Source organism: Erythrolamprus reginae, chromosome 2 (genome assembly GCF_031021105.1).
Source record: "Erythrolamprus reginae isolate rEryReg1 chromosome 2, rEryReg1.hap1, whole genome shotgun sequence".
Lineage (NCBI taxonomy): Eukaryota > Metazoa > Chordata > Lepidosauria > Squamata > Dipsadidae > Erythrolamprus > Erythrolamprus reginae.
Genome location: NC_091951.1, coordinates 36,485,809 through 36,557,569, shown reverse-complemented (window position 1 = coordinate 36,557,569; position 71,761 = coordinate 36,485,809). Strand labels below are relative to the sequence as shown.

Here is a 71,761-nt window from a genome sequence, read left to right as displayed (position 1 = left end):
CCTCAGGATTTTCCCACAGAAGCCTCTCCTATCCCTTTTTCTCCCTGAGGCTTTCCCCACAGAAGCCTCTCCTATCCCTTTTTCTCCCTCAGGCTTTCCCCACAGAAGCCTCTCCTATCCCTTTTTCTCCCTCAGGCTTTCCCCAGAGAAGCCTCTCCTATCTTATCCCCTCCTCTCCCCCACGCTTTCCCCACAGAAGCCTCTCCTATCCCTTTTTCTCCCTGAGGCATTCCCCACAGAAGCCTCTCCTATCTTATCCCCTTCTCTCCCTCAGGCTTTCCCCACAGAAGCCTCTCCTATCCCTTTTTCTCCCTCAGGCTTTCCCCACAGAAGCCTCTCCTATCCCCTTTCTCTCCCTCAGGCTTTCCCCACAGAAGCCTCTTCTATCCCATCCCCTTCTCTCCCTCAGACTTTCCTCACAGAAGCCTCTCCTATCCCTTTTTCTCCCTCAGGCTTTCCCCACAGAAGCCTCTCCTATCTTATCCCCTTCTCTCCCTCACGCTTTCCCCACAGAAGCTTCCCCTATCTTATCCCCTTCTCTCCCTCACGCTTTCCCCAGAAGCCTCTTCTATATTGTCCCCTTTTGGGTGGGGGAGTAGAATGTCTAACTCCTTAGCATGGAGTAGAATGTCTAAACTCCCAGGCCGTATACTGAATGAATCACATGCTGACCACACCCACTGGCAGTGCACATAGTTGTTAATCACAAGATCACAAATATGACATTTCCTGGGCTGCCCTGCTCATCTCATTTACCCTCTTTCCTTAAAGCCCTTGCTTGTTTTTCAAGATCACATCAAAAGTAAGCTTTTTCTGTCCTCTATTGGCAGAATGTAGAATACAGGATGGTTCTAAGATTCAAAGAATTTTGAAAATTGTTCCCCTATTATTGTCCAGCTAAGACTTAAAACGATCTCAGTTAATCTCAAAAACTGTGTTAGTATTTTCCTGAACTAGAACTATATCTGAAAATAGTTACAAACATATATGCTTTATTGGTAGTGATGGGCAAGCCCAACGATTGTTCGGGTTCAGCAAGTTCTGCCAAATTTTATGCAAAATTTGGCCGAACCCGAACTGAACCCGAACTTGAACCTGAACAGGGAATCCCTCCCATGAAGAGATTCCGCGGGCGGAGCTTTGACGTCACCGGCAGGTTGCTAAGGACGCTAAGGTGATCACTTCCTGGATTCCATGTTTATTTTTACATGAAATGACCACCCTTTGCTTGCAGCGCTGCTGTGGTGTCCTTTTTCGTAAAAATAACAATGTTTATTTTTACGTGAAGACCTCCGTTTGAAGGAGCTGGGGAATCCCTCCCATGAAGAGATTCCAGGGGCGGAGCTTTGACATCACCGGCAGGTTGCTAAGGACGCCATGAAATCCAGGAAGTGATCACCTTGGCATCCTTAGCAACCTGCCAGTGACGTCAAAGCTCTGAACGCCGAACACGACCCCAAACTTTGCCCGAAGTTTGGAAAAATTTCAGGTTCGTGTTCGGCAGGGTCCGACTCATGAGGGGGGGCACTCACCCGACATGGTATTCCTCTCTGAGCAACTGAGTAATGGTCTGAGACTAAGGGGTTTAGAAGTGCTGCCTTTGTCATGGTCAGACCATTTTCTACTGCGGCTTGACTTCCTGGCTCCAATCCTCCCCCGCAGGGAGGCGGAACCAATTAAGATGTTCCGCCCCAGACGCCTGATGGATCCAGAAGGTTTTCAGAAGGCGGTTGGGGTTCTTCCAGATACACTCGTCCGCAGTCCGGCAGAGTCTCTGGCTGAGGCCTGGAACAAGGCTGCAGCGGAGGCCCTTAACCGAATTGCGCCGCTGCGACCTCTCCGTGGCGCTAGACCCCGTAGAGCTCCATGGTTCAACGAGGAGCTCCGGGAGTTGAAGCGCCAGAAGAGACGTCTAGAGAAGCGATGGAGGAAGAGTAAGTCCGAATCCGATCGAACACTTGTAAGAGCTTTTATTAAGACTTACAAAGTGGCGCTCAAGGCGGCAAGATGCGCGTATCATTCCGCCTTGATTGCATCAGCGGAATCCCACCCGGCCGCTCTGTTTAGGGTAACCCGCTCCCTTCTTAATCAGGGGGGAGTTGGGGAGCCCTTACAGAGTAGTGCCGAGGACTTTAACACGTTTTTCGCTGATAAAATCGCTCGGATCCGGGCCGATCTCGACTCCAATTGTAACACAGAGTCGACTGACAACGAGTCAGTCGAGGTGACTGGGGCTAAACGTCTTTCTCCATCTGTCTGGGAGGAGTTTGACTTGGTGACACCTGATGAAGTGGACAAGGCCATTGGAGCTGTGAGTTCTGCCACCTGTTCACTGGATCCATGTCCCTCTTGGTTGGTTTCGGCCAGTCGAGAGGTGACACGGAGCTGGGCCCAGGAGATTACCAACGCTTCCTTGGGGAGGGGAGTTTTTCCAACACTCTATAAAGAAGCGCTCGTGCGCCCCCTCCTCAAGAAGCCCTCCCTGGACCCAGCCATACTCAACAACTACCGTCCAGTCTCCAACCTTCCCTTCATGGGGAAGGTTGTCGAGAAGGTGGTGGCACTCCAGCTCCAGCGGTCCTTGGAAGAAGCCGATTATCTAGGTTCCCAGCAGTCGGGTTTCAGGCCCGGTTACAGCACGGAAACTGCTTTGGTCGCGTTGATGGATGATCTCTGGCGGGACAGGGGCTTGTCCTCTGTCCTGGTGCTTCTTGACCTCTCAGCGGCTTTCGATACCATCGACCATGGTATCCTTCTGCGCCGGCTGGAGGGGTTGGGAGTGGGAGGCACTGTTCTCCAGTGGTTCTCCTCCTACCTCTCCGGTCGGTCGCAGTCGGTGTTAGTGGGGGGTCAGAGGTCGACCTCTAGGTTTCTCCCTTGTGGGGTGCCTCAGGGGTCGGTCCTCTCCCCCCTGCTATTTAACATCTACATGAAACCGCTGGGTGAGATCATCCAAGGGCATGGGGTGAGGTATCATCAATACGCCGATGATACCCAGCTTTACATCTCCACCCCATGTCCAGTCAACGAAGCAGCGGAAGTGATGTGCCGGTGCCTGGAGGCTGTTGGGGCCTGGATGGGTGTCAACAAACTCAAACTCAATCCAGACAAGACGGAGTGGCTGTGGGTCTTGCCTCCCAAGGACAATTCCATCTGTCCGTCCATCACCCTGGGGGGAGAAACATTGACCCCCTCAGAGAGGGTTCGCAACTTGGGCGTCCTCCTCGATCCACAGCTCACATTAGAGAAACATCTTTCAGCTGTGGCGAGGGGGGCGTTCGCCCAGGTTCGCCTGGTGCATCAGTTGCGACCCTATTTGGACCGGGAGTCACTGCTCACAGTCACTCATGCCCTCATCACCTCGAGGCTCGACTACTGTAACGCTCTCTACATGGGGCTACCTTTGAAAAGTGTTCGGAAACTTCAGATCGTGCAGAATGCAGCTGCGAGAGCAATCATGGGCTTTCCCAAATATGCCCATGTCACACCAACACTCCGCAGTCTGCATTGGTTGCCGATCAGTTTCCGGTCACAATTCAAAGTGTTGGTTATGACCTATAAAGCCCTTCATGGCACCGGACCAGATTATCTCAGGAACCGCCTTCTGCCGCACGAATCCCAGCGGCCAGTTAGGTCCCACAGAGTGGGTCTTCTCCGGGTCCCGTCAACGAAACAATGCCACTTGGCGGGACCCAGGAGAAGAGCCTTCTCTGTGGCGGCCCCGGCCCTCTGGAACCAACTCCCCCCAGAGATTAGAATTGCCCCTACCCTCCTTGCCTTTCGTAAGCTACTCAAAACCCACCTCTGCCGCCAGGCATGGGGGAATTAAGACTTCTTCTCCCCCTAGGCTGATACAACTGTATGTATGGTATGTTTGTACGTATGCTGGTTTTATATATTAAGGGGTTTTAAGTTAGTTTGTTAGTATTGGATTTTTTACTGTACATTGTTCATGACTGTTGTTAGCCGCCCCGAGTTTTCGGAGAGGGGCGGCATATAAATCCAATAAATGAAATGAAATGAAATACCGAACACCATAAAATTCAGTACAGACCCGAATTGTGCAGGTTCAGTTCGCCCATCACTATTTATTGGAAAACATCTTTGATTCCTTTTTGGGAAGAATAACTAATGAAAATAGAGGAGTATGCTTTGAAATCTAGAATAACTAGAATAAAGGCAAATCTGATGCAAAATTTAATTCTAATTGGAAACAGTTTTTGGATGATAATGTTTAGAATTATATTAAAACAGTTTTGTGCTCCATTCAAAATTTGGTTTTTCTTTTCTATAGAATTATATTGGCTTGTATTTACAAAATATTCACTTAATATGCTGTTTACTGTTAAAGTTGTAATATTAGTTTTAGAACTTTATCTTGTCTTATTTTGCTTTATACTAGTCTCCTTTTTGTTTAAAAAGTATTTTTTTAGTAAATGGGGGGGGGGAAGCCTGTTCATACCTGGCTAGGGCAATAACTCACATGCCTGCAGATATGGCTCCGTGTGCCACATGTGGCACTGGTGCCATAGGTTTGCCATCACTGCTCTAAGACCATGATGGTGAACCTCTGGAATACGTGGAGCCATATCGGAAGGCACATGAGCCGTTGCCCTATGTCAGCTCCATCGTGCATGCACATGCTGTCCAGATTAATTTTGGTCTTCTTTTTGGCCATTTTAATTGTCCCCAGGCTTCAGGGAAGACCCACTAAAGCTTAGGGGTGGTGAAAAATGACCCAACGATGCAACCAGAAGTTTGGAAACTTCCAGTTGGCCCATTGGGTTGTTTTTTTTTTTTGCCACCCTCCAATCAATTTCTATTCAATTTTGGCTTCCATTCAGAAGAGCCTCATGCAGGCAAGTTTTGCATATTTTTCTGGACTAGTGGCAATGCAGAATCTTGCTTTGCTTGTGAAAGGTGTGAGATCAATGCCTGATTTCTATGAGGGTTGCCGAGAAAGTAATGTAATAAGGAAGTTTCTTTAACAATTATTTATTGAAGAGTGAAACTTACATAGAAGAAAGAATGATGTTTTTTCTACACTCCTTATTTTTCCACATAATCTCGGTCCTGTTCTATGGCCTTCCTCCAGCAAAACACAATGGTGTGTATGCCCTGTCGGTACTGTTGTATCCTATGTAAATAGTTGGTTCCATGAGAAACGCTGTCTGAGCTGGAAACAGGAAGTCGCGCCTGATTGGCTCAGACGCGAGCTGCTCTCGTTTGGCGGGAATCGCAAAAGTATAAAAAGAGCGGTTTCTCTCCAGGTAGAGCAGACGTGTTCCGCTGATTGTCACTTACTTCTAAGAGCTAAATAAAGGAACCGTCTTTACCTAATCCCTGTCTCGGGACTCTTCACTGGCGACGACGGACGGAAGAACCACGCGTGCAAAATGAACAACCTTCAAATCGGCCGGGCTCCTGAGTTCTTCGATCCGGAGAAATCCTCCTGGGACGCCTACATAGCCAAGTTCGAGATCTTCCTCGAAGCCACGGGAATAAGGGACGCCGACACCGAACGAAAGCAGGCAATCTTCCTGAACTACTGCGGCACAGAAATATTCGATCTCACCCAGACTCTCACCGATCCGCTCCCAGCCAAATCCATCGCTTGGGACGTCCTGCAAACCAAGCTCGCGAGCCATTTCAAGCCTACAAAACCAGCCGTCGTTTTCCGGCACCAGTTTTCAAGAATGGCCCAGCTCGAATCCGAATCCATTAATCAGTTCGCTACGCGTCTTCGAACGGTGCTTTCAAAATGCAAGTTTGATAGCCCGGAAGCTCGCCTCACTGATGCCTTAATTTTCGGCATGAGAAATGCCATGGTCCGGAACAAGCTCCTCACCGAAGACGAGCCGTCTCTCCAGGCAGTAATCAAGCTGGCACAAACCACAGAGGTCGCCGACGCTGCTGCCAGAGAGCTGAAGGAGCACGACAAGCGAGAAGTCATCGGCAAGATCGACTCCACGTTTTCCCGCGCTGAGGCCCCAGACGACCTCAGCCCTCCAGCCCTCAATGAGGACAGCTGTTTCCTGCTGCAACAGGACCAGCTGAGACAACCCAGATTCCCTCGCCCCGTCGCCCCCTGCGCTGGCTGCCGAGGAAACCATCCGCGCCAACGCTGCCCTTTCCGGGACGCCATTTGCCGCCGCTGCAACCGACGCGGCCATATCGCCGAAGCCTGCAGAGCACCTTTGCCTGAGGAATCTTTCTCCATTCCTCGTCCTCCTCGTTTCCAGACCCAAACATCTCAACCACGCGAAAACCGGTTTCCCCATTTTTCCGGCCGCAAGAACTACTCAACCGCTAACCGCGACTACTCAAGAGGTAACAATCAATTTTCCGTGAATAGCACGGAAACAAAAAATGGGGGCAAGATTGTAATCTCACTGCTCCTAAACAACAAGCCATGCTCTATGGAACTTGATACGGGGTCTAAATACACCATTATGCCGTGGGAAAAGCTTTTAATGTACATGCCTAGCCTCTCAAAGTCTGACCTTTTACAAACCTCATTGGTAATTAGAGATTTTCAAGGGGGAATAATACCTGTTCTAGGCCAAGTGAATGTACCTATTATGTTTAAGGCTGTTAAATGTACCCTTCCTATGATTGTTGTTGCAGGGGCTAGACACTCTCTCCTGGGTTTGGCTTGGATGGAACCATTGGGAATTGAAATTTCTGGTATCTGTACTGTTAACTCTGATAGCATGCCTAACTTCTTACAGGAATTCCCAGAAGTGTTTAGCCCCACCTTGGGATCGTATAAAGGGCCCCTATCTCCTTTTCTATTGACCCCAAGGTCCCTCCTGTCCAGCTCAAACCATGCAGGGTACCCCTTCCGCTCCTCCCCAAGCTTGACCTACAGCTAGATAAGCTTATAAGCCAGGGCACTTTAGTTCCTGTAGAGCAGGGGCCATGGGAAACACCCATAGTCACGCCCCTTAAACCGGATGGCTCTTTGAGGGTTTGCGCTGACTATAAGTCTACGCTCAACAAAGCCCTCCAACATCACCCTTACCCCATTCCAGTGGTACAACAGCTCCTTCACTCCCTGGGGGAAGGGAAAGTGTTCGCAAAAATCGATTTAGCCCAAGCTTACCAGCAACTCCCTGTCGATGAACCGACAGCACTCGCACAGACAATTGTCACCCACAGGGGTGCATTTAAATGTACCAGATTACAATTTGGGGTAAGCATAGCTCCCGGGATTTTTCAAAGTATAATGGAACGTTTGTTGTCAGGAATTAAAGGGACCATTCCCTATTTTGATGACATTTTAATTTCAGGAGAAAACCAATCTCAACTCAACGAAAGAATAAGAGAGGTATTACATAGACTACAAGATAAAGGGTTAAGAATCAAACCTGACAAATGTGTGTGGGGAACCAACAGTGTAGAATTCTTAGGATATAGAATCGATGGGGAAGGCATCCACCCCACTACTGAAAAATTAAAAGCCATCAGGGAAGCCCCAGAACCACAGAATAAAACAGAATTGCAGGCATTCTTAGGCCTTCTAAACTTTTACTCTGTCTTTTTAAAACAGAAGGCAACAGCAGCAGAGCCTCTACACCGGCTACTTCAGAAAGGAACCCTTTGGACATGGGGGAGAACTGAGCACGAAGCCTTTTTACAAATTAAGCAGTTGTTAACTTCCGCGAGTGTAGTAGTCCAGTATAGCACTTTACTACCCGTCAGGCTTACGTGCGATGCGTCCCCATATGGCGTGGGAGGGGTCTTGGCACATGTGTTGCCAAATAATACAGAGGCCCCAATTGCCTTCTTTTCAAGGACAATGACCAATACGGAGAGAAATTACAGCCAACTAGATAAGGAGGCTCTAGCGTTAGTGGCTGGGGTGAAGAAATTTCATAATTATCTCTTTGGCAGGAGTTTTGAATTGGTTACTGACCACAAGCCTTTACTAGGCCTCTTAGCCCCCAACAAACCAACTCCCCCATTTATGTCTCCAAGATTAATCAGGTGGGCTTTGTTTCTCTCAGGATACCAGTACGAGCTCATTCACAAAGGGGGTAAAACCATCAACCACACAGATGGTCTCAGTAGGTGCCCAATGGCAGAGTTAGTAGAGGACCCTGCCCCATCTGCTGATGTTTTAATGATAGAGCTTGAAGATAACCCACTAACAACAGCAAAGGAGGTGGCTGCGCACATGCAGCAAGACCCAATTTTGAAAAAGGTGGTAAACTGTGTACTTAAGAGGTGGCAAAATGACCCTGTAGAAAATAATTTAAGTGACTTTAAAACCAAAAGATTGGAATTGTCATATGTTAAAGGCTGCCTGTTGTGGGGTGATAGAGTAATCATTCCTGAAAGTCTAAAGACCAAAGTACTCACAATGTTACATGTGGGCCACCCTGGTATTGTCAGGATGAAGGGCCTAGCTAGGGGGCACTTATGGTGGCCAGGTCTGGATACTGATATTGAAAAGTGGGTAGCCAAATGTGATCCATGCCAAGAGTCTCGGCTTAACCCCCCCAAAACAACTCCAGCAGAGTGGGAACAACCTGCAGGGCCTTGGTCCAAGGTCCATATTGATTTTGCAGGGCAAGTGGGGTCACAATATTTCTTAATAGTGGTAGATGCATTTTCCAAGTGGGTGGAAATCATTGCAATGAATAATATAACCACGAGTGCCACAATTAAGGTTCTGCACCATTTGTTTGCCACCCATGGCTGTCCTGACATCTTAGTGTCAGACAATGGACCCCAATTGACAGCCAGGCAATTTGAATTATTTTTAGATAACTTGGGGGTCAGACATGCTCTCATCTCGCCTTACTCGCCCTGGGCTAACGGGTTGGCAGAACGATACGTTCGGGTGGCAAAGGAGGCATTGCGCAGGTCAAGCCCTGGAGATGTACAACAGCATCTGGACCAATTTTTGTTAACACAATATATTACACCAAATTCCCACACACACATAAGCCCTGCTGAAATACTAATGGGAAGGAAACTTAGGTCCCCACTGGATAGATTACACCCAAGGTATTGTACTCATAATCCTATGTATGTGAACCCTGAAAGACAATTGTATTTGGGTCAAAGTGTTTTTGCAAAGAATTTTGATGGGGGTTTGAATTGGATGAAGGAAATAATTGTACAACAAAATGCTCCTAAAACATACATTGTAAAATTGGATGATGGTCGAATGTGGAAGCGGCACATTGACCATGTATGAAAGCACATTGAAACCTCCCCTGAGCAAACCGCTAAAACAGACTCTCCCACTTTAATAGACTGTAACGCGCAACCCGCCTTAATGGACATTCAAATGGACTTATCGAGTCAGGAAGGGTCCTCCAGCGACGCCGAGCCATCTTCATCCTCAGAGGTCGGTGCTGTGCCTGCCCAATCGACTCAGCGGGCTGGAGCCCAAACTAGGCCCCAGCCGCACTGGGGAAGTACAGGCAAACCGACCTCCACCGTTGGAAGCGAGGACTCAAATGAACTGCGCAGGTCGGAGCGAGCCCTACGGAGACCGAGCAGATTGGAGGATTTCGTCACGTGGCTTTCTTGATTGATGTATTCTGACTAAGGAGGGAGGGGTGTTGTATCCTATGTAAATAGTTGGTTCCATGAGAAACGCTGTCTGAGCTGGAAACAGGAAGTCGCGCCTGATTGGCTCAGACGCGAGCTGCTCTCGTTTGGCGGGAACCGCAAAAGTATAAAAAGAGCGGTTTCTCTCCAGGTAGAGCAGACGTGTTCCACTGATTGTCACTTACTTCTAAGAGCTAAATAAAGGAACCGTCTTTACCTAATCCCTGTCTCGGGACTCTTCAGGTACCATTCCTTGTTCTGGTCACAAAGCCATTTCTGCACTGTGCGAATCACTTCTTCGTCATCCTCAAAATGTCTTCCGCAATTAACTGTACTTCTGCTGACTGCAGATTCTCCATAAAGTGTACACAAACATTTGTGAATGTTCCCAACAGTTTCTTTCTCTACATTGAGAAATTCAATGAAGACTGTTTGTAACATACATCACTTACAGACACAATTTTGAAACTGCTACAGCTACCCTACTTGTCTAAAGAAACACAAAATTTACTCATGCACTTCTGACAATTCAAATAATATATATCTAAAGTTTCACACTTGGCTGAGAAAAAAAAAGTGGTGCATTGCTTTCTGGGCGACCCTTGTAGACTGACTTTGGGTTGATTTTATTATCCTTCTTCAAGATCTACTGATGGAATTAGAGACTAGATATTGCAGGATGCCAAGATGTCTGACTGCCTTCACGGTATTTATTGCTTTTATGTGCTTTTCCAAGCAATACGCCCGTGGTTTAAGATGTAAACTATGTCCTATCTTTAGCCAATCCCATAGTGTTTCCCTATCTCCTCAATCAGCTACCTTATATCTGCCTCAGGCACTGTTCCACCTGACTTTTGTAACAGGAATTGGAGTTCCTGTACATGTTTATACTGGTATTGAGATCAATTGCAGCCCATACTTACCACCAGGGGGCTTGGACAACAAAGGTGCACCTAGGGGTCTGTTGCAGACGATGGTAAGTATGTTGGCTGTGGCTCCCCATTGAGGAGGGGCCATTGGGTGCCATATGATGGAGTTAGAGACCAGTCATTGCAGAATGCCAAGAGGTTCTTTCTGCCTTCGCAGTGTTAGTTGCTTTTATTCAGTTTTCCAAGCAACAAAAGTAATAAAGAGCAACAGCATTCTATTGCTGAATTCTTCTCGCCAATCCTTAAGAAAATCCTGTTGATACAAACTAGGTGAAATCATGTACCAGCCAGGGGTAGTGTCTTACATCATCTTGGCAACATGAATGAGATCATGAAGGTATTCGAAGCATGCTTGAGGTAGGCAGTTTGCTGCACACAACCTCTACATGACCTCTATCTCGACAACCTACCCCATTCCACCCCTTTGATAGTGCATATGCTTTTCTGTGTAGGTGTTTCTTGAGAAATCGTTCACAGCATTTCTCAAGAAATGCTGTGAAATTAGCTCAAATGATAGAGTGCTTGCTTAACACATAAGAAGCAGTAGGTTCAATGCCCAGGCTTACTTTTAACAGTGTGCCATTTTATCACATCATTTTTGAGATGTTTTTAAACATTAGTAATAAATTAGAAACTTTTTATTTGTCTTTAGTTAGAGGATTTAGAATAGAACAGAACAGAACAGAACAGAACTGAACAGAATAGAATAGAATAGAATAGAATTTTATTGGCCAAGTGTGATTGGCACACAAGGAATTTGTCTTGGTGCATATGCTCTCAACGTACATAAAAGAAAAATATACATTTGTCAAGAATCATGTGGTACAACACTTAATGATTGTCATAGGGGTCAAATAAGCAATGAAGAAACAATCAATATTAATAAAAATCTTAGGATACAAGCAACAAGTTACAGTCATACAGTCCTACGTGGGAGGAAAAGGATGATAGGAATGATAAGAAAAAAACTAATAGAAATAGAAGTGCAGATTTAGTAAAAAGTCTGACAGTGTTGAGGGAATTATTTGTTTAGTAGAGTGATGGCATTTGGGAAAAAACTGTTCTTGTGTCTAGTTTTCTTGGTGTTCAGTGCTTTGTAGCGACGATTTGAGGGTAGGAGTTGAAACAGCCCTCTTTTTGATTTGTGCAGTATACAGGTCCTCAATAGAAGGCAGGTTGGCAGCAATTGTTTTTTCTGCAGGAAAAAGCAGTTTTCCTCTGAAGTCTGTGTCGGTCTTGTTGGGTTGCAGAACCAAACCAGACAGTTATGGAGGTGCAGATATGCTAAATGCTCAGTCTGGCCCTGAGCCCTAAATGGCTCAGGGCCAAACTATTCACAGGAGTGTCTCCACCCTCATACCTCATTGCAGCCAGTAAGGGCCCACAGAGTTGGCCTTCTCCAGGTCCTATTTGCCAAGCAATGTCAGTTGGTGGGATCTTGGGGAAGAGCCTTCCCTGTGGCAGCTCCGACCCTGTGGAATCAACTGCCTCCAGAGATTCACACTATCTCCTTCCTACCGGTCTTCTGGAAAGCTGTTAAGACCTGGCTTTTCTGGCAGACCTGGAATTAGATTGACTGTAATGTATGTATGGTGTTTATTAACTTTTTTTGGGGGGAATATTATTGTTTTATTATATTATTGATTTTATTGTTGTGTTTTGATTGCGTTTTACTATTGCTGTATTTATGTCACTTGTTAGCCGCTCTGAGTCCGTTTTGGAATGAGCAGAAAATAAATAAATAAATAAATAAATATTTTATATATTTATTTATTTATTATTTAGATTTGTATGCCGCCCCTCTCCGCAGACTCGGGGCGGCTCACAGCAAGATACAGCAAATCATGACAAATCCAAATAAATTTAAAATATTTAAAAATATTTAAAAAGAACCCCATTTACTAACAAACACACACACAAACATACCATGCATAAATTGTACATGCCCGGGGGAGGTGTATCAGTTCCCCCATGCCTGACGGCAAAGGTGGGTTTTAAGGAGTTTACGGAAGGCAGGGAGAGTAGGGGCAGTTCTAATCTCTGGGGGGAGTTGGTTCCAGAGAGTCGGGGCTGCCACAGAGAAGGCTCTTCCCCTGGGGCCCGCCAACCGACATTGTTTAGTTGACGGGACCCGGAGAAGGCCCACTCTGTGGGACCTAATCGGTCGCTGGGATTCGTGTGGCAGAAGGCGATCTCGGAGATATTCTGGTCCAGTGCCATGAAGGGCTTTAAAGGTCATAATCAACACTTTGAATTGTGACCGGAAATTGATCGGCAGCCAATGCAGACTGCGGAGTGATGGTGAAACATGGGCATACCTAGGTAAATAAATAAACAAACAAACAAACAAACAAACAAACAAAACCCACCTCTGCCGTCAGGCATGGGGGAATTGAAACATCTCTCCCTTGCCCATGTAGTTTCTGTGTATGATTCGACTGTGTGCTTGTTTTTTATATATTGGGGTTCTTTTGGATTTTTAAACTTAAAACTGTAATTTAGATTGCTAAATATTAGATTTGTTACTATGTATTGTTTACCATTGTTGTGAGCCGCCCCGAGTCTACGGAAAAAGGGCGGCATATAAATCCAATTAATCTAATCTAATCTAATCTAATCTCATCTCATCTCATTTCATCTCATCTCATCTAAATAAACAAATAAACAAACAAATAAACAAACAAACAAAATAAAATGCTGTCTGAGTTTGGGAAAAACATCTGAAGATAAGAAGAAAAGCTTCCCACCCCACCCCCCTTCCCCCAAGCTAGGCTCAGCTCACCTCTTTCCCCAAAGGCCCATAAAAGGTTGCACAGTCTCAGAAATCTAAAAGGAGATGGGATAATTCATTTTCCCCCTTCTCCTATGCACCCACTGTCAGTTTGGTGGGAGAGACTTCACCCTCACAGGTCCCTGTGCTGTGCTGGCATCTCTGCAGTCTGGCACAGCTCCAGAACTCACAGCTGTGGGGAACTTGTCCACTTCCTTTAAATCCAGCTGCTCAATCTCTTCCCAGGTAAATGAAGCTCAGGTGTGTCTTGGTCATTTCTAGCAGACTTACTTACCTCAGCATCTAATTTCATCTCCTCGGTTTCTCCCCTTCATCCTGAATCGTTTCAGTTTTGTGGGTCAAAGCTGCTCCTAGCCGGGGAATTAGCTCATATGGTAGAGCGCTTGCTTTGCATGCAAGAGGTGGTGGGATCGATGCCCACATTCTCCAGTTCCATTTTTTCCCCTTTTTTCCCTTTCCTTTGCCAAAGAGTATTAGATCGTTTTCACCTCTTCGTTTTTTGCTTCTTGTCCTGAATTCTTGTAACATGACAGAGCAAATTTGACAGGGGAATTAGCTCAAATGGTAGAGCGCTCGCTTAGCATGCGAGAGGTAGCAGGATCGATGCCTGCATTCTCCAGCCCGTCTCTCTTCAGTTTTGACATCCATGCAGAAGATCCTCAGGTAGGCAAGTTTTGCATATTTTTCCTGGACTTGGAATTAGTGGCGATATAGAAGCTTTGCTTTGCCTGCAAGAGGTAGTGGGGATCGATGCCCACTTTTTCATTCATTCATTCATTCATTCATTCATTCATTCATCCATCCATCCATCCATCCATCCATCTATCTATCTATTTATTTATTTGTCCAATACACAATACATTTGGAAGAGAATAGACATGAAGTAATATATATAAAGATAATATGTAAAAATAGAGAAGATATATGAAAGGAAGAAAATATATATGATATATGAGATAAAGGAAAGACAATTGGACAGGGGATGAAAGGCACACTAGTGCACTTATGTACGCCCCTTACTGACCTCTAAGGAACCTGGAGAGGTCAATCGTGAATAGTCTAAGGGAGAAATGTTGGGGGTTAGGGGTTGACATTATTGAGTCCGGTAATGAGTTCCACGCTTTGACAACTCGATTGTTAAAGTAATATTTTTTACAGTCAAGTTTGGAGCGGTTAATATTAAGTTTGAATCTGTTGCGTGCTCTTGTGTTGTTGCGGTTGAAGCTGAAGTAGTCATTGACCGGTAGGACATTGCAGCATATGATCTTGTGGGCAATACTTAAATCGTGTTTTAGGCGCCGTTATATTCCCTTCCCTTGGCAGTAATTCCACTGTTTGAATCTGTTGAGTGCTCTTGTGTTGTTGCGGTTGGAAGATATTTGGTCAATTTTATCTTCTTTCCCCAAGTTCCACCCCACTTTACCCCTGTGATTCTGTGTATGATCTTCTGTGTGGGCATTTCTTGAGAAGTGATGGAGCAGCAATGGAAGAAAGCCGTGAAAGTAGCTCAAGTGGAAGAGTGCTTGCTTCACACAGAAGAAGTACTAGATTTTAGTAGAACAATCTGAGGTTAGTTGGGGGAAAGATTAGAAGTAATGTGAGAAAATATTATTTTACTGAAAGAGTAGTAGATACTTGGAACAAACTTCCAGCAGACGTGGTCGGTAAATCCACAGTAACTGAATTTAAACATGCCTGGGATAAACATATATCCATCCTAAGATAAAATACAAGAAATAGTATAAGGGCAGACAAGATGGACTGTGAGATGTTTTTCTGCTGTCAATCTTCTATGTTTCTATGTTTCTATTTTATTTTCCAATCAAACTTTGCCTAATTTTGGCAAGTTATTAGACAATTTTTATTTATATCTTTATTTAGAGGATTTATATAGTCCTCCTCTCCCCATTCTCTTCCACATAACTCTGGATAGCGAACAACAAGTGCACTAGAGTGCCTTCCGTCCCCTGTCCTATTGCTCTCCTATACCTTTCTTCTATTCCTATATCTCTTCTTCTATTCTTTCATTGATATGTTCTATTACTATATCTTCTTTTCTATTATTTCTTAGATATATTTTACTATGAGTATCTCCTCTATAACCTTCATCATGTATTTTACTATGTGTATATAGATATATACCCACTAAAACCCTCATTGTGTATTGGACAAAATAAAAATAAATAAATAAATAAATGAAAACAGAAAGCTTGAACACAACATAACAAACAATTAAGAAAAACCAGGAACCCAATCCACCAACCACACCAATAATGGGCTCCTATGGGTACGGTCAGGTATGCAGAACCAGTGGAAAAACTTTGGACAGTTACAGAGAACTGGCAGAAAAATTTAATTTTTTTGAATTGAATTGAATTTTTTTTCTCGCTTTTGGACTCTGGGTATGTTTTTCGTGTCGCAGTAAATGTGTTTGAATGTGTATAATTTTAGAAGAGCTTTGTGTGTGTGTGTGTGTGTTTGTGTGTATATATACACACAGTTTATATAATAGATAATGCATATTTTTGTGTGCCTGTATGTAATATGTATGTATTATGTACATATATATGTATGGCATATATACATAGAATTAAATAGTATATTTTGGATGTTCAGTAATAGTAAATAGGTAGAGAAATTGTAACTCTTTGAGGCGAGGAGAGACCAGGCCCCCTAACCCTAACCCAAACACTTGATGTGAGTGACATCAAGTTGGCCAATTTTAAGCCAGTCACATGACTTTTAAACCACCCTTGGTCACATGATTTGTCAAATCACTCCCACCTGGTCACATGACCAGCAAGCCACACCCACAAAATTAGCCACGCCCTGTTACCTATCCTAACCCCAAATTAGGATATGTACCATGTACTAACAATCTCCCACCTTGGGGTTGACAGTACAGTTTCCATTCACTGTCTCATGTTGTATTTAATACAACTCTTAACATGTAGTTTAACATTTTTGAAGCCCGACCCTGCTAGGACCCCTTTTTGCTGAAGCACTTCAATAAAAGGAAATGAATCCTGCATCTCGTGTCTGGTAATCTTCATTAGCTTTGGGGCCAGGCTAAGACCCTAATTTGGGGACAACAGTAGAACTAAGTTGACAGGTAGTTGGGGAATTAGCTCAAATGGTAGAGCGCTTGCTTAGCATGCAAGAGGTAGCAGGATCGATGCTTGCATTCTCCAGCCATTCTCCTGTGTTTTGTACCATCCACCGAAAGACCTTTTTCCATTCCATATCTGCATCTATAACTGCATTTTGACATTTGGAAATGTTCAAATTTTGAATAAAGATTTGATTAGCAGTCATATTTTTTTAAATTTATTTATTTATTTATTTGTTTGTTTGTTTGTTTGTTTGTTTATTTATTTATTTATTTATTTATTTATTTATTTATTTATTATCAAATTTGTATGCTATCCCTCTCCGCAGACTTGGGGTGGCTAACAAAAGTATAACAATATTTAAGTTAATTTTAAAAAGAAACCCCAATTTAAGAGACCAATCATACATACATAAGCCTAGGGGAAGGGAATATCTCAATTCCCCCATGCCTGATGACAGAGGTGGATTTTAAGGAGCTTACTCTGATATCTGGGGGGAGTTGGTTCCAGCGGGTCGGGGCCGCCACAGAGAAGGCTCTTCCCCTGGGTCCCACAAAACGGCATTGTTTAGTCGACGGGACCCGGAGAAGGCCAACTCTGTGGGACCTAACTGGTCGCTGGGATTCGTGCGGCAGAAGGCGGTCCCAGAGATATTCTGGTATATATGAAATGAAAAACAGGAAATTATGATTATTCTCACTCACACCCTCATGTCTTTTTTCAGGACCCTGCTTTCAACCTTTCTGTCTCTCCCACTCTTTCTGAGGGCTGGTAAGAACTATTATCATATGTAATTCTTTAAACTTATCCAAGGACAAGGAAATAAGAGCAAAAGAGAGAAGTACCTCCAGAGATAGGCTGCTGCCAGGACCGGGGGTGGGGGGGGACGATGGACAGACGATGCAGTAGGGTAGCGAAAATGGAGCTCCACCCCAGAGCACCCAATTTGCACTGAAAGATGTTGAAAGAAAATGCAGAGCGTCTTGCATAAGCCACTCCCACAGCGTGGTAGTAAAAATTTTGGTAGCCCTTCACTGAGTATCTCCTTCATTTTTGCTCAGATCCCCTCCTTGGCAGAAAGGGTAAGGATGAGCAAGAGGGGAAATCTCTAGAATCTGCAGAGTGCTCTCTTGTGTAGAGCTGATCGTCCCATTGATTTCAGGTGAAGATCCTGGAAGAACCGGTGGAGGAGGGATGTGTAGCTGTATATTGGCTTGGGCAGGTTATGTTGTTATGAGGTTGAAGTTGGAGAACTATCAGCAAGGATAATTAAAACAAGAACAAATTGTCCAGGATGGTAGCGATAATAGAAATCAAAACTTTGTTGTTGTTAGTTGCAATGTTGTGTCCAACCCATTGCAACCAGCAAAGGACTTCTGTCTTCGGCGTTACTGGTGCGCCCTCCAAAGCTGTTGCGGGCATGCACATGTCTGGCATGTGTGTGCGCATCTGTCGGCATGAGATTTACCTTCAAAAAATCAGTGAAAATCACTGAAAACTTGCTTGCGTGAGCATCTTCAAATGAGATTTCACTTGCTGCACATGTGCAGTAGTCAAATCTCACATATGCATGCGTCGGGGATGTGCAGCTGAATGTGCATCTCGAAAATCGCTGTTGAAATGTAGCACCTTACCTTTCTGGTAGCAGGCCATCAGTGATCATGACCCCATGGACAATGTTCCTCCAGACCAGGGGTGGGCAATTAATTTTGCCATGGGGCCACATGAGAAATTGGGATGGTTTTAGAGGGCTGGACTAATATAATTAACTCAGTTCTACCCAATACTGTAAAGACCCAGACGCTGGCCTGACCTAACACCCAGACCCACTCTACAAATCCCTAATTGTTTGATTTATGGCAACACGGTGCACCACAGTCACTGTGCTGGAGTGTTTGCATGGTTTCTGTGCTCGGCTTCTCTCAGTAGGAGGTCAGGGTCTGCTCCAGTGTGAGGATGAAAGAGCTCACCCCATCTGCTGGGACTCCTCCGGTTCATGCTTTCCTCATGATTCATCAGAAAAGCAGGAACCGGAGCAGTCCTGGCAGGCACGGTGAGTTCTTTCATCCTCGCCCTGGAGCAGACCCTGACATCCGTGGACCGGTCAGAGATAGCAGTCGGGCCGGTCACAGACAGCGGGCGGGCCAGATGCGGTCCACCCCTCGCCCAAGTCTGCTCCAGGCCACCCTGTCCTCTACCATCCTCTGAAGTCTATTTAAGCTCCCGCCTGCTACTTCAGCGACTCCATCCTGCCATCCCGTTCTTTGTCGTCCCCTTCTTCTTTTGCCCTCAATCTTTCCCAGCATTAGACTCTTCTTCAGACTCTTCTGGATTCTTGAAGTTTGGTGCCTGAAGGGTAGCTGGAGCTGGGGAATTAGCTCATATGGTAGAGCGCTTGCTTTGCAAGCAAGAGGTGGTGGGATCGATGCCCACATTCTCCAGTCACATGATTATTTTATTTTGGCCATTTCTATCTCTTCCATTGCCACTGATGTACAGGTAATCCTTTAATTCAGTGATGGCAAACCTTTTTTTGGCTCAGGTGTCAAAAGGGTGCATGTGTGTGTTTGTGTGTGTGATATTCAATTTTATGGCTGGGTGCTTAATACTTAATTTAGTTACTGAGCTAATACTTTTTTTGGAATTAATTTATACAACAAAACAAACCACATACCATCTATTTAATATTTAAAACTACCAAGATTTAGATACTCTGAGAATATAACTCCTAAGAGATCCCCCCCCCCCGGACTCATTATTTAAAGACTTGGACATTTATGCTGGACTTTTCCAGAACTTAATTGATTCAGAGTCTGGCGCCACCTAGCTGTTGATGACTTAAGAACTGCTGACTAACTGATTTTCAACTGATTTCCCCCCCTGTATTTTGTTTTTTTAAATATTTAATAATTTGGCATCTAGTACTAGTTTTAGAGTAATTGATAATTAATTAGTATTAACTTGTATTTTAATGCCATATTTTAATTCTATATTTAGTAGTTTTATATGTCTAATTAACTTAATTATATTTTAGCTAATTTATTGGGGAGGGTTTCTTAATGATGGATTTTTGGGATGACTGGGAAGGTATGTATGGAGTGAATGATTGGGGTGGGTGGGATGTTATGTATGAGATAAATGGAAATGGTATGGATGAGAATAGTCCACCTGGCGATGGAGAGACAGGAGGGATGGGGGTGTCTATCTCTGGGGTGGCGGAGGGCCAGAAAAACCGCACGAATCCCAGCGGCCAATTAGGTCCCACAGAGTTGGCCTTCTCCGGGTCCTGTCGACAGAACAATGTCGTTTGGCGGGCCCCAGGGGAATATTAGATTTGTATTACTATTATATTGTTTTTGTTATTGTTGTGAGCCGCCCCGAGTCTTCGGAGAGGGGCGGCATACAAATTTAATAAATTATTATTATTAAGTCATTTATTGCCCTAGGAAGGCATGTTAGTGTGGTGGCTTGTTCGTGTGGTGACTGCCAACCTATTGGCAAACTGATGCCAGCTTAGAGTGGGAGGCTGCCTGTGATGGTTTGCTTGCATCCTATGCAAATAGTTATGAACTCTGAGGATGCAGAGATGGTGGAAGGGCGAAGCAGGTGTCCAGTATTCCTGGTGCCTAAGAGTGACGGTGGCAGTGATGAGGGGTCAGGGTCAGAACAACATCCAGGTCCTTCAGCACTGCCTGGCATGAGTGAATCAGCACTTCCTGTCAGGAGTGAAACAGCACTTCCTGTCAGGAGTGAAACAGCACTTCCTGTCAGGAGTGAAACAGCACTTCCTGTCAGGAGTGAAACAGCACTTCCTGTCAGGAGTGAAACAGCACTTCCTGTCAGGAGTGAAACAGCACTTCCTGTCAGAAATGAGTTGGCATTTCCAGAGATGAGTGACTTAGGGGAAGAATAGGAACCACTTCTGGATGCTAGAGTTTGGAGGTCATGTAAAAGACACAAATAGTTGGCTAGGAGAAGAGTAACTCATAAGTAGTGTTGCTGGGTAATTGGGTCACGCCCTCACACTATTTAAGGATGAGGCATGCTCCACATTGTTGCAGAAAAACAATGTTGTTCATTGAGGAATCATCTTGTCTTGACTCTTGCATTCAGTTTGGCTTTTTAAAAGGCACATTCTTGCCTTTGCTAATGAGCTTCTGTCTTCCAGTTAATTTCTGATAACTTCATCTGAGAATTCTGGCTACAGATGGTAATTATTACTGTGTTTTATCTTCACTGTCGGACATCAGCCAACTGATAACACTTTGCTAGATTTGCTTTTCTCTCTGAAAAGACTCTTAAAAGACTTTTACAATATTGGGATGTTTGTACATATTAAATCCTTTTATTAAATTGCATCATTTGTGTGCATCCGATTATTGGGGCCGGCACCAGGACAGAACACTGCCCTTATGGACAAATAGACCTGTGGACTAGAAGAGCTCTATTATTATGCAGGTGTTATCTCAAACAGGGACTATTGCAATAAATGTGTCTAGGGGATTGCTTTCAAAATGAGCATGTTATCTTGCTTTGACTACTATTCTTAATATGGTGGCAGTTGTACTGGTTTCTTTATGGCTTTTATATGCTATTCAGGGCAATCATCTTTCAAATCTTATCTGTTTACTTTGGGATAACACACTGCAGACAGAATCTGCTCACCCAAAATACTGCCAGAGAGGCTTTCTGAAAGTTGTTGATTGATAAAGTACCATCAGGTCAGTATTGACTATTAGTAACCATATTCTCCATGATTATCTGACCTCTCCCAAGACTTCTTCCATCAGCACTGTAACAAGAGCCCATCCACTTGCTGTTGGCCACCCTCTTCTTCTCTTCCTTTCCATCATTTTCAGTTTTAGAGCCTTCCCCAGATAGTCAGGTCTCCATATCATGTGTCCAAAGTCAGACTCAGCCTGGACATTGTGCTGACATTTGCATCATTATATTATGATGGTATACTTGCTTTATGATTGTGATGTATTTCTTTATTTTGGTGACTGCATGATTATTGTGTGTTGCTGATAACTGTTAAGACAGCATCAGCACATCTTTCTCTCTGAAAGAATATTTGTAAGGAAATATTATAAGGATGAGCAAGAAGCTGGCTGTTTCACCAGGAAGGAAATTATCCAGTGATTGAGATAGACAAGGAATGAAGGTTGAAGAACTAAGAGGAAAAGGTGACGGTTTCAAATGAGCCAGGTGGAGGAGACCCTGTCCAGGAAGAGGGTCTGAGAAGTTAAGAAAAGAACAAGAGGAACTGCTACACTTTCCCACTTTTGGGAAAGTGGAGAGAGACTGGGAGAAATTAATCTGCTCAAATATATTCTGTGCTTTTGAAGGGTAGAAACATAGAAGACTGACGGCAAAAAAATATTTCATGATCCATCTAGTCTGCCCTTATACTATTTTCTGTATTTTATCTTAGGATGGATATATGTTTATCCCAGGCATGTTTAAATTCAGTCACTGTGGATTTATATACCACGTCTGCTGGAAGTTTGTTCCAAGGATCTACTACTCTTTCAGTAAAATAATATTTTCTCATGTTGCTTTTGATCTTTCCCCCAAGTAACTTCAGATTGTGTCCCCTTGTTCTTGTGTTCACTTTCCTATTAAAATCACTTACCTCCTGAACCTTATTTAACACTTTAACATATGTTTCGATCATGTCCCCCCCCTTTTCCTTCTGTCCTCCAGACCAGCGTTTCCCAACCGGTGTGCCGTGGCACACTAGTGTGCCGCGAGACAAGGTCAGGTGTGCCGCCAAGTTCTGCTTCCCAAACCGGAAGTTGAGTGTCCCGGCTTCCTTCTTCACACCTTCATTTTCGCGCCTTTCTTCTTCGTGCCTTCCTTCTTTGCAGCAGGTGAGCTTGGGACTCGGCGGGATGGCAATAGCAGCGGCTAAGGCTTTCACTTGTGGCATCAGGAGTGCTAATAGCGGCGGCGGCAGGCAATAGCGGGGGGGGGGGGGCGTGGCTCCTGCAAGTGGGAGCTTCAGCCCTGGGGCCCCTTGCGCCCATGGCTTCTCGTCGATGCCTCTGCCTGCCCGATCCGCGGGAGTGCTAATAGCGGCGGCGGCAGGAATAGTGGGGGGAGTGGGCTCCTGCAAGTGGGAGCTTCAGCCCTGGAGCCCCCTCGCGCCCATGGCTTGTCGTCGATGCCTCTGCCTGCCCGATCCGCAGGAGTGCTAATAGCGGCGGCGGCGGGAATAGCGGGGAGAGGGAGCTCCTGTCCGCCACCGCCGCCGCTATTAGCACTCCCGCGGATCGGGCAGGCAGAGGCATCGACGAGAAGCCATGGGCGTGAGGGGGCTACAGGGCTGAGGCTTCCACTTGTGGCTGTCCCCGCCCGCCCGATCCTTCCTTCTCTCCGGCTTTTTTGGGGTGCGGCTTCTTCCACAGCGGTGGCTGCAGCAGCGCTGCCGCTCCGGCCGCTAGCCGCTCCACGCACTATGGGAACGCCCACCCCTCTCACAGTCCCGTCCCGGGCTGTCAGTAAAGGGGCTGCTTCCCATCCCCCTGCCAGCTTGCTCGGAACATTCAAACTAAGGGAAACCTTCGCTGGCCTCCACAGAGAAGAAAGGAAGAGAGAGAACGAGAGAGAGCAACAGAGAGAGAGAGAGAGTGAGAAAGAACAAGAGAGAGAAAGCATGAGAGAGAGAGAAAGAACAAGAGAGAGAAAGAAAATAAGAGAGAACAAGAGAGAGAGAGACTAAGAGAGAGAGAGAGAGAAAATAAGAGAATGAGAGAGAGCAACAGAGAGAGAGAAAGAACAAGAAAAAGCACGAGAGAAGAAAAGCAAGAGAGAAAAAGAGAGATAGCAAGAGATACTGAAAGAAAGAAAGACAGAGAGAGAAAAAAAGAAAGCAAGAGAGACAGATAGGAAGAGGAAAGGAGAGAGAGAGAGAAATGAGAACAAAAAGGGGAGAAAAAGGGAGAAATGAGAAAATGATTGAGGCAGAGAATGAGAGGAGAGAGAAACAAGAGAGAGAGAGAGGTGATTCTTGAAGCATATGGTAAAAAGCACCCAAATAATAAGAAAAAAAACCCAGCCCTCACCTGGTTTTGGAAATGGTTTGAGTACACACACACATATAAGAGGGGGGGGGAGAGACAGAAATGAGACAGTAGTATAAATTTGAGGAGGGATGATTGATGATTGACTGTATTTATAAGGGGATGTTACATGGGAGTGGGTAAAATGAGGACCCAGATTGTGGGGGCAATCTGTTAAAAAGTGCTATTGCTAACATGTTGTAAGCCGCCCTGAGTCTAAGGAGAAGGGGGCATAAAAATTTTTTGTGTCATTTTGGTTGGTGGTGTGCCCCAGGATTTTGTAAATGTAAAAAGTGTGCCGCGGCTCAAAAAAGGTTGAAAATCACTGCTCCAGACTATACAGATTGAGTTAATTAAGTCTTTCCTGATACGTTTTATGCTTAAGACCTTCCACCATTCTTGTAGCCCGTCTTTGGACCCGTTCAATTTTGTCAATATCTTTTTGTAGGTGAGGTCTCCAGAACTGAACACAGTATTCCAAATGTGGTCTTATCAGCACTCTATATAGCGGGATCATAATCTCCTTCTTCCTGCTTGTTATACCTCTAGCTATGCAGCCAAGCATCCTACTTACTTTCCCTACCGCCCAACTGCACTTTTCACCCATTTTGAGACTGTCAGAAATCACTACCCCTAAATCCTTCTCTTCTGACGTTTTTGCTAACACAGAACTGCCAATACACTCTTGAGATTGCTAAGTCTGTTCTGTTCAAAATAATAATCACTAAATCTGCCTTTCTGTAGAACAAATGAACTTTCACCTTAAAGTGATTTCATTTTTTTGAATTATGTTCAGAAAGCAAACAGTATGTGGACAATGTTGGCCTCCAGAGGGAGCTATTACATTAATCAGATATTACAGGGGTGGGGGGGGAGATCCACCAACATTTCAGGCTAACCTTACTGCATTAGGCTGAGCTTCTCAGCAGCTAAGCACCACCATATGGAAAGAAACGGGGAGGAGATGTGTGAAATTGGATGGAGGATTCCCTATGGATGGGGCAAAATAAAAGACAATGTCTGGAGAATGCAGGCATCGATCCTGCTACCTCTCGCACGCGAAGCAAGCGCTCTGCCATTTGAGCTAATTTCCCAGCTGCCTGATAGTGTTCTTGCACAATTTCCCCAAGAAAGAAAGAAGCCAAAATAACATACAGACAGGAGAAGGTTGCTGTTCCATACTGAGAGTGCAATCCAACCTACCCACATCAAAGGAAGCCCCTTGAATCAATACACCTGGAGGTCCAGAGGGATGCCTGAATTAGCACTAAGAGGTACCCCTCCCCCTCTGGCAAACTGGGATGTGGGGATCCAGTCACTAGGCGATAATCATTAAGCCATGGTTAAGGAAGGGTTAGCTGACACATTTCCATGGTAACATACAAAGCAAAAGAGTTTCTCTATAAAACTACCAGATATTTTTTAACAGAATAGCAGAGTTGGAAGGGATCTGGTAGGTCATCTAGTCCAACCCTCCCTCCACTCAAGCAGGACATGCTACACTAGTGATGCCAAACCTGGGGATGGGTGCTACAAGTGGCACGTGGAGCCAAAGTTGCCAGCACGTGAGCCATTGCCCTAGCTCAGCTCCAGCACGCTTATGAGTAAATGGATGAAGAACTCCCTATGGATGGAGCAGAATAAAAGATAATGTCTGGAGAATGCAGGCATCGATCCTGCTACCTCTTGCATGCTAAGCAAGCGCTCTACCATTTGAGCTAATTCCCCAGCTGCCTGATAGTGTCCTTGCGCAATTTCCTAAGAAAGAATCCAAGGAAACACTGAGAAACTGGAAAAGGTTGGTGCTCCATGGTGAGAGTGCAATCCAACCTACCTACATGAAAGGAAACCCCTTGAAGCAGTACACCTGGAGTTTCAGAGCTATGCCTGAATTTGCACTAAGAGAATCCCTCTATCTCTGGTGAGTAAAGTAAAGCTTCCATCCAGAATGTCCCCTACTATTTGGAGGTCAGCATTTGCTCCAAGTCGGAGCATAACTCCAATCTTTTCCTCAGTTTCCAAGTGAAACTCAGCTTAAGTGAGCCAGGTTTTCAAGAAAAGATATATAAGAGGTGTAAGAATATATAAGATATTATAACTTTGTAGAGTCCTGTAGAGCAATGTTTCTCAATTATTTTATGTTATACCCCCCCCCCTCTAGGAAGTAATTCAATAGTTGATTATGTCCCTTTGATGTGTCTTCCCCATATTTTAACTGTTACTTGACATTTTGTTTTTCAGATATGGATTGTTCATTGGCCATTGACAAAACTGACGTCTTTCACTTGAGGATCGCTAGCTCTCAATGTTACTTGCAGTGCAGTGCAGTGCATGCCACAGCACTGCCCAGCACACATTAGTTTCGTAGCATGTTGTCACAGGGAGATGATAATGGCTGTCAAGTTTGTTTGGTCAGGAAAGTGAACACAAGAACAAGGGGGCACAGTCTGAGGTTAGTTGGGGGAAAGATCAGAAGCAACGTGAGAAAATATTATTTTACTGAAAAAGTAGTAGATGCTTGGAACAAACTTCCAGCAGACGTGGTTGGTAAATCCACAGTAACTGTAGTTAAACATGCTTGGGATAAACATATATCCATCCTAAGATAAAATACAGGAAATAGTATAAGGGCAGACTAGATGGACCATGAGGACTTTTTCTGCCGTCAATTTTCTATGTTTCTAACATTTAAAGGCTCATATTGACTAATAAGAGATTGTCATCTCCTCCTCCTCCTCCTCCTCCTCCTCCTCCTCCTCCTCCTCCTCCTATCCCTATCCCTATCCCCATCCCTATCCCTTTCATTTCTCAATCAGTTTTCTGTATGTCCTGAGAACAAATGTAGATCTGTGACTATAAACAAAGAACCTAATTGCCTCTGCACAGAGAAAGAGAGAGCAGAAAGTTGCTGTGGAGATAGGTTGGATAATTTATTTATTTGTTTGGATTTCTATGCCACCCTTCTCCACAGATTCAGGGCGGTGAACAAAAATAGTAATACAATACAAAATGCAGCGGGAGAAACCCAGGCATAAAACCAAAACTAAAATCCCTGAAGATATTTAAAAATCGAACATTCATATTCATTCTAACTAAGATTCTCCATTCATATCATCAAGGCTGGAGCAAGATGTCATTGCTCAACAGCCCCAGGCCTGCCAGCAAAGGTGAGTTTTTAGGACCTTACAAAAGGCCATGTGTGTGTGTGTGTGTGCGAATCTCCAGAGGGAGTTGATTCCAGAGGGCCGGGGCTACCACAGAGAAGGCTCTTCCCCTAGGCCCCACCAGCTGGCATTGTTTAGCTGATGGGTCCTGGAGAAGGCCGACTCTCTGGTATCTGACTGGGCACTGGGATACATGAATTATTGTGGAGATGCCAGCTAGGAAGGGATTTATTTATTTATTTATTTATTACTTAGATTTGTATGCCGCCCCTCTCCGAGGACTCGGGGCGGCTCACAACACGTGGAAACAAATCATAAATAATCTGACAATTTAAAATATTTAAAGATTTAAGAAAGACCCCATATACTAACAGACATACACACAAGCATACCATATATAAAATTAAACATGCCCAGGGGGAGATGTTTCAGTTCCCCCATGCCTGACGGCAGAGGTGGGTTTTAAGGAGTTTACGGAAGGCAGGAAGAGTAGGGGCAGTTCTAATCTCCGGGGGGAGTTGGTTCCAGAGGGCCGGTGCCGCCACAGAGAAGGCTCTTCCCCTGGGGCCCGCCAACCGACATTGTTTCGTTGACGGGACCCGGAGAAGGCCCACTCTGTGGGACCTAATCGGTCGCTGGGATTTGTGCGGCAGGAGGCGGTCTCGGTGATATTCTGGTCCAATGCCATGAAGGGCTTTAAAGGTCATAACCAACACTTTGAATTGTGACCGGAAACTGATCGGCAGCCAATGCAGACTGCGGAGTGATGGTGAAACATGGGCATACCTAAGTAAGCCCATGACTGCTCTCGCAGCTGCATTCTGCATGATCTGAAGTTTCCGAACACTTTTCAGAGGTAGCCCCATGTAGAGAGCATTACAGTAGTCGAACCTTGAGGTGATGAGGGCATGAGTGACTGTGAGCAATGAGTCCCGGTCCAGATAGGGCCGCAACTGGTGCACCAGGCGAACCTGGGCAAACGCCCCCCCTCGCCACAGCTGAGATATGGTTTTCTAATGTGAGCTGTGGATCGAGGAGGACGCCCAAGTTGCGGACCCTCTCTGAGGGGGGCAATGATTCCCCCCCAGGGTGATGGACGGACAGATGGGATTGTCCTTGGGAGGCAGAACCCACAGCCACTCCGTCTTATCCGGGTTGAGTTTGAGTCTGTTGACACCCATCCAGGCCCCAACAGCCTCCAGGCACCGGCACATCACTTCCACCGCTTCGTTGACTGGGCATGGGGTGGAGATGTAAAGTTGGGTATCATCGGCATATTGATGATACCTCACCCCATGTCCTTGGATGATCTCACCCAGCGGTTTCATGTAGATGTTGAATAGCAGGGGGGAGAGGACCGACCCCTGAGGTACCCCACAAGGGAGCGACCTCGGAGCCGACCTCTGACCCCCCCACTAACACCGACTGCGACCGGCCAGAGAGGTAGGAGGAGAACCACTGAAGAACAGTGCCTCCCACTGCCAACCCCTCCAGCCGGTGCAGAAGGATACCATGGTCGATGGTATCGAAAGCCGCTGAGAGGTCAAGAAGCACCAGGACAGAGGATAAACCCCTGTCCCGGGCCCGCCAGAGATCATCCATCAACGCGACCAAAGCGGTTTCAGTGCTGTAACCGAGCCTGAAGCCTGACTGCTGGGGACCTAGATAATCGGCTTCTTCCAAGGACCGCTGGAGCTGGAGTGCCACCACCTTCTCGACAACCTTCCCCATAAAGGGAAGGTTGGAGACTGGACGATAGTTATTGAGTACGGCTGGGTCCAGGGAGGGCTTCTTGAGGAGGGGGCGCACAAGCGGTTCTTTATAGAGAGATGGAAAGACTCCCCTCCCCAAGGAAGCGTTGGTAATCTCCTGGGCCCAGCTCCGTGTCACCTCCCTGCTGGCCGAAACCAACCAGGAGGGACACGGATCCAGTAAACAGGTGGCGGAACTCACAGCTCCAATGGCCTTGTCCACTTCATCAGGTGTCACCAGATCAAACTCTTCCCAGACAGGTGGACAAGTACGTGCCCCAGTCACCTCGACTGACTCGTTGTCAGTCGACTCTGTATTACAATTGGAGTCGAGATCAGCCCGGATCCGAGCGACTTTATCAGCGAAAAACATGTTAAAATCCTCGGCACTGCTCTGCATGGGCTCCCCAGATCCCCCCTGGTTAAGAAGGGAGCGGGTCACCCTAAACAGAGCGGCTGGGCGGGATTCCGCTGATGCAATCAAGGCGGCATGGTACGCGCATCTTGCCGCCTTGAGCGCCACTTTGTAAGTCTTAATAAAAGCTCTTACAAGTGTTCGATTGGATTCGGACCTACTCTTCCTCCATCGCTTCTCTAGACGTCTCTTTTGGCGTTTCAACTCCCGGAGCTCCTCGTTGAACCATGGGGCTCTACGGGGTCTAGCACCGCAGAGAGGTCGCAAAGGCCCAATCCGGTCAAGAGCCCCTGCCGCAGCCGTATTCCAGGCCTCAGCAAGGGACTCCGCCGAACTGTGGACGAGTGCCTCTGGAATAACCCCAAGCGCCGTCTGAAAGCCCTCTGGGTCCATCAGGCGTCTGGGGCGGAACATCTTCATTGGTTCCGCCTCCCTGCGGGGAAGGATTGGAGCCAGGAAGTCAAGCCGTAGTAGAAAATGGTCTGACCATGACAAAGGCAACACTTCTAAGCCCCTTAGTCTCAGACCATTACTCAATTGCCCAGAAAGGAATACCATGTCAGGTGCGTGCCCTCCCTCGTGAGTCGGACCCTGTACTACTTGAGTCAGGTCCATGGCTGTCATGGTGGCCATGAACTCCTGTGCCAGCCCAGAGGTTTCGCCGAGTGACGGCAGGTTGAAGTCCCCCAGGACAATGAGAACCATGATAGTCCTTTGCAAAGTTAGTATAAGCAATGTCCCTAGGCCAATTGGACATATTGGTCCCAAGCAACCAGTCCCGTCCTTCTCCTTCTCTTTAATGATCTTATCGTCCAGCAAACCCGTCTTCACAGTCTTTCCCACCTAATCTTCCCTTGGCACCAGCAGCTCTCACCCGCTGGTGCCATGCAGGTAGGGGGGGACGGGGGGGTTGTTATTCCAAATATACCCCGCTTGCAGTTATCCTCCACTGGCAACAGGTCGCTCTTCGTCGCCTCCATTCCCCCTGGTCTCTCTCCACCTCGACGCCGGTCACTCTCACTCACCAGGTCGGGGGGGGGGGGCAGTTCATCAGTGGCCCCACACTCCACACTCCATGGTCTTTCACCACCATCCACTTTCCTCCTTCCTCCTTTCTCCTCCGATGTTTCTTAGTTTTTGTGCAAGGCACCGCCACCATCTTCCGCGCCCCAGTCAGCCACCTCTCGACGCTGCGGTCTTTTTCGGTGCCTACAACACCCCCCGGCCCCCACCATCTCGGCACCGTCCGCTCCCATCTGTCGGGCCGGGTCGGGGGGCTCGGCCCGACAGTCGCTCTGCATCTGCATCTTCTTGGCCGCTCTCTTCCCTCCGATGTCAAAACTCCGCGCCAGGCACCGCCGCCATCTTCCGCATCCCAGCTGGTTCCGCGTCCCAGCTGGTCGCTCCGCAGTCACCCACGCGCCTCCGGCCCCAGCCTCAGAGCTCTGCAGTTGGGGACACAGCAGCAACAGCGACAACAGATGACCTTCCATCCTGGACCAACATTTTCCGATGATATACCGTTGTTCAAGGGAGCGGCAGACCCACCATCTCCCCACTGCTCAAACCGGAACCGGATCAAGTGAGGGCCTATCTTAGAGTTGTTGCTCAAATGCAACCGGCATATGATTGAACTTACCCCAAGATCCATCTCTGAAGACTTTTCTGATTGTTCCTAGAGCATATCAAGAAGTCTGGTGAGATTAGTACAAAATAAGTGATAGGCAATAGAACAGAAAAGAGCAACTAAAATGATCAGGGGTCCAGAAACCAAGACTTACGAAGAGAGACTGCGGGAACTGGGCATGGATAGCCTAGAGAAAAGGAGGGCCAGAGTGGACATGATAGCAGTCTACAGGTATACGAGGGGTTGCCACAGAGAGGAGGGGATCACTTTATTCTCCAGGGTACCGGAGGACCGGACGAGGAACAACGGCTGGAAGCTGACCAAGGAGAGATTCAACCTGGAAATGAGGAAGAACTTCCTGACGGTCAGAACGATCAACCAGTGGAACAACCTACCAGCGGAAGTTGTGAACTCCAATACTCTGGACATTTAAGAGGAAATTGGACTGCCATTTGGCTAGGTTGCTATAGGGTTCCTGCTTAGGCAGGGGGCTGGACTTGTTAATCCGCATGGTCCCTTCCAACACTAACAATAAATAAAAATAAATATTGATTTCATGAGTTGCTCTGGTTGTCTGCTCTTACAGGGTAAACAATCCCCCAATTTCTTCTCACAGACATTTCCCATAGTATACAAAAGAAAAAGCAGATATAAGATAACGCACACAAATATATTCGGTGAGGCTGAATTAGTGTATGGATCTCAAAAAACAAGCAGAGAGTTGGTTGGAGAATGCGGTCATTGATCCCACCACCTCTTGCATGCAAAGCGAGCGCTCTACCATATGAGCTAATTCCCCGACTGCCTGGCAACTTTGATTCACTGTGCTACACGAACAGGAAACAGCAACTGAGAAGATGAAAATAATCCAATATAGCAAAATAAATGTTTGATTGGAGAATGTGGGCATCGATCCCACCACCTCTTGCATGCAAAGCAAGCGCTCTACCATATGAGCTAATTCCCCAGCTCCAAGAATTCAGGAGAAGAAGCAGAAACCCAGTAGATGAAATTAAATGCCAGCTGGTCAGATCCACTAGAAGGGAAGAAGACACACCTGAGCTTAATTATGCGACAGAAGTTTTGGTCTATCCTGAGGAAGTGGACAAGATCCTCACAGCTATCACTTACTTTGTACTAATCTCACCAGACTTCTTGACATGCTCTAGGGACAATCAGATAAGTCTTCAGAGCCTGGACTTTATCTCAGACTGGTCTAATACCTGGCAACTTCAAATATCAACCAACAAATGCTCTACCCTCCACATTGGCAAAAAGAATCCTAACCATACATACGAACTGAATAAACAATCTCTCACTGCTAACCCACATTCTGTAAAAGACCTTGGAATACTAATATCGAACGACCTAAGTGTTAAAGCCCACTGCAACAATATTGCCAAAAAAGCCTCTAGAGTTGTTAACCTGATCCTACGCAGCTTCTGCTCAGGCAATCTCACTCTACTCACAAGAGCCTACAAAATTTTTGCCAGACCCATCCTAGACTACTGCTCAGCTGTCTGGAACCCATACCACATCTCAGACATCAACACCCTTGAAAATGTCCAAAGATATTTCACCAGAAGAGCCCTTCACTCCTCTACTCGAAGCAGAATATCCTACGAAAATAGACTAACAATCCTGGGCCTAGAAAGCCTAGAACTACGGCGCCTAAAACACGATTTGAGTATTGCCCACAAGATCATATGCTGCAATGTCCTACCAGTCAATGACTACTTCAGCTTCAACAGCAATAACACAAGAGCACGCAACAGATTCAAACTTAATACGAACCACGCCAAACTTGACTGTAAAAAATATGATTTCAACAATCGAGTTATCGAAGCGTGGAACTCATTACCGGACTCAATTGTGTCAACCCCTAACCCCCAACACTTCTCCCTTAGACTCTCCACGATTGACCTCTCCAAGTTCCTAAGAGGCCAATAAGGGGCGTACATAAGTGCACTGGTGTGCCTTTTGTCCCCTGTCCAATTGCCTTTCCTTTCTTTCACCTATCTTATATTTTCTTTTTTTTCCATACATCCTCTCCTCTAAGTTCATGAGAAAATATTATTTTACTGAAAGAGTAGTAGATCCTTGGAACAAACTTCCAGCAGATGTGGTAGATAAATCCACAGTAACTGAATTTAAACATGCCTGGGATAAACATAGATCCATCCGAAGAAAAAATACAGAAAATAGTATAAGGGCAGACTAGATGGACCATGAGGTCTTTTTCTGCCATCAGACTTCTATGTTTCTATGTTTCTAAGATCATACGCAGAATCACAGGGGTGGAGTGGGGTGCCTTTTGGGGAAGGAAAATAAAATCAAACCAAATGCCTATCCTAGAAAAATTGGTCATTGATCCCGATTACTGCTTGCAGGCAAAGCAAAGCTTCTATATTGCCACTAATTTCAAGTATAGGAAAAATATGCAAAACTTGCCTACTTGAGGATCTTCTATATGGATGTGAAAACTGAAGACTGGAGAATGCAGGCATCGATCCTGCTACCTCTCGCATGCTAAGCGAGCACTCTACCATTTGAGCTAATTCCCCTGTCAAATTTGCTCTGCCATGTTACAAGAATTCAGGACAAGAAGCAAAAAACGAAGAGGTGAAAACGATCTAATACTCTTTGGCAAAGGAAAGGAAAAAAAGGAAAAAAATGGAACTGGAGAATGTGGGTATCGATCCCACCACCTCTTGCATGCAAAGCAAGCGCTCTACCATATGAGCTAATTCCCCAACTGCCTGGCCAGTTTGATTCACAAGGACAGGAAACAAGTGAGAAGATGAAAATTATTATAATATAATAATTTATAATATAAAGATATAATAGCATTATATCTTTGCATACCACCAATATGTACTTGACAAAACAAACAAAAATAAAAATAAATAAATAAAACAATCCAGTTGTATAGCAAAGTAAATATTTAATTGGCGAATGTGGGCATCGATCTCACCACCTCTTGCATGCAAAGCAAGTGCTCTACTATGTGAGCTAATTCCCCAGCTAGGAGCAGCCTTGACCTACAAAACTGAAACAATTCAGGATGAGGGGGAGAAACCAAGGAAATTAGATGTCGAAGTAAGTCTGCTAGAAATGACCAAGACACATCTGAGCTCCATTTATCTGGGAAGAGCTTGAGCAGGTGGATTTAGAGGACGTGGACAAGTTCCTCACAGCTGTGAGTCCTGGAGCTGTGTCAGACTGTAGAGATGCCAGCACAGCACTTGGACCTGTGAGGGTGAGGTTTCTCTCACTAAACTTTTGTTTATGTGTATGTGCCTGTGCCTGTGGATGGCTGATTTGCCAGGCTTCCCAGAATTCTCTTTTTAAAAAAATAATAAATTTGTATTTATATTTTTCTCATCATTCCTATCATCCTTTTCCTCCCACTTAGGACTGTATGACTGTAGGCTTCTATCCTAAGATTTGTATTAATATTGATTGTTTCTTAATTGCTTATTTGACCCCTATGACAATCATTAAGTGGTGTACCACATGATTCTTGACAAATGTATCTTTTTCTATTATGTACGCTGAGAACATATGCACCAAGACGAATTACTTGTGTGTCCAGTCACACTTAGCCAATATTGAATTATTCTGTTCTGTTCTGTTCTTGTTCTGTCGGGGTCTCTGGTAGAATGCTCCCAAAAATTCACAGGTACAAATTTCAGACACACACATGTTTGAAAATTCAAAACAATGTTCTTTATAATGAAAATTCACTTAAACCAAGCCCTCTTTTGATATAGCAAAGAGCACTCGTCTCCAAACAAACTGGTAATTTGTAAAAGTCCCTTATCAGTTCTGTGATACTTAGCTTGCAGCTGTGAGGCAATTCACAGTCCTTCTTCTTTCACAAAGTGAAACACACTTTGCTCTGGTTTAGTTTCAAAGCGGGGAAAAATTAGCACACAAAAGGTCAAAGTCAGTAAAGCAGTCACAAAACACAATGATCAGATAATCCTCCACAATGGCCAAACCCACAGGCTGCTCTTTATAGCAGCCTCACTAATTACCACAGCCCCACCCAACCACAGGTGGCCTCATTTTCTTTGATAATAATCTCTCAGTTGTTGCCTATGCATCGCTCTCCACATGCGTGGCTGTATCATTAACTCTTGTTCTGAATCCAAGGAAGGGCTAGATAATTGATCTCCTTCTGAGCTGTCTGCCCCACTCTCCTCCTCCCTGTCACTCATGTCTTCTTGGTCAGAGGAGCCTTCATCATCAGATTACACCGGGGGCAAAACAGGCCTGCAGCATGTGGATGTCTCCCCCACATCCACAGTCCTTGGGGCAGGAGCAGGGCCAGAGCTAACCACAACAGTTCTGTTCTGTTCTGTTCTGTTCTACTCTACTCTCTACTCTACTCTACTCTACTCCACTCCACTCCACTCCACTCAATTCCATTCCATTTAAAATAATAACACATACACACTGCATTTAACACAGTGCTCAGTGATGTGTGCTCACACCACCCAACAACATTCAAACCCCTCCAGCAAAATGAGGGTGTACCTTATTTATAACATTTTAAACCAAGAACATTGCAATATTTACATATTATAGAGTGATTCCAATTCATTCTTTATACCCTGGTCTCGAATTCTACTGACCATATAACCTCTGACCCTGTCCCATCGTCCCATCAGTTCCTGCAATTTATTTTCATTAATCATATTCATCTTTATATCCATGCTTTCCAGGAATTCTCTAGCATTTTTGGATTTGGATTTTTCTCTAATAGAATAATATTATAAGGTCATATCCTCAGCTCCTTGGATCATATCCTAAATCATCGCAGTTTGGTGGGTGAAGGATGCCTGATGTCTGGGGAATTAGCTCAAATGGTAGAGCGCTCGCTTAGCATGCGAGAGGTAGCAGGATCGATGCCTGCATTCTCCAGTCTATTCATTTTTGTCTTCCATAGAAGAAAATCCTCTTATTGTTGTGCTTAGCTCTGGCCCAGCTCCTGCCCCAAGGACTGTGGATGTGGGGGAGACATCCACATGCCGCAGGGCTGTTTTGCTCCTGGTGAAATCTGCTGATGAAGGCTCCTCTGACCAAGAAGACATGAGTGACAGGGAGGAGGAGAGTGTGGCAGACAGCTCAGAAGGAGATCAATTATCTAGCTCCTCCTTGGATTCAGAAAAAGAGTTAATGATACAGCCACGCATGCGGAGAGTGATGCATAGGCAGCAACAACCGAGAGATTATTATCAAAGAAAATGAGGCCACCTGTTGTTGGGTGGGGCTGTGGTAATTAGTGAGACAGCTATAAAGAGCAGCCTGAGGGTTTGGCCATTGTGGAGGTTTATCTGATCATTGTGTTTCGTGCCTGCCTTGCTAACTCCGACCTTGGTGTGTTGCATTTTCCCTGCTTTGAAACTAAAGCAGAGCAAAGGGTGTTTCACTTTGTAAAAGAAGAAGGACTGTGAATTGCCTCACAGCTGCAAGATAAGTATCTCAGAACTGATAAGGGACTTGTACCAATTACCAGTTTGTTTGGAGACGAGTGCTCTTTGCTATACAAAAAGAGGGCTTAGTTTAATTGAATTTTCATTATAAAGAACATTGTTTTGAATTTTCAAATGTGTGTGTGTCTGAAATTTGTACCTGTGACTTTTCGGGAGGATTCTACCAGAGAGCCCGACAGAACACTTATTATCATAAATTTCATAAATTTCTACACCGTTGCAAAGCAGTCTGGACAGGCAGTTGGGCAGTTGAGTCCTCGGACAGGGGTGGCACACAAATTCAATCAATCAATTGATCGATCAATAAATCAATCCATCAATCATTAAGTAAGTAGTAAGTGGCAATACCAAATTCTTGCTTTACTACAGCAGACAATGGAATAGATGTCCATCTTCTCCAGATACAATTTTGCTTGATTTTACCATCCATACAGAAGATCCACCCCAATCCACTCTCTGTGAGTCTTCATAACAGCTTCTAGATGGCTTTTCTGGAAAAATGATGGAGTGGCATTGTTGGGATGTGGGGCAATCAGCGGAAATGATAGAACACTTGATACCTGATCACGGGATCAGGAGATGCATTCTCTAAGAGAAACATATGCCTGTTTTATATACAGTGGTACCTCTACTTATGAACTTAATTCACTCTGTGACCAGGTTCTTAAGTAGAAAAGTTTGTAAGAAGAAGCAAATTTTCCAATACGAATCAATGTAAAAGCAAATAATGCATGCGATTGGGGAAACCACAGGGAGGGTGGAGGCCCTGTTTCCTCCCAGGAAATTCGTAAAGAGGACCCTTGGAGGCTTCTCCCTGCATTTCCAGCCCTGTTTCCTCTCAGGAGATTCCTAGAGAGGCCCCGCAGAGGCTTCTCCCTGTCTTTTCCTGCCCTGTTTCCTTCCAGGAAATTCCTAGAGAGGCCTCACAGAGGCTTCTCCACACATTTTCCGATTACAGTTTTGGAGGCTCAGGTTTGTAAGTGGAAAATGGTTCTTGAGAAGAGGCAAAAAAATCTTGAACACCCAGTTCTTATCTAGAAAAGTTTGTAAGTAGAGGCATTCTTAGGTAGAAGAACCACTGTATTTAATTTCTGCAACTTGTCCTGAGTTTTTGCAGTTCTGGGCAGAGGGCTTATTCTGCCAGTTCAGACCAGTTGAGGTGAACTCGTAGCACTGATTCTGGGAGGACCACATTTTCATGGCTGGGCACAATGCAGAAGGCACACAAGCAAATAAAGAGCATGTGGGGTGGGCTGCGTGCATGTGTGGAGGTGCCATGCACACTCACATTTGTGAACTGGAAGGGAAGGGAAGTGACTACCACCCTTGGTTCTGTGCCTTAAAATCTACATGAAGCTGGGTAATTAGCTCATATGCTAGAGCCCTTGCTTCCATACAAGAGATAGTAGTATCTACACCCACATTCTCTAGTAAATGTTTACTTTATTTTACTACGTTGTTAGATCATTTTCAGCTCTTCAGTTGTTGTCTCTTTCCTTAAATTCTTGTGACATAGTGGATCAAGGTTGCTAGCTATCTCCAGAACTGTAAAGTTTACAAACTTGACAAGTTGGAACATATGTTCCTCTTGGTGCTTGCTAAGAAAGGATTTTTCAAAAAGACCATCAGATCATTATAACCTTCATTATTTCTTATACAATATTATAGTATTGCAAAAAAGAATAAAGGTGCTTGGAGAGTGTGAGTACCAGGCATACTACCGCTTGTGTGTGAAGCAAGCACTCTTCCATTTGAGCTAGTTCCATAGCATCCTGTTTTACCATTGCTGTTCCATCACTTCTCAAGAAACGCCCACACAGAAGATCATATGCAGAATCACAGGGGTGCAGTGGGGTGGACCTTGGGGAAGGAAGATAAAATTAACCAAATGCCTGTCTTAGAAAAAGTGGGCATTGATCCCCACCACCTCTTGCAGGCAATGCAAAGCTTCTATATTGCCACTAATTTCAAGTACAGTGTTCCCTCGATTTTTGCGTGTTCGAACTTCGCAAAAAGTCTATACCACGGTTTTTCAAATATATTAATTAAAAAAATACTTTGCAGGTTTTTTCCCTATACCACAGTTTTTCCCACCCAATGATGTCATATGTCATCGCCAAGCTTTCGTCCGCCTTTAATAATTTTTTTAAAAATAAACTTTAATAAATAAACATGGTGAGTAATAATCTAAATGGTTGCTAAGGGAATGGGAAATTGCAGTTTATGGGTTTAAAGTGTTAAGGGAAGGCTTGTGATACTGTTCATAGCCAAAAATAGTGTATTTACTTCCGCATCTCTACTTCACGGAAATTCGACTTTCGCGGGCGATCTCGGAACGCATCCCCTGCGAAAATCGAGGGAACACTGTACAGTGGTACCTCTACTTAAGAACACCTCTACTTAAGTTGTTTTCTAAATAAGAAACGGGTATTCAAGATTTTTTTGCCTCTTCTGAAGAACCATTTTCTACTTAAGAACCCAAGCAGAATGCAGCTGCGAGAGCAGTCATGGGCCTACCTAGGTATGCCCATGTTTCACCATCACCCCACAGTCTGCATTGGCTGCTGATCAATTTCCGGTCACAATTCAAAGTGTTGGTTATGATCTTTAAAGCCCTTCATGGCATCGGACCAGAATACCTCCGAGACCGCCTCCTGCCGCACGAATCCAAGCGACCGATTAGGTCCCACAGAGTGGGCCTTCTCCGGGTCCCGTCAACTAAACAATGTCGGTTGGCGGGCCCCAGGGGAAGAGCCTTCTCTGTGGCGGCACCGGCTCTCTGGAACCAACTCCCCCCGGAGATTAGAACTGCCCCTACTCTTCCTGCCTTCTGTAAACTCCTTAAAACCCACCTTTGCCGTCAGGCATGGGGGAAATTGAGACATCTCCCCCTGGGCATGTTTAATTTGTGCATGGTATGCTTGTGTGTGTGTCTGTTAGTATATGGGGTTTTTTATTTATTTATTTATTTATTTATTTATTATTTAGATTTGTATGCCGCCCCTCTCCGCGAACTCGGGGCGGCTCACAACAAAAATATAAACAATCGTACAAATCCAAATAGATTCAATAAATTTAAGTATTTAAAATAGTTTTAAAAAGAACCCCACTATATTAACAAGCACACACACAAACATACCATACATAAATTGTACGTGGCCGGGGGAGGTGTTTCAGTTCCCCCATGCCTGACGACAAAGGTGGGTTTTAAGAACTTTACGGAAGGCAGGGAGAGTAGGGGCAGTTCTAATCTCCGGGGGGAGTTGGTTCCAGAAGGCCGGGGCCGCCACAGAGAAGGCTCTTCCCCTGGGGCCCGCCAACCGACATTGTTTAGTTGACGGGACCCGGAGAAGGCCCACTCTGTGGGACCTAATCGGTCGCTGGGATTCGTGCGGCAGAAGGCGGTCTCGGAGATATTCTGGTCCGATGCCATGAAGGGCTTTAAAGGTCATAACCAACACTTTGAATTGTGACTGGAAATTGATCGGCAGCCAATGCAGACTGCGGAGTGATGGTGAAACATGGGCATACCTAGGTAAGCCCATGACTGCTCTCGCAGCTGCATTCTGCACGATCTGAAGTTTCCGAACACTTTTCAAAGGTAGCCCCATGTAGAGAGCGTTACAGTAGTCGAATCTCGAGGTGATGAGGGCGTGAGTGACTGTGAGCAATGAATCCCGGTCCAGATTTTGTTTTAAACTTATCCGGATTATTTATCCGGATTATTTACAATTTGTTTTTCTCTGTTGTGAGCCGCCCCGAGTCCTCGGAGAGGGGCGGCATACAAATCTAAATAATGAATAAATAAATAAATAAATAAATAAATAAAGCCCAGAAAAATTTCCCAGGAAATTTGAGAGCAGCATGAAAGCCCGGCCAGTTTCCTACCATTCCCCCTGGGTTTCTCTCTTTGGCGCAGTGTATGGGAGGCAGCCTCGTACCAGGTGTACGGGAAGCACATGTTGCTCGCCACCTCAGAGTCCCCCCTTTTTTTTGCCTTAAAGTTTTGGTTTTTTTTATTCCCCTCATTTCAACTTCTTCCTTCGGCAGCGACTGTCTTCCTCCTCCTCTTCTTCCTCCTCTTCCTCCCACCCAAATTCCGAGCTTTTATTTCTTTCCTAATGGGTTTGCACGCATTATTTGCTTTTACATTGATTCCTGCTTGGAAAAATTGCTTCTACTTACAAACTTTTCTACTTAAGAACCTGGTCACGGAACAAATTAAGCTCTTAAGTAGAAGTACCACTGTATGGGAAAAATATGCAAAACTTGCCTACATGAGGATCTTCTGCATGGATGTCAAAACTGAAGAGAGACTGGCTGGAGAATGCAGGCATCGATCCTGCTACCTCTCGCATGCTACGCGAGCGCTCTACCATTTGAGCTAATTCCCCTGTCAAATTTGTTCTGCTATGTTACAAGAATTCACGACAAGAAGCAGAAAATGAAGAGGTGAAAATGATTTAAACCTTTTTGGCAAAGGAAAGTAAAAAAAAAATGGAACTGGAGAATGTGGGCATCGATCCCACCACCTCTTGCATGCAAAGCAAGCGCTCTACCATATGAGCTAATTCCCCAACTGCCTGGTCAGTTTGATTCACAAGGACAGGGAACATCAACTGAGAAGATGAAAGTTATTATAATATAATAATTTATAATATAAAGATGTAATAGTATTATATCTTTGCATACCACCAATATGTACTTGACAAAACAAACAAATAAAAATAAAAATAAATAAATAAATAAAACAATCCAGTTATATAGCAAAGTAAATGTTTGATTGGAGAATGTGGGCATCGATCCCACCACCTCTTGCATGCAAAGCAAGCGCTCTACCATATGAGCTAATTCCCCAGCTTGGAGCAGCCTTGACCTACAAAACTGAAACAATTCAGGATGAGGGGGAGAAACTGAGGAAATGAAATTAGATGCCGAAGTAAGTAAGTCTTAAGCATAAAACGTATCAGGAAAGACTTAATGAACTCAATCTGTATAGTCTGGAGGACAGAAGGAAAAGGGGGGACATGATCGAAACATTTAAATATGTTAAAGGGTTAAATAAGGTCCAGGAGGGAAGTGTTTTTAATAGGAAAGTGAACACAAGAACAAAGGGACACAATCTGAAGTTAGTTGGGGGGGGGAATCAAAAGTAACATGAGAAAATATTATTTTACTGAAAGAGTAGTAGATCCTTGGAACAAACTTCCAGCAGACGTGGTAGGTAAATCCACAGTCACTGAATGTAAACATGCCTGGAATAAACATATATACATCCTAAGATAAAATACAGGAAATAGTATAAGGGCAGACTAGATGGACCATGAGGTCTTTTTCTGCCGTCAATCTTCTATGTTTCTATGTTTCTATGTTTCTATATTTCTAAGACTGCTAGAAATGACCAAGACACACCTCAGCTCCATTTACCTGGGAAGAGCTTGAGCAGATGGAGTCGGAGGATGTGGACAACTTCCTCACAGCTGTGAGTTCTGGAGCTGTGCCAGACTGCAGAGATGCCAGCACAGGGATCTGTGACGGTGAGGTTTCTCTCACTAAACTGTTGTTTATGTGTACAGTGATCCCCCGATCATTGCATGCGTAGATGGTGTTTTTACTTCCGCAGCGCTAGCGAGGAGCCGAAGATTGGGGTTCCTGGGAAGGGGACTCAGCTTGTCTGCCGCCTGCTCGCGCATCGCCCGCCCACGCCGTTCATTCTCGCCGCTTCCCAGCTGAGTCCTGAAGCGAATTCGCTTCAGGACTCAGCTGGGAAGCGGCGAGAATGAACGGCGTGGGCGGGAGAAGGGTGGACGGGCGGCGGACAAGCCGTTCGCTCACGCTCGCTCGCGCCGCTTCCCAGCTGAGTCCTGAAGCGAATTCGCTTCAGGACTCAGCTGGGAAGCAGCGAGAATGAACGGCGTGGGCGGGCGAAGGGCGGGCGGGCGGCAGCGAGAAGTTTGGGTGGGCGGTGGGAAAACTCCTCGCTGATGCCCGCCGCTCGCCCTCCCGCCAGCAAGAGGGGGAAGACCTAGGGAAGCCGCCCAGCAGCTGATCTGCCCGGCGCCATCTACGCATGCGTGCCCATAGAAAAAAGGGCGCGCATGTGCAGATGGTGTTTTTACTTCCGGGTTGCAAAATCGCCATATAGCCATTTCGCAATGATCGGGGTCGCAATACCCGGGGGATCACTGTATGTGCCTGTGGATGGCTGATTTGCCAGAGTGCCAAGCTTCCAAGAATTCTCTTTTTTAAAAAATAATAAATTTGTATTGATATTTTTCTCATCATTCCTATCATCCTTTTCCTCCCACTTAGGACTGTACGACTGTCGGCTAAGATTTGTATTAATATTGATTATTTCTTAATTGCTTTTTTGACCCCTATGACAATCATTAAGTGTTGTACCACATGATTCTTGACAAATGTATCTTTTTTTCTTATGTACACTGAGAGCATATACACCAAGACAAATTCCTTGTGTGTCCAGTCACACAGCCAATAAAGAATTATTCTATTCTATTCTGTTCTGTTCTGTTCCTGGTCTACTCTGCTCTACTCTACTCTACTCCATTCCATTCCATTTAAAATAATAACACATACACACTGCATTTAACACAGTGCTCAGTGATGTGTGCTCCCACCACCCAACAACATTCAAACCCCTCCAGCAAAATGAGGGTGTACCTTATTTATAGCATTTTAAACCAAGAAAATTGCAATATTTACATATTATAGAGTGATTCCAATTTATTCTTTATACCCTGGTCTCGAATTCTACTGACCATGTAACCTCTGACCCTGTCCCATCGTCCCATTAGTTCCTGCAATTTATTTTCATTAATCATATTCATCTTTATATCCATGCTTTCCAGGAATTCTCTAGCATTTTTGGATTTGGCTTTTTCTCTAATAGAATAATATTACAAGGTCATATCCTCAGCTCCTTGGATCGTATCCTAAATCATCGCAGTTTGGTGGGTGAAGGATGCCTGATGTCTGGGGAATTAGCTCAAATGGTAGAGCGCTCGCTTAGCATGCGAGAGGTAGCAGGATCGATGCCTGCATTCTCCAGTCTATTCATTTTTGTCTTCCATAGAAGAAAATCCTCTTATTGTTGTGCTTAGCTCTGGCCCAGCTCCTTCCCCAAGGACTGTGGATGTGGGGGAGACATCCACATGCCGCAGGGCTGTTTTGCTCCCGGTGAAATCTGCTGATGAAGGCTCCTCTGACCAAGAAGACATGAGTGACAGGGAGGAGGAGAGTGTGGCAGACAGCTCAGAAGGAGATCAATTATCTAGCTCCTCCTTAGATTTGAAACAAGAGGTAATGATACAGCCATGCATGCGGAGAGCGATGCATAGGCAGCAACAACTGAGAGATTATTATCAAAGAAAATGAGGCCAACTGTGGTTGGGTGGGGCTGTGGTAATTAGTGAGACAGCTATAAATAGCAGCCTGTGGGTTTGGCCATTGTGGAGGTTTATCTGATCATTGTGTTTCGTACCTGCCTTGCTGACTTCAACCTTGGCGTGTTGCTTTTTCCCTGCTTTGAAACTAAAGCAGAGCAAAGGGTGTTTCACTTTGTGAAATAAGAAGGACCGTGAATTGCCTCACAGCTGCAAGCTAAGTATCTCAGAACTGATAAGGGACTTGTACCAATTACCAGTTTGTTTGGAGACAAGTGCTCATTGCTATACAAAAAGAGGGCTTAGTTTAAGTGAATTTTCATTATAAAGAACATTGTTTTGAATTTTCAAATGTGTGTGTGTCTGAAATTTGTACCTGTGAATTTTCGGGAGGATTCTACCAGAGAGCCCGACAGAACACTTATTATCATAAATTTCTACACTGTTGCCAAGCAGTCCGGACAGGCAGTTGGGCAATTGAGTCCTCGGACAGGGGTGGCACACAAATTCAATCAATCGATTGATCAATTGATCAATCAATCAATCATTAAGTAAGTACTAAGTGGCAATATCAAATTCTTGCTTTGCTTCAGCAGACGATGGAATAGATGCCCATCTTCTCCAGATACAATTTTGCTTGATTTTACCATCCATACAGAAAATCCACCCCAATCCACTCTCTGTGAGTCTTCATAACAACTTCTAGATGGCTTTTCTGGAATAATGATGGAGTGGCATTGCTGGGATGTGGGGCAATCAGCGGAAATGATAGAACACTTGATACCTGATCACGGGATCAGAGGATGCATTCTCTGAGAGAAACATATGCCTCAGTTTGCCATTTTATTGGACCTGTTTTATATACAGTGGTACCTCTACTTATGAATTTAATTCACTCTGTGACCAGGTTCTTAAGTATAAAAGTTTGTAAGAAGAAGCAATTTTTCCAATAGGAATCAATGTAAAAGCAAATAATGCATGCGATTGGGGAAACCACAGGGAGGGTGGAGGCCCTGTTTCCTCCCAGGAGATTCGTAAAGAGGCCCCTAGGAGGCTTCTCCCTGCATTTCCAGCCCTGTTTCCTCCCAGGAGATTCCTAGAGAGGCCCTGCAGAGGCTTCTCCCTACCTTTTCCTGCCCTGTTTCCTTCCAGGAAATTCCTAGAGAGGCCTCACAGAGGCTTCTTCACGCATTTTCCAATTACAGTTTCGGAGGCTCAGGTTTGTAAGTGGAAAATGGTTCTTGAGAAGAGGCAAAAAAATCTTGAACACCCAGTTCGCATCTAGAAAAGTTTGTAAGTAGAGGCATGCTTAGGTAGAGGAACCACTGTATTTAATTTCTGCAACTTGTCCTGATTTTTTGCAGTTCTGGGCAGAAGGCTTATTCTGCCAGTTCAGACCAGTTGAGGTGAACTCGTAGCACTGATTCTCAGTGGGCCACATTTTCATGGCTGGGTGCAATGCAGAAGGCACACAAGCAAATAAAGAGCACGTGGGGTGGGCTGCGTGCATTTGTGGAGGTGTCACGCACACTCACATTTGTGAACTGGTAGGAAAAGTAAGTGACTACCACCCTTGGTTCTGTGCCTTAAAATCTACATGGAGCTGGGTAATTAGCTCATATGCTAGAGCCCTTGCTTTGCATACAAGATGTGGTAGTATCTACACCCACATTCTCTAGTAAATGTTTACTTTATTTTACTATATTGTTAGATCATTTTCAGCTCTTCAGTTGTTGTCTCTTTCCCTAAATTCTTGTGACATAGTGGATCAAGGTTGCTAGCTATTTCCAGAACTGTAAAGTTTACAAACTTGACAACTTGGAACGTATGTTCCTCTTGGTGCTTGCTAAGAAAGGATTTTTCAAAAAGACCATCATATAATTTTAACCTTTATTATTTCTTATACGATATTATAGTATTGCAAAAAAGAATAAAGGGTGCTTGGAGAGTGTGGGTACCAGACATACTACCGCTTGTGTGTCAAGCAAGCATTTCTGTGTTAGCAAAAACATCAAAAGAGAAGGATTTAGGGGTAGTAATTTCTGACAGTCTCAAAATGGGTGAGCAGTGTGGTCTGGCGGTAGGAAAAGCAAGTAGGATGCTTGGCTGCATAGCTAGAGGTATAACAAGCAGGAAGAGGGAGTTTGTGATCCCCTTATATAGAGCGCTGGTGAGACCACATTTGGAATACTGTGTTCAGTTCTGGAGACCTCACCAAACAAAAAGATATTGATAAAATTGAACAGGTCCAAAGACGGGCTACAAGAATGGTGGAAGGTCTTAAGCATAAAACGTATCAGGAAAGACTTAATGAACTCAATCTGTATAGTCTGGAGGACAGAAGGAAAAGGGGGGACATGATTAAAATATTTAAATATGTCAAAGGGTTAAATAAGGTCCAGGAGGGAAGTGTTTTTAATAGGAAAGTGAACACAAGAACAAGGGGCCACAATCTGGTTAGTTGGGGGAAAGATCAAAAGCAACGTGAGAAAATATTATTTTACTGAAAGAGTAGTAGATCCTTGGAACAAACTTCCAGCAGACATGGTTGGTAAATCCACAGTAACTGAATTTAAACATGCCTGGGATAAACATATATCCATTGTAAGATAAAATACAGGAAATAGTATAAGGGCAGACTAGATGGACCATGAGGTCTTTTTCTTATTTTTTTTATTCCCCTCATTTCACCTTCTTCCTTTGGCAGCGACTGTCCTCCTCCTCCTCTTCTTCCTCCTCTTCCTCCCACCCAAATTCCGAGCTTTTATTTCTTTCCTAATGGGTTTGCACGCATTATTTGCTTTTACATTGATTCCTATGGAAAAATTGCTTCTACTTACAAACTTTTCTACTTACGAACCTGGTCATGGAACGAATTGAGTTCTTAAGTAGAGGTACCACTGTATGGGAAAAATATGCAAAACTTGCCTACGTGAGGATCTTCTATATGGATGTGAAAACTGAAGAGAGACTGGCTGGAAAATGCAAGCATCGATCCTGCTACCTCTCGCATGCTAAGCGAGCGCTCTACCATTTGAGCTAATTCCCCTGTCAAATTTGTTCTGCCATGTTACAAGAATTCAGGACAAGAAGCAAAAAACGAAGAGTTGAAAACGATCTAATACTCTTTGGCAAAGGAAAGGAAAAAAAGGGGAAAAAATGGAACTGGAGAATGTGGGCATCGATCCCACCACCTCTTGCATGCAAAGCAAGCACTCTACCATATGAGCTAATTCCCCAACTGCCTGGCAACTTTTATTCACAAGGACAGGGAACAGCAACTGAGAAGATGGCAATTATTATAATATAATAATTTATAATATAAAGATATAATAATATTATATCTTTGCATACCACCAATATGTACTTGACAAAACAAACAAATAAATAAAAATAAATAAATAAAACAATCCAATTACATAGCAAAGTAAATGTTTGATTGGAGAATGTGGGCATCGATCCCTCTTGCATGCAAAGCAAGCGCTCTACCATATGAGCTAATTCCCCAGCTAGGAGCAGCCTTGACCCACAAAACTGAAACAATTCAGGATGAGGGGGAGAAACCGAGGAAATGAAAATAGATTCCGAAGTAAGTAAGACTTAAGCATAAAACGTATCAGGAAAGACTTCATGAACTCAATCTGTATAGTCTGGAGGACAGAAGGAAAAGGGGGGACATGATCGAAACATTTAAATATGTTAAAGGGTTAAATAAGGTTCAGGAGGGAAGTGTTTTTAATAGGAAAGTGAACACAAGAACAAAGGGACACAATCTGAAGTTAGTTGGGGGGGGAATCAAAAGTAACATGAGAAAATATTATTTTACTGAAAGAGTAGTAGATCCTTGGAACAAACTTCCAGCAGACGTGGTAGATAAATCCACAGTAACTGAATTTAAACATGCCTGGGATAAACATATATCCACCCTAAGATAAAATACAAGAAATAGTATAAGGGCAGACTAGATGGATCATGAGGTCTTTTTCTGCCGTCAGTCTTCTATGTTTCTATGTTTCTAAGTCTGCTAGAAATGACCAAGACACACCTGAGCTCCATTTACCTGGGAAGAGCTTGAGCAGGTGGAGTCGGAGGATGCGGACAAATTCCTCACAGCTGTGAGTTCTGGATCTGTGCCAGTCTGCAGAGATGCCAGCACGGGGACCTGTGAGAGTGAGGTTTCTCGCACCATACTGTTGTTTATGTGTATGTACCCGTGGATGTCTGATTTGCCAGAGTGCCAGGCTTCCAGGAATTATCTCTTTTTTAAAAAAATTTGTATTGATTTTTTAACATCACATACATTTAGCCCTATGCTCCCACCACCCAACAACATTCAAATCCCTCCACCAAAATGAGGGTGTACCTTATTTATAGCATTTTAAACTAAGAACATTACAATATTTACATATTATAGAGTGATTCCAATTTATTCTTTATACCATGCATTTTCCATTCAATCTCTGTTCACTTTTCTCTTCCATGCAGAAAATCCTCTTTTAGGCAAATTGTGCATACTTATTATCCTAAATTTCTACAGTGTTGCAAAATAGTCCAGACAGGCAGTTGGGCAGTTAAGTCCTTGGAGAGGTGTGGCATATCAATCAAGCAATCAAGCAATCAAGCAATCAAGCAATCAATCAAGCAAGCAATCAATCAATCAAGCAAGCAAGCAAGCAATCAAGCAATCAAGCAATCAATCAAGCAATCAATCAATCAATCAAGCAAGCAAGCAAGCAAGCAAGCAAGCAAGCAAGCAAGCAAGCAAGCAAGCAAGCAAGCAAGCAAGCAAAGAAACAAACAAACAAACAAATAAATAAATAAATAGCATAGCAATACCAAATTCTTGCTTTGCTTCAGTAGACAGTGGAATTGAATCTATTTAGTGACTGGATCCAGAAGGGTGGTGGTCCTCTTAGTGCTAATTCAGGCATCCCCCCTGAAGATCTAGATGTATTGGTCCAAGGGGCTTCCTTTCATGTGGGTACCATATTTTTGGGAGTGTAAGACACACCTCTTTACCCCCCAAAAGAGGATGAAAACTTGGGTGTGCCTTATACACCAAACAAAGCCCCCCTAGCCACACCGACACTTTGGCCTCTACCTCTCAGCAATTTATCTCCTTGCAGCAAACCGCTCAGAGCCTGATTAGCACAAGCAACTGATTATTGGCCTCCCAGTTAGCAGCTGATTGAGGCTGCAAACAGGCCCACGTGCTGAAATGAAACTGAAACTAAAACTGCAATGAGGCAAATTGCTGGGAGGTAGAGGCAGAGGCAGAATTTTATTTTACTTTTGTGCTAATCAGTTGCTGCAACTGGATGCAAGGAGGTAAGTCAATAACTATAAATCTACAGAATGTTCAAATTATTAGATTTATTTTTAAAGACTGCTTTATTATTGTTCTAGACAACCTAAGAAAATGGAGATGTTTTTTAAAATAAATGCTTGATCTGAAGTGACCCAGTGCTATTGTATCTTCTTTTAAATAGCAGAGAATTATTAATATTTCAAGAAAGCCGCATCAATTTTAACAGCATCTGTACAAGTATAATCTGAAATGTAACAGTGTCCTGTTTAATATTAAGATAAGGCAGCTGAGTTAAACCCTGACTTAGTCATCTTTGGAGTAGATCTATTTAAATAATTGGGAGGAGCTAGTGTGACTACATTTAAGAAAACCTTCTGGCATTAATATACTGCAATAATGTACATTTCTTGAATTCTTTGCTGTTTCATAGAGTATATCATCTGTGCTGTTTGCTGGGAGGCAAATTGCTGAGAGTCAGAAGCAGATTCCCCCCCCCCTTCTTTTCCTCCCACTAAACTAAGGTGTGTCTTATACTCTGAAAAATACGGTAGGTTGGATTGCACTCTCACCATGGAGTACCAACCTTCTCCTATCAGTTTCTGTATGTTATTTTGGCGTCTTTCTTTCTTGGGAAATTGTGCAAGAACGCTATCAGGCAGCTGGGGAATTAGCTCAAATGGTAGAGCGCTTGCTTCGCATGCAAGAGGTAGCAGGATCGATGCCTGCATTCTCCAGACGTTCTCTTTTATTTTGCCCCATCCATAGAGAGTTCATCATCCAATTGCTGCATCTCCTCCGAGGTTCTTTCCAATAGAACAGCTTCCCTTCAGAAATTATAGGAGCTTTTGTTCTGTTGGGCTCTCTGGTAGACTCCTCCCAAAAATTCACAGGTACAAATTTCAGACACACACACATTTGAAAATTCAAAACAATGTTCTTTATAATGAAAATTCACTTAACCTAAGCCCTCTTTTGGTATAGCAAAGAGCACTCGTCTCCAAACAAACTGGTAATTTGTACAAGTCCCTTATCAGTTCTGTGATACTTAGCTTGCAGCTGTGAGGTAATTCACAGTCCTTCTTTCACAAAGTGAAACACCCTTTGCTCTGCTTTAGTTTCAAAGCGGGGAAAAATCATCACACAAAAGGTCAAAGTCAGTAAACCAGTCACGAAACACAATGATCAGATAATCCTCCACAATGGCCAAACCCACAGGCTGCACTTTATAGCAGCCTCACTAATTACCACAGCCCCACCCAACCACAGGTGGCCTCATTTTCTTTGATAATAATCTCTCAGTTGTTGCCTATGCATCGCTCTCCGCATGCGTGGCTGTATCATTAACTCTTGGTCTGAATCCAAGGAGGAGCTAGATAATTGATCTCCTTCTGAGCTGTCTGCCACACTCTCCTCCTCCCTGTCACTCATGTCTTCTTGGTCAGAGGAGCCTTCATCCTCAGATTCCACCGGGGACAAAACAGGCCTGCAGCATGTGGATGTCTCCCCCACATCCACAGTCCTTTGGGCAGGAGCAGGGCCAGAGCTAACCACAACAGCTTTATTACTTCTAAGAAGAGATTGGACGGTCATTTGTCAGAGATGATGTAGAGTCTCCTGCTTGAGTGGAGGGTGGGACTAGATGACCTACAAGGTCCCTTCCAACTCCATTAATCTGTTAAAAAATATCTGGTAGTTGTATACAGAAACTCTTTTGCTTTGTATGTTGCCTTGGAAATGTGTCACTTAACCCTTCTTTAACCATGGTTTATTGATTATCCCCTAGTGACTGGATCCCCACATCCCACTTTCCCAGATCCACCAGAGGGGTGGTGGTCCTCTTAGTGCTAATTCAGGCATCCCTCTGGAGCTCCAGGTGTATTGATTCAACGGGCTTCCTTTGATGTCGGTAGGTTGGATTGAACTCTCAGCATGGAACAGCAGCCTTCTTCTGTCAGTTTCTCTGTGTTATTTTGGCTTCTTTATTTCTTGGCAAATTGCGCAAGAACACTATCAGGCAGCTGGGGAATTAGCTCAAACGGTAGAGCGCTTGCTTAGCATGCGAGAGGTAGCAGGATCGATGCCTGCATTCTCCAGACATTGTCTTTTGTTTTACCCCATCCAAAGGGAGTCCTTCATCCAATTTCATGCATCTCCTCTGAGGTTCTTTCCATATGATGGCGCTTAGCTGCTGAGAAGCTCTGCCTAATGCAGCTTTAGCCTGAAGACATCATGGATCTCCACACCCCCCCTTTGTAATATCTAATTCATGTAATAGCTCCCTCTGGAGGTCAACATTGTCCACATACCGTTTGTTTTTTGAACATGATTTTAAAAACAAAATCACTTTAAGGTGAAAGTTCATTTGTTCTATAGAAAGGCAGGTTTAGTGATTGTTATTTTGAACAGAAGAGACTCAGCAATCTCAAGAGTATGCTTCATGTCAAAGGCAGAGAATATATTTGAACGAATTCATTTCTCTCAGCCCCTCTCCACCTCAGCTATCTCATGTAGGAGTTCCTCTCGCTCTCTTGTTAACTTCTCAGACCTTCTTCCTGGACAGGGTCTCCTCCACCTGACGCACGAATCCCAGCGACCGATAAGGTCCCACAGAGTTGGCCTTCTCTGGGTCCCGTCAACTAAACAATGTCGTTTGGCGGGCCCCAGGGGAAGAGCCTTCTCTGTGGCGGCCCTGGCCCTCTGGAACCAACTCCCCCCGGAGATTAGAACTGCCCCCACCCTCCATGTCTTTTGTAAACTACTCAAGACTCATTTATACTGCCAGGCATGGGGGAGTTGAGATATTCCTTCCCCCTAGGCCATTACAAGTTATGCATGGTATGTTTGTCTGTATGTTTGGTTTTATTATAAGAGTTTTTCGTTGTTTTATTATTGGATTGTCACATGCTGTTTTTATTATTGTTGTTAGCCGCCCCGAGTCTACGGAGAAGGGCGGCATACAAATCCAATAAATAATAATAATAATAATAATAATAATAATAATAATAATAATAATAATAATAATAATTATTATTTGAAACCGTCACCTTTTCCTCTTAGTTCTTCAACCTCCATTCCTTGTCCATCTCAATCCCTGGACAATTTCCTTCCTGGTGAAACAGCCAGCTTCTTGCTCATCCTTACAATATTTCCTTACAAATATTATTTTAGAGAGGAAGATGTGCTAATGCTCACTTACCAGTCACCAACAACAACACTCAAATATGCCAATAATCATGCAGTCATCAAAATAAAGAAATACACCACAACAATCATAAAGCAAGCACACCATCATAATATAATGATGCAAATATCAGCACAATGTTAAGGCTGAGTCTGACTTTGGATACATGATATGAAGACCTGGCTATCTGGTGAAGGCTCTAAAGCTGAAAATGGTGGAAAGGAAGAAGAGGATGGCCAACAGCAAGTGGATGGACTTTTGTTACAGTGCTGGTGGAGGAAGCCTTAGGAGAGCTGAAGGACCGAATAAGGGTCAGATAATAAGGGAGAATATCTACCTATATGGTGATGAAGAGTCAATTCTGACCTGATGGCACTTAATCAACCTTAAACTGTTCACTGTTGACCTCACCCCATTCCTAAGAGATCTGTAAAGGGCATGCATATGTGCATCAATGTTCCTAGCATGTACCCATATATTCATATCCATTTCTTGTATTCATAATTATGTTTATACTTATATCTGTTTTCTAATACATGCTTGATGAAATAAAATAAAATAAAATATAAAATAAAATAAAGTAGTAAAATAAAGTAATAATAAAACAAAATAATTAAATTAAATTACAGCAAAAAACAAAACATAAAATAAAATGAATAAACCCCAAGTTACCTTTGAAACCTGGTCATCTACATCAAGCTCCTGCAATTAATTCTTCAAAAAGGTTTTTTGTCTGTATGGTAGGAAATTGCCACTAAAAATTCTACCTTAATTGGGAGTGATGTGTCCGGGGTAAAGGGCAGATGGTAATATCCCCTGAGCTCCATATCATGTATACTCTTTGGAGTTTGAATGAAAAATTTAGCTCAGAAACTAAAATATTGTTTTATTTCCCTCAATGATTCCCTGTGGCCCCATATCTGCTTAAAGAGGCATGAAGGAGATGTTGTTTGATGGTCTATAAGAATAATCAATCTTCTCTAGAATGGTTACTCAGGTTGATTCAGCTATATTGTTCTAATCACATCTAGAACAACAGATGACAAGACAAAAGGGTAACTGAAATACACATCAAATTGATTTTGTACATCTGTTTGGAGCATGCAAGTTACAAGAAGAATATTAACAATGCAGAGAGGGTTCCATTTCCAAATTATAACTGCACCAAATCGCCACAGTGAGCTAAGCACATAAATTATTTTGTACAATCAGCCATCATGGAATTTCTTTTAAATATGTATTATACACCATGTAGGCTGCAATCCCATGCAGGTTTCTTCAGAAATAATTTTCATTAAATCAAGAATGAGCAGCGTGTGATCCCTCCAAATGTTGTTCGATGGCAAGTCCTCACATCCCTCCCTCGGGATGTTTCGAAGTGGCATTCAATAAAATCTGGAAAGGGCCTTCGTTGCTAACCTCTGGATTAAAAGAGAAACAATATACAGATTAGAGACTTGCATTGGTATCCTTCATGCTCTGGATTTCCCCAGAGGTTAGATTTAGATTAGAGACCAATGCTGTAGATATTGGATGCTCTGTGTCAAGCCCTTATCGGAGTCTGACTCTGTGGTGGAAGATGAGCTGGAACAAGAACTGACAGTGAATTTGAGGGCAGCTACATTTGCTTTGGAGAAAACTGGGGAAAGGCAGAGTCAGGCCAAGCCAGGCTGTTTGGAATTAGCAAGGCCTGCAGGTAGGCAGGAATAGAGCTCAGCTGAGGAGCATGAACCAACCCCTTCTGATGCAAGGGCTTGGAGAATGCAGAGGAGGCAGGATCAGCTCCCAGGGAGGAGGCCACTCACGAGGAGAGTGCCCCAACCAGCTTCACTAGGCACACCTGGGGAATGAGACTTAAGGAGATGCTGAGTGTTGACATTTGAACTTGCCAAGAATCCTTGTATTCCTGTGTGGCATTCTGGACTGATTATCGGTATCTTTTGCTCCGAGAACTCCTTGCTTTGTTCTTGTTTTTCTAGATAAATTTGAGATTTATTGCCATGCAGTCTTGGTGCAGAGACCACTGGGCTAGGCTAATTGCAACCAGAGACTGTTTGAGGTTTGTTTTGGGGAGATTTGGAACACTTAAAGAGCTGGTTTGAACTGCCAGCTGTTTGTGTTATCTCTCTGCCATGCCCTGGGTGATCACACTCTTGTCAAGTTCAATCAGCCAAAATACTCACCAGCTTTTTCTAATTCCAGTACCGAGGGAAAGATGGCATTCTGCCATTGCATTTGTCAGTAGTGCAACAACTTGAAACTCGAACATATGAGTCCAACTTTGTTGTTCTGTTGCAAAACCAGGTTTCATAGTTGTTATAGATACAGCCATACCTTTCGAAGTAGAGGTTACTACCTGCAAGGGGAAAGGGAAGACTATATGAAATGGGTACCTTAAAAAGAAAAAAAAAACATGACAAGGAAACAAGGAACTTGCTGTCTACCTGACACAACTGATCAACTGCTCTTTGCACTGATTGTGCTACTTGGAGCCAATGGGTATGATTGAGCCAGTATCACAAACCATTGGTTGTTAAGCTTGGAATAAAAGATGGAGTAGAGTGATCTATTTAACTGTAGACACAATGATGGGGAGGTGAGCTATATCTTGACAAATTCCCCTATCCAGATTCCGATGGAAGCACCTGCCTTCTTCTTGAAGCTGGCATTGTACACAAATGATGCCTTCTTATGTCCCATATGTTCCACATCAGTTTTCTAGCAGATTAGTTATCACACAAAACTCGCCATTGATACATTAGTAGGAAGGTTTTCACTTCCCTACCAATTTTGAGTGCATGCCACCTCCACAACTGTGCTCAGCCACCCGTGCATGCTCTTTACTCATGTGCGCACCTTTCGTGCATGTGCCCAGACACAAAAAGTGGCTAAAAAAATGGTGTTACCTCTAGGCAAGTAGGCTGTCGTGCCTCGCAGAACCTAGCCCTTTGGCCACCGGCCGGCCCCAGCAGCTCTCTACATGGGGCTACCCTTGAAAAGTGTTCGGAAATTTCAGATCGTGCAGAATGCAGCTGCGAGAGCAATCATGGGCTTCTCTAAATATGCCCATGTCACACCAACACTCCGCAGTCTGAATTGGTTGCCGATCAGTTTCCGGTCACAATTCAAAGTGTTGGTTATGACCTATAAAGCCCTTCATGGCACCGGACCAGATTACCGCAGGGACCACCTTCTGCCGCACGAATCCCAGTGAGCAGTTAGGTCCCACAGAGTGGGTCTTCTCCGGGTCCCGTCAACTAAACAATGTCGCTTGGCGGGACCCAGGGGAAGAGCCTTCTCTGTGGTGGCCCCAGCCCTCTGGAACCAACTCCCCCCAGAGATTAGAATTGCCCCCACCCTCCTTGCCTTTCGTAAGCTACTTAAAACCCACCTCTGCCGCCAGGCATGGAGGAATTAAGATTTCTTCTCCCCCTAGCCCGTTACAATGGTATGCATGGTATATTTGTATGTGTGTTTGGTTTTGTATATTAAGGGGTTTTAATTTGCTTTTAGCATTGAATTATTATTGTATACTGTCTATGACTGCTGTTAGCCGCCCCGAATTTTCGGAGAGGGGCGGCATATAAATCCAATAAAACTTGAAACTTGAAAGGCGCCTCACATCGGCCGGATGAGCACCGAACTTTCTGGGCCCACCTAACGGAGGGTGCTGTTGCTGCTGGCTGGGGTGTGAGATTCGGCTTCTGCACATGCACAGAAGCTGAATCCCTTGTGCATGGCCGGTCATGATGGACCTGCACACGCAGGTCCATTTCCGCTGGTGGAACAGAGTTCCTGCCCACCCCTGGCTGCCCATCTCATTAGTGTGATTTTGGGAGGCATGCCATAAAACAAAACAGTAATAACACACATTAAATAGCCATTAAGATTTAAATACTTAGAATACCACGGGAGAGTGTTTTTAAAAGACTCTCACAATGAAATCCCCTCGCGCCTCTCTGTTACTTATTAGTGTCCCTGCAATCTCTTTGGCCGAGTAACTCTTACCAAGTGAGGACACTGCCTTGAAAGGTTTCCAAACTCTCCAATGAACCTCCTTTAGAACAAACAACTAAGGTTCATTGGCTGTGCCCCTCTGGGAAGGGCTGCCCTAAACATAGGTGGAGGGGATCAGAGAAGACAGATAAAGTTGGGTAAAAGTAGTGGACTAGGAACTAGTTTGGGAGAATTGGTATAAATTGTTGGAAGACACACAAACAAATCAATATAATAAATAATATTATGTAGGACACAATGGGTAATGAAAGATAATAACGATAGGAAGAAAATTAAAGTTAAGAAATAATAGACTTATGATATCGATATGTAAAGTTTAATTTTTAATTTTTATTGGATTTATATGCTGCTCCTCTCCAAGGACTTGGGGTGGCTTACAACATATAAAAAAGGCAATATACATCAAAATCCAATTAATTAATTAAAAGTTACATCTAAAAAACCTAAAGAACCATTTAAAATAAGCACATATCCTTTCAATCAACATACCCACTATACATTCATCAGCAGGGGGCAGAATTTAATGACATTAGATTACATTCATTAACTAAAGGATTACCTGTCCCTGGATGGCAATGGAGGAGATAGAAATGGCCAAAATAAAATAATCATGTGACTGGAGAATATGGGCATCGATCCCACCACCTCTTGCATGCAAAGCAAGCGCTCTACCATATGAGCTAATTCCCCAGCTCCAGCTACCCTTGACCCACCAAACTTCTAAGGGAAAACAATGTCCAAATCACCTGGCAAAAAGGAGGAAAAAGTTGACTAGCAGAATGCAGCCATTGCTCTTGCTATCTCTTGCATGTAAAACAAGCGCTCTACCATTTGAGCTAATTCCCCAACTGCCTGCCCATGTTGTTCTACCATATTACAATATCTTTGGACAAGATGCAGAAACTGGGGAGATTAAATTGGTCTAATTCTGGCCAGGTCTCCTGGAAAGGACCAAGACACTTCTGAACTCAGTTATCTTGGGAAGAGTTTGAGCTGGGGCATTCTGAGGAATTGGACAAGGTCCTCACAATGGTAAACTTGGCTGAACTCTTCCAATTCTGGGTTGATTAATATTTCTATCGAAATGGTGGTGTCAGTTTTAGAAGCCGTTATTTCTGTTTGCTTCAACAGCCACACATTTTAGCCTGGAAAATTGGGAAGGTTTTGTTGTTGTAGTGGTAGACTCTAAGTCAGTGGTGGTGAACCTATGGCACAGGTGCCACGCCGAGACATATCTGCTGGCACATGAGCCGTTGCCCTAGCTCTGCTCCAACAGGCATGTGTTTGCCGGTCAGCTGATATTTGGCTTGCACAGAGGTTCTGGGAGGGCATTTTTGGCTTCCAGAGAGCCTCCAAGGGGATGGGGAGGGTGATTTTACCCTTCCCCAGCTCCAGGGAAGCCTTCGGAGCCTGGGGAGGGTGAAACATGAGCCTATCGGGCCCATGAGAATTTGGGAAACAGGATGTTTCCAGCTTCCAGAGAGCCTCCGCGGTGGTGGAGGAAGCTGTTTTAGCCCTCCCCAGGCATTGAATTATGGGTGTGGGCGTTCACAGAACTGTGATATCGCACACCCATGCTCTTTTGGCACCTGAGGAAAAAAAGGATCACCATCACTGCTCGAAGTCGTAATAATATTCTTTAATCAAGGATGACAGTGCTTGCATCTTCATGGAGACAGTACAAAGTTCAGTGTGAAGATTTGATTGTTCCTTGTAAGGAGCTTGTGGGGTGTGACCTAATTCCACAGCTGCCTGACCACCTTGTTCTACCATATTATAGTGCCTTAGGACAAGATGCAGAAAAGGGTGAGATGAAATTGGTCTAGTTCTGGCCCGTTTATTTATTTAATAATACACATGGGAAGATATGCACATGATAAAGTGGTTCTAAGTGTAGTTCAAAATGGGAGTTATCTTGAAGGTGATGAACCAGAAACCAGGTGATTGTGAGTTCTAGTTCTTCCTTAATCATGGGAGCTGGCTGGTGTCCTTGAGACAATTACTTTGTCTCAGCCCATCCCACTACATGGTCTTGAGTTGTACAAAATAAAAGTGGGATCTCGCAATAAACAAATGATGCCCACTTGACATGAAAAGGAAAAGGAGAGGAAAAAGAAAGAATGAAATTCTGTCTGTAAGATTGTTTACATCAGAAAACAAACAACCAGCTCCCTAAATCCATTGTGGTTCTAACCATGGGAGTTCATTGGGTACACACCATACCTGTCCTACTGTCCTATTGTCTTCTTTTATCTGTCATCTAATATATATTCCCGGTAGGGAAAGCAAGTAGGATGCTTGGCTGCATAGCTAGAGGTATAACAAGCAGGAAGAGGGAGATTATGATCCCGCTATATAGGGTGCTGGTGAGACCACATTTGGAATACTGTGTTCAGTTCTGGAGACCTCACCTACAAAAATATATTGACAAAATTGAACGGGTCCAAAGACGGGCTACAAGAATGGTGGAGGGTCTTAAGCATAAAACGTATCAGGAAAGACTTAATGAACTCAATCTGTATAGTCTGGAGGACAGAAGGAAAAGTGGGGGGGGGGACATGATCGAAACATTTAAATATGTTAAAGGGTTAAATAAGGTCCAGGAGGGAAGTGTTTTTAATAGGAAAGTGAACACAAGAACAAGGGGACACAATCTGAAGTTCGTTGGGGCATACAAATCTAATAAATAATAATAATAATAAAGATCAAAAGCAACATGAGAAAATATTATTTTACTGAATGAGTAGTAGATCCTTGGAACAAACTTCCAGCAGACGTGGTAGATAAATCCACAGTAACTAAATTTAAACATGCCTGGGATAAACATATATCCATCCTAAGATAAAAATACAGGAAATAGTATAAGGGCAGACTGACCATGAGGTCTTTTTCTGCCGTCATACTTCTATGTTTCTATGTTTCTATATGCTTGAAAAAAATAAATAAATAAAAATATATTGCTGCTTAGATTTCAGTTCCCATGGTTTTTTTTTTAATGCTTTCTGTGAATCAACAAGGAACATTCTCTAAAATCTGGATAATTTTAACATTTGCCCAACGTATCCAACCTGCTACAATAACAATAATGCCATCTCTTATCTATCCAAAGGGTCAGCAACCTCCAGAACCTTTGGACAACAGCTCTCATAATCTTTGGCCAACTTGTCTACATTGGCTGCTGATTTAGAAGAAATCAGTCTGCTGACTTCTGCTTTAGACCAGATCTGCATCTTGTTTGACCTCTACGCTCAACCAGGAAGGGCACATTTGTGCGCAGATGGTAATAGAACAAATTGCACCTCTAGTGTGCCACATAGAAGAAGCGACCACAGGTCTGTAAGTTGGACAAGATGCTGCTGCTGCTGCTGATGATGATAATAAGAGTTGGAAGGGACCTTGGAGGTCTTCTAGTCCAACCCCCTGCGTAGGCAGGAACCCTACACTACTTCAGACAAATGATTATCCCACATCTTCTTTAAAACTTCCAGTGTTGAAACATTCATGACTTCTAGAGGCAAGCTGTTTCATGGATTAATTGTTCTTACTGTCAGGAAATTTCTCCTTAGTTCTAAGTTTTATTATTTTATTATTATTTATTAGATTTGTGTGCCGCCCCTCTCCAAAGACTCGGGGCGGCTCACAACAAGTTGCTTCTTTCCTTGATTAATTTCCATCCATTACTTCTTGTTCTGCTCTCAGGTGCTTTGGGGAATAGTTTAACTCCCTCTTTATTTTATTTATTTATTTATTAGATTTGTATGCTGCCCCTCTCCGTAGACTCGGGGCAGCTCACGACAATAATGAAACAATGTACAACAAATCTAATATTTAAAAGTAACTAAAAACCCCTTATATATATAGGCCTGGGGGAGAAGTCTCAATTCCCCCATGCCTGACGGCAGAGGTGGGTTTTAAGGAGTTTATGAAAGGCAAGGAGGGTGGGGGCAATCCTAATCTCCGGGGGGGAGCTGGTTCCAGAGGGTCGGGGCCGCCACAGAGAAGGCTCTTCCTCTGGGTGCCGCCAAACGGCATTGTTTAGTCGACGGGACCCGGAGAAGGCCAACTCTGTGGGACCTAACTTCTTTGTAGCAACCCCTGAGATATTAGAACACTGCTATCATGTCTCCCATGGTCCTTCTTTTCATTAAACTAGACCTACCTAGTTCCTACTCTGTGATGTATGGCATCAAGTGGTCTTCACATTCTCCATTTGGAAAATCATTTGTCAGTTTAGACCAGTGATGGCTAAACATTTCCAGACCGAGTGCAAACCGCCGAAATGCAATGCACATGTGGCGCCCACTCATGCACCCTGCCCTGTGCATGCATGCATACCCCTTGAATGCCCCCTGCCCCATGTATGCACAGCCCTCCATATGTGCCCCACTCTCCACATGCACGTGTGCTCTCTCACATGTGCCCTACCCCTCCGCATGTGCATACCCTTGCATATGTCTCACCCCTGTGTGCATGTGCAAACACCCTCCATGCATGTGCAGCACAGAGGAAAAGACCAGATGGCTGGCAGGAAGCGTGCGCATGCGTGGCAGAGCTGAGCTGGGTTGATGGCTCACATGACTACAGAATGTGCTCTTTGTGACATTTCTGGCCCATGTAGTTAGAGAAACCTAAACAGCAAACCATTCTTAAAATATCAATACCACCATCCAGGATTCTTGCCTGTGCCAAATTGTTCTGGAGACCTCACCTACAAAAAGATATTGACAAAATTGAACGGGTCCAAAGACGGGCCACAAGAATGGTGGAAGGTCTTAAGCATAAAACGTATCAGGAAAGACTTAATGAACTCAATCTGTATAGTCTGGAGGACAGAAGGAAAAGGGGGGACATGATCGAAACATTTAAATATGTTAAAGGGTTAAAGAAGGTCCAGGAGGGAAGTGTTTTTAATAGGAAAGTGAACACAAGAACAAGGGGACACAATCTGAAGTTAGTTGGGGAAAAGATCAAAAGCAACGTGAGAAAATATTATTTTACTGAAAGAGTAGTAGATCCTTGGAACAAACTTCCAGCAGACGTGGTAGATAAATCCACAGTAACTGAATTTAAACATGCCTGGGATAAACATATATCCATTTAAGATAAAATACAGGAAATGGTATAAGGGCAGACTAGATGGACCATGAGGTCTTTTTCTGCCGTCAGTCTTCTATGTTTCTAAATTGTATCCACATCCCCATATCTGGATGGCTTTCATTCCCTTATTGTGTGTTTTTCGTCCTTGCATCTTACTGTTGTGGCCCGCCAGCAGCGTGTGCAGATGGTAGTGGATCCGTCCTGAGAAGAAGCCAATGTGGTGATGCGCCAGCAGACTGTGCAGCTTCCAACTGAGTCAGATAGTGGACTTGGTACCAGAGGGAGAGGTTCAGCCAAGGCCTTCTGAACCTCCAGCACCTCACATCAGTGCTGAGGAAGATGAGAAGGAGCCTTTTCTTAATACACAGGCATGCGGAGCTGCCAAAAGCCAGGAATGATTCCTCAGGAGAAGGTCTCCTTGGGAGAAAGGCTTGAGGCTAATTGGCCACTACCCTAGCCTACATAAGGGATGACAAGCAAAAACTCTGCAGGAAACAACCTTTCTTTCTTCAGGTGCCTCCATGGTCTGAAACAGTGAAGGGCTGCAACATTTTTACTACCACACTGTGGGCATAGTTCCCTCTAAGCTGAGCAGTGAGCAATCACTCACTTAAAAATCATCATCAACTCAGAGTTTTCCAAACCTGCCCAGAAGCCGAGAGGGAAAGAGTGAGAGGGAAGGAGAGAGAGAGGAAGAGAGGAAGAGAGAGAAACAGAAAAAAGAGAGGAAGGAAAAGAGAAAGAAAAAGAATGGGAGTAAGGAAGAGAGAAAGAAAATCAAAATCTAGTTTGAAACTAGCTCAACTATTTAAGTGGCATTTTGATATTGATAGAGTTGCCCTATTATGAGCTCACTGTTATAGACACACAGTACAGTATTTTATTTTGAAATTCTCTGAGGCAAAACAGGGTGGGTTTTTTTGTTTGTTTGTTTGTTTGTTTGTTTGTTTGTTTGTCTGTCTGCCTGCCTGCCTGCCTGCCTGCCTGCCTGCCTGCCTGCCTGCCTGCCTGCCTACCTACCTACCTACCTATCTATCCATCTATCTATTTATCTATTGTTTCTGTGCCGCCCAGTCCCGAAGGGACTGCCGCTCAGAGTCAGACACTATACTTTTCTGCCCACCCCCTCCAAAAATTAGAGGGAACACTGACTGTGGGTGTGGCTTATTTTGTGGGTGTGGCTAGCCAGCCATGTGACCAGGTGGGAGTGGCTTGATGATCATGTGACCGGGAGGTGGCTTAAAGGTCATGTGACTGGCTTAAAGGTATCCAGTCAAGGGATTGGGTTTGAGTTAGGGTCAGGGTGCGTGGCCTCTCCTCGCCTCAAAGAGATTCAATTTCCCTTACTATTGCTGAACATCTAAAATATACTATTTAATTCTATGTACCGGTGTGTGTGTGTATCTCCAGGACCGCCTTCTGCTGCACGAATCCCAGTGACTGGTTAGGTCCCACAGAGTTGGCCTTCTTCAGGTCCCTTCGACAAAACAATGTCGTCTGGTGGGACCCAGGGGAAGAGCCTTCTCTGTGGCAGCCCCGAACCTCTGGAATCAACTCCCTCCAGAGATCAGGATTGCCCCCACCCTCCTTGCCTTTTGTAAACTCCTTAAAACCCACCTCTGTCGTCAGGCATGGGGAAATTGATTCCCCTGGGCCATTTCCGTTTTATGTATGGTTTTTATGAGATGTATGGTTATTTTTTATATTAAGGGTTATAAATTGTTTTAATCATTGGATTTGTAATGTTTTGTGTTGTGAGCCACCCCGAGTCTTTGGAGAGGGACAGCGTACAAATTTAGTTAATTAATTAGTTAATTAATAATAATAATAATAATAATAATAATAATAATAATAATAATAATATTTTAAATATTAGATTTGTTATATGTTGTTTCACTATTGCTGTTAGCTGCCCTGAGTCTGCGGAGAGGGGCGGCATACAAATCTAATGAATCAATAAATAATAAATAAATAAATAAATAAATAAATAAATAAATATGAAAGATCAGTAAAAATTTAAAAAGCCCTTATACAATCACCCACATTCATTCAATTTAGTCATATGCCATTTGTGTACATACATTTTTGCCATATGTGTACATACATATTACATACAGACATACACAAATATACACACACACAAAGCTCTTCCAAAATAATACACATTCAACCTCATTTACTGTGATAGGAAAAATATACCTGGAGCCCATAAGGCAAAAAAAAAAAGAAAGAAAAAAATTCAAATTTTTTCTACTGGTTCTGCATACCTGACCATACCCATAGGAGCCCATCACTGGTCTGAAAGCGTCTGCTCAGCTTATCTGTTTTGGCTTTTTTCCTTCTGACTGCTTCTTGGCAGTTTGCCAACCCCTTTAAGCTTCTTGAGATATCCAGGACTACTTGCTTAGACTTAATTTATGACTTGATTGACGTATACTAGCTTTTAATGCCATTTAATTAACAGTTGGTTTTTCAAGAAAAGACTGTTTTAACTTGTATTTTTGTGTGTCGACTACTAAACAAAGTTATCAGTAGTTGTTAATTGAGTAAACATAGATTTGAACAAACGGTGTGTGTGCTAAATTCTTTCTGGTCCATAACTGGGGCAGAACACTTACTGCGATAACTTCCATATGAGTAACATTGTCCAGAGTAAGTCTTACAGGTCTCTTCTGCATCATAGCAACCTTTGCCATTTCCAGAATCACAGACTCTACAGACGAGACCTTGGGCTAATAGAGAAAAGGAGAGCATTAAAGGGACATGAACTCAGCAAACGAAGACATGGAAAAGCTCAAATGCTCAAGTTTGAACAAGAAGCAAGAATTGACTTGCAAGTAGAGGATTTTTCCCTAAGCAGATGCATTTTGTGAGAAAACTGTTTCTCTTCCTGATTAGATTACAGATTAAGAGTTGGAAAGGACATTGTAGACTAGTCCAGCCTCCCACTTTCTTTCTTTCTTTCTTTCTTTCTTTCTTTCTTTCTTTCTTTCTTTCTTTCTTTCTTTCTTTCTTTCTTTCTCTCTCTCTCTATCTACCTATCTATCTATCTATCTATCTATCAATCAATCTATTTATTTGTATGCTGCCCCTCTCCATAGACTCGGGTGGCTCATGGGCGGCTCATGGTCCAAGCAGGCTTGAGACCATTTCAGAAAGGAGCCGCAGCTTGGGCGTCCTCCTCGATCCACAGCTGACTTTAGAACACCATCTTTTGGCTGTGGCAAGGGAGACGTTTGCCCAGGTCTGCCTGGTGCACCAGTTGTGGCCCTATTTGGACAGGGAATCTTTGCTCACAGTCACTCATGCCCTTATCATCTCGAGGTTTGACTACTACAATGCTCTCTACATGGGGCTACCTTTGAAGAGTGTTTGGAAACTTCAAATCATCCAAAATGCAGCCGTGGGAGCGGTTATGGGCCTTCCAAGGCATACCCATATTCTACCATCACTCCGCAGACAGCATTGGCTGTCGATTAGTTTCCAGACACAATTCAAAGTGTTGGTAATGACCTACAAAGCCCTACCTGGCATCGGACCAGATTACCTCCAAGACCCCCTTCTGCTGCACAAATCCCAGCATCCAGTAGTTGTTGGCCTCCTCAGGGTCCCATCAACCAGACAATGTTGGTTGGCAGGACCTAGGGGAAGAGCCTTCTCTGTGGGGGGGGGGCACCCTCTGGAATCAGCTCCCCCTGGAGATTTGCACTGTCCCCACCCTCCTTGCCTTCCAAAAAAGTTTAAAGACCTATCTATGCCACCAGGCCTGGGGTCATTAGATCTTCCCCCCTGAGCAACGAGGGTTTCAGTGTGTTCCACGGAGTGAATGGTAATGAATGTTTTAATTACATTAGAACTTCTAGGTTTTTAAATTACATTAATTGGTTCCGAATGTATTGTTATGTTTTCTTTGATATGTTGTGAGCTGCCCTGAATCCTCGGAGAGAAGCGGCATACAAATCCAGTAAGTAAGTAAGTAAATAAGTTATTAAGTAAGCAAGCAAGCAAGCAAGCAAGCAAGCAAGCAAGCAAGCAAGCAAGCAAGCAAGCAAGCAAGCAAGCAAGCAAGCAAGCAAGCAAGCAAGCAAGCAAGCAAGCAAGCAAACAAACAAACAAATAAATAAATAAATATCTGCATCCCATCACTCCTTTATATCTAGTGGATGGCCACAACCCTATTTAGGTGTATTTAAAGTAGACAAAGATTTGGCATAAGTAGAGAAGGGAAAGGTTTGGTTGTACAGCAACTGCTGCACAACGATTTTGTGCCCCTAAATTAAATAAAAACCCTAAATTAGAAAATATATATATATATATATATATATATATATATATATATATATATATATATAATATAACAGCTAAGCATGGTATGTTTGTGTGTATGTTTGCTTTTAATAATGGGTTTTTTAGTGTTTTTTAAATTATTAGATTTGTTTTACATTGTTTTATTGTTGCTGTGAGCCACCCCGATTCTGCGGAGTGGGGCGGCATACAAATCTAATTAATAATAATAATAATAATAATAATAATAATAATAATAACAACAACAACAACAACAACAACAACAACAACAACAACAACAATAAGCAAATCCAGTGACAATTTCCATATTTCCAACAAGGATCAAATGCATAAGTGTTACTGGGAAACCTATATTGTTCATCCAAAAACTGAGATATTACATACAGCTCTTTTCCTTTTTAATTGCACTGTAAGCAGTTGGAAACCAATCAGTTAAAACCACCGTTTTACAGAAGATTACATCTCTATCTTCTGCAGATTGCTTTGGGAAATTCAGTTTCATCTTTGCAAAGATTATTTTTTAATTACAGTGAAGAGAAATAGATTTCTGTTTGCGAAGCCCTTTAAAAACAGTCAGTGAAGCCTTTAAATAAACTTCGGAGTCTTCGGAGAGGGGTGGCATATAAATCCAAACAAACAAACAAACAAACAAACAAACAAACAAACAAACAAACAAACAAACAAATAAAAATAAAAGACACCAAGAGCAGAAATCAATTTTAGTAAGTAAGTAGCCGGCGAATGGGGGGAAGCCTCAAGCCTTCTGTTGTAGCCTGCCTTGTCCCGTTTAAAAACAAAAATCAGAAAGAGAGCTGTTGTTTTTTGTATTTCATCCTTATTCTCCACCCTCAGAAACTGAAGGAGCTTCATGACTCAAATCACCCTTAACCCCAGTCAAGGCATTGCATGAGGCAGGTGCAGAAGGAGAGGTTCTTCTTCATTCTATGGGAAATGCAGGGTATTGAATAGGGCAGTGATGGTGAACCTTTTCCCCCTTGGGTGCTGAAAGAGCATGCTCCCATGCATTTGTGCATGCGCAAATTACCATACCCATAATTCAATGCCTGGGGGAGGGTGAAAACAACTTCCCCCACCCCGTGGAGAACCTCTAGAGGCTAGAAACAGCCTGTTTTCCAACTTCTGGTAGGCCCAGTGGGCTCACGTGTTGCTCTCCCCTGGAGCTCGGAAGGGTAAAAACACCCTGCCCGATCCCCCTGGACGCTCTCTAGAAGCCAAAAACACCATCCAAGAGCCTCTGTACAAGCCAAAATTCAGCTGGCCAGCATACACACGCACATTGGAGCTGAGCTAGGGCAACAGCTTGCATGACAACAGATACAGCTCTGCGTGCCACCTGTAGCACCCATGCCATAAGTTTGCCATCACTGGAAAAAGGTGTCAAATTTGGAAGATGTCAAAATAGACACCTTCCTAATTTGTCACCCTATTGACAAAAAATTCCGATCATACCTGGCAAATAAAAATTTATTCTATTCTATTCTATTCTATTCTATCCTATTCTATTCTCAAAGCTAGGTGCTCAGTGAACACACTCGTACAAGAGTATCTTTCAACTTGAGATTCAAATTTGTATGTCACTGAAGTCATGCAAACACTTACCAGTGCTGTAGAGGAGCAGAGCAGGGAACCCGAGTAGAAAAATCACATTCATTGTGTTTTAGGTCTCTCAGGTAGAAATATCCCGAACCAATATTAACAAGCAAAAGAAGTGGAATAAAGAGCAAGAAATTCAACTTGCAATTGGGTCTCTAGTGTGTGTTCACTGCACTTCCAAGATCAGCCAATAAGGCATGGGACAAAGATACATGCGTATGTTGTCTTTGGGGAGGCAGATACCTCAGCCAAACAAAGTCCCATGAATTGGCAAACAAATCAATAACTCTGTACACAATGCCCTTTGTGTCACTCCCGAAGGATCACTCCTAAAAACCTTGGGGCAATGGTTACATTTGTCTGTGATTCTACAAAGCAGAAAAAAACCCCATGATTGCTCATTCTTCCAATTAAATGACAGGAAAGAAAGTCTTGCCCAGAAGAGAAATCCAAATGAAAGCATGTCTAAGGTTTGGCTTGCCACTAAAGGTAGCCTTCCCCTCTAGAGAATGAAATATTTTGGGGAATACTAAAAGAAGGGGAATAACAAGGAGAGAACGTAGAACTAAGGAGAAATTTCCTGACAGTTATAACAATTAATCAGTGGAACAGCTTGCCTCCAGAAGTTATGAATGCTCCAACACTGGAAGTTTTAAAGAAAAGGTTGGATAACCATCTGTCTGAAGTACTGTAGAAGCCGGGGGTCCCATCCAATGCTGAATAATAATAATAATAATAATAATAATAATAATAATAATAATAATAATGACTGCAAGCATAGACATGATGCTGTGGCACAGATGATCCACTGGAACTTGTGTCGGAACTACCATTTACCAGTGGCAAAGGACTGGTGGGATCATAAGCCCGAAAAAGTGCTCGAAAATGAGCAAGCAAAACTACTGTGGGACTTCCGACTTCAGACTGACCGAATTCTGAAGCATAACACACCAGACATTGTGATCGTGGAGAAAAAGAAAGTATGGATCATCGACATCACAATCCCAGGAGACAGCAGAATTGAGGAGAAGCAGCTAGAGAAATTAGTGAAATACGAAGATCTAAAAATCGAGCTGCAACGACTCTGGCATAAGCCCGTGAAAGTGGTCCCAGTGGTCCCTGACATGCTGGGCGCAGTACCAAAGGATCTCAGGGGACATTTGAAAACCATTGGAATTGACAAAATCTCCATCTGTCAATTGCAAAAGGCCGCTTTACTGGGATCGGCAAACATAATTTGCCACTACATCACACAGTCCTAGGTGCTTGGGACGCACCCGACTGGTGATGAAATACGAAATCCAGCATAGTGATCTGTGTTGTACTGACATAATAATAATAATATCACCATCACCATCATCATTATCATCATTCTATTTGCCAAAGGAAAAAAGAAGAAAATAGGTTCTTAAAGGCAACTCCACTCTTCCTTTTTAGTAAAACAGCTTCCAGCAGATGCCTGAAGTCTTTAGAGATGGGTATTTTATACCCATTAAGAAATTTAGGCCAGTCTATTTATGAACAAAACACCTTCATCCATGGTGATGAGATTAAAACTTACATACTGCCCACCCAAATTCTAAGAACAGGAGATGATCTTTAGAATATGGTTAACACACCACCATTAGAATACTGAAAGACATCAGGATTTTACTGCATTGTACAGCCCCTTGCAGCCTCTTAGAACCCTATAAAAATCTATGTAGTCATCAAGCCAGTTTGTCAGCTGTCACAAAACCACATCCTGCTGTTGGTTCTGCTCATCAATAATCAAGAGTCCTTCTTTCCAATCAACCTCCATTTTATTTCATGCGTCTTTCTCCCGGCTTGGAATCAGACCAGATTTTTCTTCCGACACTATCCTCGTTTTGAAGGCCTAAGAAGGGAAATTCAACCTCACTAAGCATCAGTAGGTTTCACTCTCAAAAGAAAGAGGTCTTGTGCTACTCGGAGAGACACCTTCAGAAGTTTGAAGGTCGATGTTTATATTTCCTCTCTTTTTTCAATATTCTATTGTGGGAAGCCAGCTCCCCAGAGAAGAGTGAAATATTTTAAAGAATATTTAAAAAAGGCAGAATATTACATTTCTCTAAATGAGACATGAAGAAACATGCTTTTTTTTACAGGCAGGAAGCAGACTCAATCTGTCTTAATTAACAAAATACCTTACTCTGCCAGACTTGAAATTCTTGGTTTAGACAACTTACAACTCCATCGTCTCTGTTCCGACTTAATTATAGTTCATAAAATCATATACCAAAATGTCCTACCTGTTAATGACTACTTCACCTTCAACCGCAACAACACACGAGCACGAGATTGATTTAAACTAAATGTCAACTGCTCCAAATTGATTGCAAAAAAATATGACTTCAGCAACAGAGTAATCAACTCCTGGAACGCACTACCTGATTCTGTGGTTTCTACTCCTAACCCCAAAACCTTTAACCTTAGACTATCTACAATTAACCTCTCCCCCTTTTTAAGAGGTCTGTAAGGGGGGGTGCATAAGTGCACCACTGTGCCTACCGTCCCTGTCCTATTGTCTTATTTTGTTACTTTTTATCATTACTTATCTAATGTTTTATTTGTACAAATTGTCACCGTATAATTGTTTGACAAAATAAATAAATAAATTAATAGCACCCAGCAGATAATTTGTGCCTGTTAGGAAAGATTCCACCAGCCTATTCAGAAACCAGCCCCAGTCTCATTTTCCCCTAACAGAAACTGAGGAGGCCACCTTTTAGAAATGCAGATTTGGTAATGCATTCAAGAAACGATATTCAGAAACAAAGGCAGAATGGTAGGATTAGGAGTAGCCCCAGAGCAATCAAAGCCATTCATTACATTGTACCATCCCCAAAGCAGTCCAAACTTCAACCAAACGTAGCTCAGACAAACACCTAGGATTTACATTTCCTATTTTGTCTATAGAGCCAGCTATGACCCCTACACGACCTCATAGAAATCTGACAACATCCAATAGAAGAAATGTTCTTGCACAGTAACAGGAAGTACAAGGCCAAAGAAGGTATAAACCCCCCCACAACTCTATTTTGTCAGCTGCCCAGAACCACAAACCTATGTGGTTCTGCTTCACTAATAAATAATCTTTCCAACCAGACTCCATGTTTCCAGTGTCTTTCTCTCAGCTTGACACTGAAACAGATGGATATACCCATGTCCCAAGTCATTATATCTTTCTTCACAGAATTTGTTTTCTGATCCCTAGTGATGCTCACTGTTGTTTAAAATGGTGCTGCCAAAAATGTAATGTGTCTTCCTTACAACCACGCCTCCTACTCTGCTTGCAATAATGAGTCCAAGACATTTTGACCCTGTTAGATCCTTGCTGGAATGAAGGACTGCACTCTCATGGTAAGTAACGGTTCTTTATTAACGAGGAGTAACGGTTCATACAGCTAAACAAAGACAACATGGCCGTGCCTGGCAGCTATATATATGCCGGGCTGCCAGGCTGAGCCAACCAATCACATTGTAGTATTTTCCCGCCGAAGGAATATGGGGCGGGTACAAGGCCTAACTGTCCTCTGGATACAACAGACCCCAAATACTGCTACTAATCAAGGTTCGGGAATGTATTTTGAGCTTGCATTTCTCTAGCAGTGAATGTTGTAGTAAATGGTGAATTGGGAGGCTGTTACGGTAGAAAGTTTGCTTTCTCCCAGTGTTTCCACAGGAAAAACAGAAGATTTGCTTTGGGAGTCCCTTCAGATTATAACAGGGCTGGAACATGTAATACTTAAGTTGTTCCATCATCTCTGTTTTGTTATCTTACTCAAAACAAACAACATTGCAGAGGCCTTTATTATTACGAGAAAGGGGGGAAAAGGCTGGGAAACAGGCCCCTCATCAGTCAACAGGATTGTTGATTTACCACCAGCCTATCAAGTACCTAGAAGGTGAAGGTAGGGCAGCACAAACAAACGATAGCCAATGATTTAACAGCCAGCCATCAACACACCTGTAACAGCCAGCCATCAACAATTAAAAAGCCACTTATAACAGGCACTATAAATAACGCACAGGTAAGACCACACACACTCTGCTAGAGAGAGGTTCCCTGAAGATGGGCTCTAGCAAAACGTCCAAAAGCTCGGAAGACAAAATGTGTGGTCCTGGTGACTTGACCCAGATTGAATCCTGCAACATTATTCTGGGACACATATATTCATCTTCATTCATTCATATTCATTTTAATTTTTCCCTGAATGCCATCACTCCACTAAACAAATAATCCCTTCACCACTGTCAAAATATTCACTATAGCTGCATTACTATTAGTCTTCTCATCTTTCCTATCATCTATTCTATTCCATTCCATTCCATTCCATTCCATTCCATTCCATTCCATTCCATTCCATTCATTTGAGAAAGGAAAAAGTCCCAAAACAGAGGGGAAATGCCAGGACAAAAATTATTTCTATCAATAGTCTCCCTACTAAGCTGTTGCAATATTCTGAAATAAATTTCACCATTCAAGTCTGTACTTTTTTATTGCCTAGAGAGAGGTATTGTAAAAATTAAATTAAAAATAGGAACGTGATATTAAGAAGAGCACAACAGCAAAAGGGAACATTACGTTAGCAGCAAAACAAACATAGAAAAGCATTTTTTTAAAAAACAATCTGTTTTTCCTAGGGAAAAAAAAACCCTTTTGTCTTGCCCAAAAGAACAAAAGGTGATTCTGTTTAATGAGTGCAGAACTAAGGACTGGGGCCACTACCAAATAGGTCTTCCCACTTGTAACTAGCCTCTTCATCAAACAAGGGTGCACGTGGGAAGAGTCTAGTACAGTGATGGCGAACCTTTTATCACACGTGCACGCGTGCCCATACCCTGCCTGGGCATGGCAAAAACAGCTCCCCCCCCCCACGAGACCCCATGGAGGCT

General features: G+C 43.8%; 1 long non-coding RNA gene and 11 other non-coding genes across 12 annotated transcripts; 6 read left to right on the top strand and 6 right to left on the bottom strand.

Moving 5' to 3' along the window:
* Nucleotides 1-13,643: 13,643 nt before the first annotated feature.
* Nucleotides 13,644-13,716, top strand: TRNAA-UGC (transfer RNA alanine (anticodon UGC)). Its single transcript has one exon. It is a non-coding gene; the product is annotated as a tRNA-Ala (tRNA).
* A 117-nt stretch (nt 13,717-13,833) lies between these two features.
* TRNAA-AGC (transfer RNA alanine (anticodon AGC)) lies at nt 13,834-13,906 on the top strand. Its single transcript has one exon. It is a non-coding gene; the product is annotated as a tRNA-Ala (tRNA).
* Nucleotides 13,907-18,765: 4,859 nt separating this feature from the next.
* TRNAA-UGC (transfer RNA alanine (anticodon UGC)) lies at nt 18,766-18,838 on the top strand. The gene has a single exon. It is a non-coding gene; the product is annotated as a tRNA-Ala (tRNA).
* Nucleotides 18,839-25,116: 6,278 nt separating this feature from the next.
* On the bottom strand, nt 25,117-25,189 carry TRNAA-AGC (transfer RNA alanine (anticodon AGC)). The gene has a single exon. It is a non-coding gene; the product is annotated as a tRNA-Ala (tRNA).
* Nucleotides 25,190-31,312: 6,123 nt separating this feature from the next.
* Nucleotides 31,313-31,385, bottom strand: TRNAA-UGC (transfer RNA alanine (anticodon UGC)). The gene has a single exon. It is a non-coding gene; the product is annotated as a tRNA-Ala (tRNA).
* A 1,713-nt stretch (nt 31,386-33,098) lies between these two features.
* TRNAA-UGC (transfer RNA alanine (anticodon UGC)) lies at nt 33,099-33,171 on the bottom strand. The gene has a single exon. It is a non-coding gene; the product is annotated as a tRNA-Ala (tRNA).
* Nucleotides 33,172-35,274: 2,103 nt separating this feature from the next.
* On the top strand, nt 35,275-35,347 carry TRNAA-AGC (transfer RNA alanine (anticodon AGC)). Its single transcript has one exon. It is a non-coding gene; the product is annotated as a tRNA-Ala (tRNA).
* Nucleotides 35,348-40,423: 5,076 nt separating this feature from the next.
* TRNAA-UGC (transfer RNA alanine (anticodon UGC)) lies at nt 40,424-40,496 on the bottom strand. The gene has a single exon. It is a non-coding gene; the product is annotated as a tRNA-Ala (tRNA).
* A 207-nt stretch (nt 40,497-40,703) lies between these two features.
* TRNAA-UGC (transfer RNA alanine (anticodon UGC)) lies at nt 40,704-40,776 on the bottom strand. The gene has a single exon. It is a non-coding gene; the product is annotated as a tRNA-Ala (tRNA).
* Nucleotides 40,777-42,914: 2,138 nt separating this feature from the next.
* TRNAA-AGC (transfer RNA alanine (anticodon AGC)) lies at nt 42,915-42,987 on the top strand. The gene has a single exon. It is a non-coding gene; the product is annotated as a tRNA-Ala (tRNA).
* A 6,304-nt stretch (nt 42,988-49,291) lies between these two features.
* Nucleotides 49,292-49,364, top strand: TRNAA-CGC (transfer RNA alanine (anticodon CGC)). The gene has a single exon. It is a non-coding gene; the product is annotated as a tRNA-Ala (tRNA).
* Nucleotides 49,365-52,804: 3,440 nt separating this feature from the next.
* LOC139160181 (uncharacterized) lies at nt 52,805-67,023 on the bottom strand. The gene is made up of 4 exons (XR_011557893.1): nt 66,851-67,023; nt 63,544-63,657; nt 53,995-54,167; nt 52,805-53,232 (listed from the first exon to the last, which is right to left on the bottom strand). It is a non-coding gene; the product is annotated as an uncharacterized lncRNA (long non-coding RNA).
* Nucleotides 67,024-71,761: the final 4,738 nt, after the last annotated feature.